The sequence below is a fragment of the Eulemur rufifrons genome, chromosome 28, assembly GCF_041146395.1.
Source record: "Eulemur rufifrons isolate Redbay chromosome 28, OSU_ERuf_1, whole genome shotgun sequence".
NCBI classification, from domain to species: domain Eukaryota; kingdom Metazoa; phylum Chordata; class Mammalia; order Primates; family Lemuridae; genus Eulemur; species Eulemur rufifrons.
Window position 1 is genome coordinate 3,838,796 of NC_091010.1, and position 70,326 is coordinate 3,909,121.

At 53.6% G+C, this 70,326-nt stretch overlaps 1 protein-coding gene across 2 annotated transcripts; it reads right to left on the reverse strand.

The window, feature by feature from the left end:
• Positions 1–36,050: 36,050 nt before the first annotated feature.
• CXCL12 (C-X-C motif chemokine ligand 12) lies at positions 36,051–48,774 on the reverse strand. Of its 2 annotated transcripts, none has more exons than XM_069459801.1 (4): positions 48,629–48,761; positions 44,446–44,563; positions 42,292–42,378; positions 36,051–37,047 (listed from the first exon to the last, which is right to left on the reverse strand). In XM_069459801.1, the coding sequence occupies exons 1-4, from the start codon at positions 48,687–48,689 to the stop codon at positions 37,032–37,034; spliced, it is 282 nt and encodes a 93-aa protein (XP_069315902.1). In that variant the 5' UTR covers positions 48,690–48,761; the 3' UTR covers positions 36,051–37,031. The 2 variants fall into 2 exon arrangements, with proteins under 2 accessions (XP_069315902.1, XP_069315901.1); XM_069459800.1 differs by lacking the exon at positions 36,051–37,047 and adding an exon at positions 37,058–39,702 and having other exon boundaries at positions 48,629–48,774.
• Between the last annotated feature and the right edge of the window lie 21,552 nt (positions 48,775–70,326).

Sequence of the window (70,326 nt, forward strand, 5' to 3'; positions counted from 1 at the left end):
TTTCTTTCTCACTGCCCTGGAAGGTGCCGACAGATCTGCGCCTGGCTAGGGCCAGGTCCTCCTAGATGCTGTGGTGCCATCTAGGTGTCCCCACAGGGCTGAAGGGCCAAGGAGCAGACGAGCTCCCTGGGCCTCTTTGTCAGAGCACTTAATCCTGTCACCAGGGCCCCGCCAACCGACCTAGTGCCCCCCACAGCCCCCACCTCTGACTACTGACACGGTGGGGGTTAGATTTCAACCTGGTGTGTTGATTTTGGAGGGACACAGACACCCAGACCACAGCAGATACACCCTGGAGGCAGCGTGGGCCCAGGGGTCAGAGTGTGTCGCCCTGTGGCAAGCCAGCGGGGTCCCACAGGAAAGCCTCCTGGGCTGGAGGTGCCACATGAGCATGCAGGGGTGGTGACTGCAGGAGGCTGGGGTCAGACCCAGGCTCGGCTAGACATGGCGGGGACTGAGAAAGGGAAGGGCGTTTCCCACTGAGTGCTCACCGTCCTAGCCCAGACTCCTGACAGCTGGCTTCTCTCTGCGTTCACACTCTGTGCCTCTGTGCCACTGCCATAGTTTACAGCCCAGACCCCAGAGATCGGTGTAGTCAAGAAGGCCAAGGTCAGACAGGGTGACCCATCCTCGGGAGCGCGGACTTGCTGTACGTGCCACTGACCTGCTGTACGTGCCACTGACCTGCTGTACACTCCACTGACCTGCTGTACACTCCACTGACCTGCTGTACACGCCACTGACCTGCTGTACACTCCACTGACCTGCTGTACACTCCACTGACCTGCTGTACACGCCACTGACCTGCTGTACGTGCCACTGACCTGCTGTACGTGCCACTGACCTGCTGTACACTCCACTGACCTGCTGTACACGCCACTGACCTGCTGTACACGCCACTGACCTGCTGTACACGCCACTGACCTGCTGTACGTGCCACTGACTTACTGTACGTGCCACTGACCTGCTGTACGTGCCACTGACCTGCTGTACAAGCCACTGACCTGCTGTACACGCCACTGACCTGCTGTACACGCCACTGACCTGCTGTACGTGCCACTGACCTGCTGTACGTGCCACTGACCTGCTGTACACTCCACTGACCTGCTGTACACTCCACTGACCTGCTGTACACTCCACTGACTTGCTGTACACTCCACTGACCTGCTGTACGTGCCACTGACCTGCTGTACACTCCACTGACCTGCTGTACACTCCACTGACCTGCTGTACACTCCACTGACCTGCTGTACACGCCACTGACCTGCTGTACACGCCACTGACCTGCTGTACACGCCACTGACCTGCTGTACACTCCACTGACCTGCTGTACACGCCACTGACCTGCTGTACACGCCACTGACCTGCTGTACACTCCACTGACCTGCTGTACGTGCCACTGACCTGCTGTACACTCCACTGACCTGCAGTACGCGCCACTGACCTGCTGTACGCGCCACTGACCTGCTGTACGCGCCACTGACCTGCTGTACGCGCCACTGACCTGCTGTACACGCCACTGACCTGCTGTACAAGCCACTGACCTGCTGTACAAGCCACTGACCTGCTGTACGTGCCACTGACCTGCTGTACGTGCCACTGACCTGCTGTACGTGCCACTGACCTGCTGTACAAGCCACTGACCTGCTGTACACGCCACTGACCTGCTGTACACTCCACTGACCTGCTGTACGTGCCACTGACCTGCTGTACGTGCCACTGACCTGCTGTACGTGCCACTGACCTGCTGTACACTCCACTGACCTGCTGTACACTCCACTGACCTGCTGTACGTGCCACTGACCTGCTGTACACTCCACTGACCTGCTGTACACTCCACTGACCTGCTGTACGTGCCACTGACCTGCTGTACGTGCCACTGACCTGCTGTACGTGCCACTGACCTGCTGTACACTCCACTGACCTGCTGTACACTCCACTGACCTGCTGTACACTCCACTGACCTGCTGTACGTGCCACTGACCTGCTGTACACTCCACTGACCTGCTGTACACTCCACTGACCTGCTGTACGTGCCACTGACCTGCTGTACGTGCCACTGACCTGCTGTACGTGCCACTGACCTGCTGTACACTCCACTGACCTGCTGTACACTCCACTGACCTGCTGTACGTGCCACTGACCTGCTGTACACTCCACTGACCTGCTGTACGTGCCACTGACCTGCTGTACGTGCCACTGACCTGCTGTACGTGCCACTGACCTGCTGTACACTCCACTGACCTGCTGTACGTGCCACTGACCTGCTGTACACTCCACTGACCTGCTGTACGTGCCACTGACCTGCTGTACACTCCACTGACCTGCTGTATGTGCCACTGACCTGCTGTACACTCCACTGACCTGCTGTACGTGCCACTGACCTGCTGTACACTCCACTGACCTGCTGTACACACCACTGACCTGCTGTACACACCACTGACCTGCTGTACGTGCCACTGACTTGCTGTACACGCCACTGACTTGCTGTACACGCCACTGACTTGCTGTACACGCCACTGCTCTGATAAGCAACTGGGGGTCGTCACTTGCAGACCCGCCAGCACCCACAGCTCCGCCACCTCCCTCTTTCCGGGCATAAGGTGGTGCCCCAAGACTTCAAGCTCACGTGCTGAATGTTCCACCTCCTTTTCTGCTGTGTGTTGTCTTTTACCTCTCAGAGTCTCTGTGGAGTCTCTTGCAGGGACCACGTTCTGTCCCTTTGGAATGACCCAGGCTGTGGGAGCAGCGTCTGTCGCATCTGTGTTCTCTCTGAAAGCCCAAGCAGAGCAGCTCCGTGCTCGGGTTCCACGCATGCTGATGCTCCTCAGGTTTCCAGGCACACGGCCAATGAGCCACCACGCTCTGTCCTCTGCCTTGTCCTTGGATTACCTAGAAAACAAGAATCATCACAGCCACCCACTTTCTGGGGGAGGGGATGCGGAGGAAGGATCAGCGGGCTCTCCTGGGGACGGGTCTGTGATTTGTGAGGTCTTGTGCAGGGTTTAGCTGTGGCTGTTGTTACTGGGGCACGGCCGTGACTCACAAGCTACAGGGACTCATTCCTTGCTACATCCCACGGTCCCCTCAGCTGCAGGGAAGGAGTCAGAGAAACAAGCCAGGGAGAGGCCGGAGGGCCCGCCCCTGTGTGAGCTCTGGCCGGACACGCACCGCAGCGGCGCGGGCATGCCCAGCAGTGCGAGCCCACAGGAGCGTGCGTGTGTCTGTAAACTCCAGTCCAGCGTGAGCGCGACCTTGAGAGTAATGCTGGTGAGCGTGAGACGGCTGGAGGCCCTGTGCGGGTGAGTCCCAGCCCACCATCGCCTGGGGAAGTTATCTAGTCTGTGGGGCCTCAGTTTCCTCATCGGCAAGGTAACCAGAGAACGGGCCTCATTGGGTGGTGGTATGTTTAAATGAATTAGTACACGGGGAGGCCCCTCACACAGGGTCTGGCCCAGTAAATGTTAGCTGTTATTACGGCAACGACACACAGAACCCGAATGACGCCTGTCCAGGACAGCCCTCAGTCACAGTCTGACAGACTCTGGTTCTCCTGTTCCCAAAACAAGCGCAGCCACCGTCATGTCACAGGAGGGCACAGAGCAGGTAGTCACCACTCGGGGCATTCTAGGGAGGAGGCGCAGGGACTGTGCCTGGCCACCATAAGCACATAAAGGAGTCCAAGACCCCCATCCTTGGCGAGCCCCAGGCCAGTGGGGGGTTCCAACGATGTCTGGGGCGGCAAAGTGAAAGGCAAGACAGAGCAGGGCCAGACACCAGTGGGCTCTGTGTCCTGGCGAGTCCCGCAGCTGTGGCAGGTCACACCTTTGCAGCAGTGCCACCTGCCTCGGCCTGGGCCCTTCTCTGGGCCTCACTTCCTCCCCTGCCTCGACTTCCTCCTCTCCAGGTCCAGACACGGCTGCACGCGTTCGGAGATGAGCTTCGCCAGCTGCCGCGGCTCTGACCGACTGAGTGAGTCGTCTTAGGAGTGGGCTGGACCTGGTTCCTGCTCTCACCTCGTGGGAGAGGCTGAGAAACACCCATAGCCAGACCCCTCCCATACAACCAAACCTGGGGCAGAAGGTGGGCACAGAGGGCTGAGAACCCCTCCCAGACAGCCCTGATGGAAGACTCTGGAATGGTTTTCTGCATTAGAACCGGCCATTATCATAGGTTTGACATAAAAAAAAAAAAAAGGTGGAGTTGAAGGGGCAGGTGGGAGGCATTCCAGCAAGCACGAGGGCAGCAAGGGTCAGGAACACACTCGGGAACATTTACTGCTTTCTTTGCACCTATGAGCACCTCACAGGTGCCAGGTATTGAGGGACAAAGGTGGGTAAGGGATGGCCCCCATGCCCATAGAGTTCACCTGAGCAGACTCACAGCAGGACCAGGAAACGCCGAGCCCAGGCCACAGCCGCAGAGGCGGGGAGGTGACCAGCTGTCCGGGTGCTCGGGACTGAGGAAGCCCCTCAGCCCCCTCCAAACTGGAGCAGCTCATCCCCCTACTTGGGCTTTGTGTTATAGGCTGAATGGTGCCGCCCCAAATTCGACGCTGAGGCCCTAACCTCCAGCACCTCAGACTGCGACTGTGTGTGGAATAGTCGGTATGAGGTCGTTAGGGGGGTCCTGATGTGATTGGACTGGGGTCCTTATAAGAAGAGGCGATCAGGGCAGGGACACTCACAGCGTGAAGACCACAAGGACATGGGAGAAGGCGGCTGTCTGCAAGCCCAGGAGAGAGGTGTCAGGAGAAACCGGCCCCGCCGGCACCTCCATCTTAGACTTCCAGCCCCCAAAACTGTGAGAAAGTACGTTTGCGTGGCTTCAGCCCCAGTCTGTGGTACTGGTCACAGCAGCCCTGGCAAACCAACGCCCTGGGTAAGAGTCGGCCTGGGGACAGACAGCCACTTGCTCAGGGGCCCAGCACGTGCAAACACACAGGAGAGTGCGCCCATCAGTAAGGTGCCAACACAGGCAGCCAGGCTGGAGACACACACAGGACCTCTCTAACAAAGACCCTGCTTGCCACACTGGAGGGTTTGGAACTTTGTCCTCCCTTTGGACAAAGGGACGCTGGAACGCATCAGAGCCCTGTGTTGGAGAGGACCCGCCATGCAGAGCGTTTCAGTGTCACCTTTGTTCCCACTGACGTGTATCTTAGGCAAGTCCCTCGGGCCTATTGCCATGAAGTGTGACCTTCACCACCACCTGGCAGGTGGGTCCTCCCTCGCAGCCAGCCTTTCCACCAGGCACTCTGCCCTGCTCCTCCGAGTGCAGGACTAGGGGTGCCACACTCCTCCCCACCCATGGTGTGCCCACCGGGGCCTCCCGGCTGCCGCCACCTGGGGACCCCATTACTCCTGGTGGACAGCACAGGCTCCATGAGGCCACAGCTGACGCAGCAACAGGCACAGGCCCTGGGCAGCCACACAATGGCAGAGGGATGCAGAGAAGAGAGGGGACTGAACTCAGCCATCCCAAGCTCTGAGCCCCGGCTGGAGGCTGAGCAGACACAGAGGACATTTGCAAATGGGGAAAGTTCTCTGACCCTCAGGCGTGGCCAGGAAATGAAAAAGTTGTTGAATCAGGCGGGGAAAGTGGCAGCTTTGGGGAAGGTTCTGACAGAGGAAAAGCAGAGATGTTACCTAAAACATGAGAGGCCTGACTCTTCTAGGTGTCACCGAATGCCACATCCGGGATTCCGTGGCCTCTGCTGGGACCTTGGCAAATGCTCTGAGCTATTGGTTTTAGTCGAGGGCAGGGGCCCGTCAGAGACAACACTAATCCCCTTGCAGTTAAGACCAGGGCTCAGCCACGTGTGCTCCTAAGTGGCTGAAAATCCACTTGGAAGGGCTTGCCTGGGCCTCAACAAGTCCCTCGAGGCCGGTGGACCACACACTGACCAGCAAATAGATCTTTAAAAGATATACTTGCTACAGTCTCCAGTGATTTCCACTGGATAAATTGTCAGGGCCTCAGAGGCCTGCAGGAGCCCGGGATCTGGGGTTCCATATTTCCCTGCTCCCCGGGTCCCCCTCTCTGAGCCGGGCATCCAGGCAGGGCCCTGTGCGGACTGTCCTGTCCTTCCCTCCATCAGCACTGTGCTCTGGTGCCCCCCAGGCCCCCACAGCTGCACACATGGAGCACTCCCTAAACATCGCTAAGCTGATAAAATCATCACATCCTGTAAGAACTGCCAAATACTCTGCAAAGAGTCTAAAGACACAAGTTGTTGACAAATCTGTATATTTGGTGTGTTCACTGAATTAGTCATTTAGCAAGTCGATTCTTTACTTATTTAGCTTTCAGTGACTTGGAAGAGCAGCTAAGAGCAGCCCTGAGGAGGAGACAAGGGGACCTGTGACACTGCCCTGGGGAACTGCCCCTGGAGACAGAGAGGTGGAAGCTCTGGGAATGGGTGGAGCCAAGGACAGGGGGAGGAGCGGGGACAGGCAGGGATCCAGCCACACTCTCTGAGGGTGCACAGACTCTCCTAGCCTCAAATGCCTTCCCGTCCTTCTTCTCATTTGATCCTTACCCAATCTTGTGTAGCAAGGCGAGGCTTCCAGCCTCAGGTACAGATGAATCAGCAGGCTTAGAGACACGATTTTCCAAGTTTATAAAGTTAATGCTTTATGAAACTTAGGGCTCAAACCACATTCTTGAGACTGGAAGACCCTCGTTCTTGTCCATCTCGCAGATGAGCTGACCGTGAAGGACAGAGAGGCGTGGAGGACAGGCCGTGGTGACTCTCCTCTGTGTTTGTGGTGCCTTGCACACAGTGGGTCCACAGCAAGCACACCTCAAGTGAGTGAATGAGTAATAACGATAACAAGTGTGAAAATGATAAAAATAGCTAACATATATTAAGCACACCAGGAATTATCTCATTTAATTTTCAACCATATGTGATAGGTTATATTACTAAACTCCCTCTGCAAAGATGGTTTAGAAAAATCTGTGGGCTGCAGGTTGAGCAAACAGGCCTTGCAACAAGCATGGAGAGCTGAGAGAAAATGCTGGACCAGGCCAAGCTCTCCCGGAGGCAAAATGCAGAGAGCTGCTTGATTGCATAACAGGAAGCCCAGTCTGTAACCCAATCCCTGGGTCCTCGGCTGATTCCCAGATTCCTGGGCCTTGCGGTTCAAATATTTAGAGAAAATCTAAATTCTAAATAGCTGACCGTGCCTGGGAACTCTGTAGTGGACGTAGACCACCACCAAGACCCAGGGCTTCAGGCCCCAGTGCCTGCCCTGCTCCCGTCCCATCCCTGCTGCCCTCCCCTCTCCTGCACCAGCTCAGCTCCGCATTGCCCCTCCCCAGGGGACACGGGTCTGCTCTCTCCTCACAGCCTGCCCAGCACACCACGACCAGGCCATCTGCTTTAAAAGCTACTCAGATCATAGTGCACTCCTGCTCAGAACTACTGAGGCCTCCCCGGCCAATACCTGGGAGCAGCGGGTCTCAGAGGGAGCCTGCACTGGAAGCCCCTGGAGGGCTGTGAAAATGCCGTTGCTGGGCCCATCCCCAGAGTTTCACATTTTTTTGCAAGTTTCCAAGTGACACGTGAAGCTCCAGGTCCAGGGACCACACTTTGAGAAGTTCAGCTTTAAATGAAAGCAAAAGCCCTCTACCTGGCATTTAAGCACTTTTGTTTAACATAATCAGGTGCCAGTCAGCATCTCCTGCATTTTCTTTCTTGCGTCTCCTTATGCTCACACAGCTGTTATTAGTCAGGGTTACCACGCGTGCTCCTGCCACCACATGTCCTGTGTCTCTGCCTGGAATATCTGCCCCCCACATTCCCTGTCCCCCCAGCTTCTCTGTACATCCTTATCTGACACAGACCCTTCCCCATTCTGCTAGATCCACCTGCTACAGGAAGCCTCTTCTGACTTCTCTTAGCATGATACGTTCACTCCTTGCTTGCTCTTGGAATAGTTTTCATTCCTTTCTTCTGTCTTCCAATCTCAAATTCTGTTCCTATCCATCTATGTCTTACGTGCCCTGCCAGAATGTGGCGTTCCGGGAGGCAGGCAGGCACAGTGGCTGAAGGCACAGGCTTTGAACGCTGCTCGGGCTGGTTTGGAGTCTCACTCCTGCCCCTTACTGGCTGCGTGCACCCTCGAGGTCAACTCGGCATCCTCAGGTTTCCATTTCCTCATCTGTAAAGTGAGCAAATTCAGGCTGCCTGTGGTGGTTTTAAGACACGTAGGCAAATTTTTTCATACCCCTGCCCTTGAATGTGAGCTGGCCTTAGTGACTCACTTGTAACATATAGAATTCAGGGCAAGTGATGCTGTGTGATTCCAAGGTGATGTCATAAGGGACCACACGGCTGCTGCCTGGCTCTCAGGTTACTCGCGCTTGGCACCCACTCTCTCCCTGAAAGAGCTGAACAGCTATCTCGAGACCCCACACAGGTGTTCCAGCCAACAGTCCCTGCTGAGGTCCCCATGGACGGCACATCCACAGAGAGTGACGGAGCCTCAAGGTGACCCCAGCCCTCCTTGCCATCTGACCACGACTTCATGAGACCCACGGAGTGAGAGCTGTGGCTGAACCTGGTCACCCCCAGGGCCAAGAGAATGGATGGTGAAATGACTGTTGGAGTCATTTGTTCTGCAGCAGATTGTGGAGACACTACTTTTCATGCTTATTCTAAAAGTTAAACGAGACAGTGAAAGAACTGAGTGTACAGCCTGGCACCCAGGGAGCACGTGGGGAGGAGTCATCTTGCTGCCCATGTGCTCGGCCATCCACCAACCTCCCTCATGGAATTGTGTGCCTATGACCCCTCTTCCAAGTTGCCTACTCTGTCACCCAGATGTTTAGATCCCGCGGCCCTCATGCCACAGACTCTCCCAAAGCGCTGAGGCAGTAGTTCGCCTTGAGGACTTGGTCCTACCTGAGATGTGGGACAAGTGCGTCCCTGTGGAGATGCGTTCCAAGGCTGCGCAGTGGTTCTGGGGCTCTCAGCACAGGCGTGCTCTTCACCTCTTCTCTTCGTTCAGCCCTCTAGATGATGACTGGGAGCCCCACCTCCATCTGATCCCAGGTGTCAAAGGCCATTGCAATTTCAGTTGTAAACCATGGCCCCACATTCCTGGATGTTCCTCCCTTAAAGAGGTGGGCTGTGTCCTCTCTCCCTGAGTCTGAGCTCCACCAACAGAGCACAGGGAAGTGACCTGGACACTCTGGCCTTCATTTCTCCCAATAAGCTCTCTTGGAACTGTCCGTCTCGGGCCCCAGTATGTGCATTCTCTAGACAAACAGAACTAACAGGGTGTGTATGTATATGCATAGATCTATTTTAAGGAATTGGCTCCCACAGTTGTGGATGTGGCAAGTTCAAAATCAGTGCAGTAGGCTGGAAGGTTGGGGATCCAGGAAAAAGTTGGTGCTGCAGGTCGAGTCCAGACATAATCTGCAGGCAGAATTTCCTCTTCCTCAGGGAATCTCAGTCTTTCTTCTACAAGGCCTTCAACTGATTGGATGAGGCCCACCACATTATTGAGGACAATCTGCCTTACTCGGAGTCTACTGATTTAAATAAACATTAATCTCATTTAAAAAAATACCTTCGCAGTGACATCTAGACTGGTGTTTTTGGCCAAATATCTGGGTTCCATGGTGCAGCCACGTTGATACATAAAATTAACCATCGTAGACCCTGTTTCATGGAATCCAGAGGCCATGCTATGAGCCACCTAAACCACACAGAATGGCGAGAAGGAGGTGCTGTGGTCAGCATCCCAGCAGAGCTCAGCATCCAAATCTGGCCCAGCTGCCAGCATGGAGTGACAGCACCTACAGAAGACTCAGGCCCACTCCCCGCCCTCAGCATCACTCCCGAGCACGCAATGCTTCACATCTGCACCTTAGAGACCACGGGTGGGAGACAGGACACCCCACTGTGCTCTGTTCAAAATCACGACCCACAGAACCCAGGAGCACAGCGAAATGGCGGTCCGGGATGGTTCGATATATTGTAATACGTAAGTGAAATACTAAACCTTTAGGAGAAAAATCCTGATGTAGGGCTCAGGTGTAGTCAAGAGAGGATTTTGCTGGCATGGCTGAAAGCCACAGCTCCCAAAACAATCCTCATTAAAGCCAAATCATATGACCTCCCACCTCTTCCTAACTCACCTCTCTTTGTTTTTCTTTCCCAGAAATGAAGCCTTCTCTGAACCAGTCCCAAGAAGTCTCAATTTCAAAGCGTAAACTCCCCACTTTTGCTCATTTCATTTTCTCATATGTCGCTGAATTCTCAACAAACCAGGTCTGTAGGATGGATCAATGACAGCTTACAAAGAAATCCCATTGTGTATGGGCTGTGGACTTTTTACTTGCTAAACAACTTAGCTGAGGATACATTGGGGGCGATTCTATTAGAGCAAACGGAAGCAGCATGACAGTGACTGGGGTTGGTGAGTGCTGTGGGCTAGCCCGAGCCCCCTGCGGCCTGCGTGGTGGGCACTGGGCACACACAGTGAAGTTTCTTTGGAGGGAAACACATTTATTTAGGAAGGAAAGAGAGAAACAGGGTGTTTATTTCCTAATCTACACTGCCCAGACTAGTGTACAAGACCCAGGCCCCAGCGCGTGGAGGGAGGAGGATGGGGTTGGAACCCAGCTCTCCCTGCACCCTGACGGCAGGAGGACTCCGGGTCCACCCACGCCCTTCTCGTTCAACGTTTCAGGGATGTTTGGGAAACTGGCACGAGAACCTTGGCGCACCTGGCGCAGAGACGCCGCGGGGTTCCCAGCACACAGCGGGCAGAGCGCTGCCTCATTTCCACGTTGGCAAATGCGTCTGGATCCGGCTGAGGGAAGCAGGGGTGACCCTCAAACAGGCAAGAGGAAAGGGAAGCCGGACTCCACCTTTCCCTGGGGGGCCACAGAGCCCTGTGACCTTAGTCCAAATTCAGTCCTAAAAAGGACCTGAGACGTTGGTGTGCTGGCGAGGAAAGTCACGGAAACAGTCAAGACCTTAAAAGACAGGTCCAAAGGGAAAGAAGGGGACAGAACACAGACAGTCCGCAGGCCCTGCCAGCCAGGTCTCTCCCGTCTCCTGCGATGAGGGAAGAACCCGCTGTCTGAGGGGCGTTTGGGACGCTCACCACCATCAAGCTTAGGAAGCCGGGAGGCCTTTCAGACGCCTTGGGTGACAAAACCAAGATCCGAAATTAACCTGACCAATCCAGAGAAATGGACAAAACTTAACAAGATGAAGGTCCAAAGAGGAAACTTTGGGCTTGACAGTGCCTGCCAAGCCCGACTGGGGAAGAAGACAGGTGAGAACTTGCCAGCCTCAGGCGCCGCGGCGGCCAGTCAGCAGGCAGGTGGATGAGATCTCGTACAGGACGCGCGTCCTGGGAGGGCTTGTCCAGTCCTCTGCTGCAGGGGCACGGCCCTTCCGCCTGCGTCCCAGGGGCTGTGGGTCTCCGGGGCAGAACCCCCGCGTCAGAGGAGGGCAGCCCTGGGCCCAGGGTGGATCCCGACGGGGGAGCTGCCCCATCCAGCCACCCAAACGCACCTGCTCTCTCCGGTTTGCCAGTTGCTACCGGGACTTCAGAGCATAACTTTTTCTTGCATTTAACTTTCTGTACTTTCTGCCAAGGTAGGGCTTGGAAGCATTGAACTAGCACAGATTGCTCGGAAGTTTCTGGACCTTAAGTTGCCCATGGGACTCTCTCTTGGGGAAGAATATCAAGGTTTTCGGTGTGGGGGTGGGAGAGGGGAATCTCAGTGGTTAAAGAAATACTTGACTCGCACTTTTAAAAGTTGACAGTCTGTTCTTCCAGTCGGGTCTGTAGCCACCACTGCCTACAGGGTGGCTTTTTAACGCACGGTCACCTGGAACGTGGCAGAGCACGGGGCGTGCTTCCGAATTTCAATAAACTGGGGGAGAGTGAACTTGGATCTCAGGGACTTAAGGGAATAGAAAGACCTTGCCTGTGAGCTCTTAATTATTATACTAAATGTTTATTTTTAACTCATGATTACTTTTAACGACCTGGAGCAACGAATCCAAAGTTTTAAAACACTGAATTGCTCAGCTGGCAAGAGAGTCCTCGTGAAAGTCAGCGGAGGGATCCGCCGTTTCTGCTCGGGGTTTGCACGCGCCGCCCCCCGTGGGCACCGGCTGTGGGAGGGAGGCGCAGAGGGCAGAGGGACTGCCTTTGCGCAGGGTGCTGATGGGCTCTGAGGAGTGACTTCCGTTTAATCGTTCATTGCCTGCCACTGAGCCTGCAGCTGGAGCAGCGGGAGCCTCCTGCAGGTGAGACCACGAGAGCGTAGTATCCTCCTTGCTCCGAGCCTGGGGAGGCCACGGCACTGCCACCCTCACGGCTCAGGAGGCTGCGGTCGGCGCAGGAGTGCCCAGTGCGGAGCACACAGAAAGTTACTCGGGCATATTTGCAAAAAGAGGTTCCAATTATTACATGACCTTGGCCTTACACAGTAGCTAGGAGTTGAGCATGTCAAGAGATGACCCTGTAAGGAAAGACCAGCGCATGGCGAGGAGCCCTGAGAAGCCTCTAGGGACGCTAAGGGGAGATCCTCCTGGAAAGGAGAAGGGCACGGACTTGGAAAGTTTTAGTGTCAGATTGAAAGACCTGTTATTACTTCTCTCTCGGCTTTGGAGAGCACTGAGAAATGTTTGAGTGGGAGCCTGTTTTGTACTATTTTATGGGATGGTCAGTCAGTGCAGCCACAAGAGGAGCTGGAGGGGGTGGGGGTTCAGGAGAGCAGAGTCTGTCACACTCACCTGTCCTGGGGGCCATACAGGCCACGCAGGGCCTCCCTCCCCACCAGGGGGACAGAAGGCAGGAGCAGGCGGGGGACAGCAGGCCACAGCCTTCATGGGGGCTTCCCTGGGAGAGGCAGGGTGGGCAGGGTGGACAGTTTCGGATTGGCCAGTGTGAATGATTTTGGTGGGCTGTGGGCTCAGAGGGTGGTCTCTGGCTATCTCAGTGCCCTCAGGCTGCGATAACTGGGTGGCTTATAAACAACAGAAATGTATTTCTCACAGTGCTGGAGGCTGAGAGTTCCAAGATTAAGGTGATGGCAGATCCAAGGTCTGGTGAGGTCCTGTTTCCTGATTCACAGATGACACCTTGTCGCTGCGTCCTCACATGGTGGAAGGGGCAGAGGAGGTCCTTGCGCCTCTTGTATAAGGGCACTAACCCCAGCGCCCTCTTGGCTCAGAGGCCCTGCCTCCTGATGCCATCACCCTGGGTTAAGGTTTTAACACATGAATTTCGGGGCAGGGCCACAAGCACCAGACCTGGGGAGGTTAAGGCAGAGGGATATTGCCTCCCGGGGAGGGCAGGGTGGAGGAGTTGGAGCTCTGGGCCTGTTAGTTTGCATGTCAAAGGCGCCACGCTCTCTGGCGCCAGCTGGCCCTTTGCTCTCTCTCAAAGTGGCTAGCCCAAGGAGGGGCAGTCTCTTCCAGCCAGAAAGGTTTTTAAGACATCAAAACATTGCAATATACAGAAAATTAAAAGTATGTACCGCACAGAGCCCAAGGGAACAACTCAGTGATGAGGAGCCCGGCGTGGAGCCGGGTGCCCTCCCCTGCGCAGCCGGTGGCCTGCTGCCTGCAGGTCGGGGGCGGGGCCTCCCAGCCTGGCATGGTGACTCTGAAGAGAAGTCGCGTGCGTGCGTGAGGCCTTCAGCCCAGGGCCAGGCACACAGCAGGTGCACGTTTACACGTCAAATAATATCAAACCTTGGATTGAGAAGGATTTAAGCAGCGAAGTGGGTCTGAACGGGGAAGCTGCCGAGGCAGGCAGTTGAGACGCCGCCACAGCACAGCTCAGAGACCGGGCGCCTAAGGCAGGGCCGCCAAGAGAGGACAGGAGGACATCGCGGGGCTTTGCCAGGTTCACAGCTGAGAGTGTGGCGGGGTCCTTCATCGATTCATTTGCTCAATGAACAGCTACTGAGCACCCACTCCATACCAAGTACCAAATGATGTGAGGGGAGACGGAAATTGCAGGAACAAGAAGTTGCTCCTCCAAAGCAATGTTCCTCTCATGTCTTGTTTCTGGCTGTATTCTCCTCGGCCCTGCACATCGTTTGATGCTCAAAGATCAGGTTTTAATAGGTGCGAGGTGTCTGTGGGACATCGGGCTGGTGGTAGCTGTAGAAAATGGGAGAATTTTGGAAGTGAAATGAGCCTGAAGTAGAGATTGGGAGCGGTGTGCAGGGACCAACGGAGCAGACAGTGTGTGTGGGAGGGCGCGGTAGGAGGCAGGGAAGAGGGCCTGAGTGTGGGGCTGACCCCTTTGCTCTCCTCCCTAGCTGGGCACCACCTCCTGGAGGCGAGGGCTCACTGTCCTGCTTCCCCTGGCACCCAAGGCCAGACTGCCGTGGACACAGGGGCCTCAGGACCCTGAACCACCCATCCTGCCATGGCCCACACGTGCTGCCTGCTCCGCAGCCACCAAAGTCCTTTTCTTTAACTTTTAAGCAAAACACCCCCGGATGTTTAAATGGATGTGGGCTTCTCAGCCTATAAATCTGTTGGTTCAGAGTCCCCTCAGGCATCTGCAGTCCCAGCCACACAGGGCTCGGATCCCAACCAGAAACTCCGTCTTCCATCCCCACCACCTCCTGCCAGGCGGCAGGACACTTCCCACGGGAGAGCATCAGATTTCTCCATGGAAAGAACGACAGAGAGTCAGACTCAGAGCAGAGCAGAGGCAGGATGAAGGCCAGGGTTGTCTTGGGGTGTCGGGAGCCCCTGCCTTCCTTCTCAGACACCGGTGCCAGGAGCAGCACCAGACACATGCTTTCCTGTCCTTGCCTCTCTGTAAGGAGGGTCACACCTCCCAGCAGGCAGGGCATCCCTTGGCCCAGCTTGGAAGACAAAGACCCCGTGGGGGGGATCCCGGATGGGGGGGAAGATTTTGCAACATAGGGAGGGGAATGGAAGCTGGGAAATGACAAAGTAGCCACATTCATTCAGAAGCTCCTTCCTGGCACCGAGGGTCCCAGGCACAACCGAGGGCCAGAGCCTTCAGTGTCCCCGGTACACAGAGGCCTCTGGGAAGGGCTGGAGAGCCCTCGGGCAGCAGCAGCAGCTGGTGGGCCTCACAGAGGGCCCAGGACGAGGAGCAAGGCCTGAGGCCCTGGGAGGCAGTCACTGTGCAGCAGACTCAACATTCGGTTTGTGCCACTGGTGCCGGGGTTATTTGGCAAACACCACAGCCTTGTTCACCCGGCCTCCTTCTAACTCCCTTCTCGTAGAATCTGCTCTGCAAACCACTGGGCCATTCTGTGGACTTAGAGTCAGCCATGGAAATGCAACTTAGAGGTCACTCCTGGCCCAGGTGGACTGCTAGGGTCTGGGCCCTTACCTGCACTCCCTGGGAGCTCTGTGCCTCGGGGAGAGGCCTCTGCTGGGGGGAGGGAAGGGCACAGACCCTGGACACAGGCCCCACGGCCTCTGAGCCTGAGTGGGGAGGGTGCTCTGTGGGCCTCCGGGGGAGTCTGACCGACTGCACAGCCCGAGGCTCTGCGCAGCTGCTGGTGAGAACCAGGCCTCAGCTCGCCAGAGGAAGAAGCTCCCAGGCTGTTTCACCGCACAGCACAGGTGACCAGCTTTCTTGCCGGGGCCTGGGGAAAGGGAAGGAGAGCATGCATTGTGTTCCTCAACTCTTACTAGGAAACACGTTTCACTTCTTTCAGAGAGAAGCAGGTGTAAGTATCGGGTATGAATCTGCTTGTCCAGATTATGGTGAACATCACTTTCCTTTACGCGTTTTAAATAAATTGAATTCTGGCCCAGCCTCCACTTACCGGGGAAGACAAGATGCCCAGAATCAGTCAGCCTCAGGGCTCAGCTGCCATGGGCACAGTGCAGGCTCTGTCTTCCCGCTGGAGGCCCCTGAGAGGAGAGGGGTGGGCGGGGCTGCTCTCCCACCCCACCCTCAGCCGGCAGTCCTCTTTGTTCCGCTCTAGTCGGGTCACCTTGTCCAGTCTCTGCACGATCTCCGTCAAGGAGACCAGACAAGGGGACAAAGAGCTCTGCTGCTCTCAGAAACTCAGAAAGGACTTCGAGTACAACACGGAGAATTGAGCAGTCATCCTCCGGTCTCCATTCCATACCTAGCACTTATCACTTCCTGACACCATACTGTGTATTTATTGTTTTCTCTCGGCCTGAGGTCTGCTCTGCGTAAATACATGTTTCATGAGGGCTGGCCTTTGTTTGTTCATTGCTGTATCTTCAGTGCCTACAACAGGCCTCAGGGCATATTAGTGAAATGAATGAATGGCTACAGAATCCTGTGTCCAGGAAAAGTGGCCACCTGGATGCGGGAGGCCAGGACATAAAGATGAACACTCAAACAACAAGCAACAACAGTAAAACAAAAACACAAAATAAAAGATGAAATAAACACAGTAGAAGCAGGAACAGAAATGATAGAAAGAGGCCCCTCCAGAAGGGAGCCTGTGTGTGGCCGGTGGGGCAGAAGTGGCTACTTTTTATAGTAAGCTTTGCTGTACCCATTGGTTGTTACTTACGTTGGTTGCTTAACATAATGGCATTTCTCCCCCAGTGTCAGAGTTGCTGAGACCACCTGCCCCACCTTCTCACACTTGGATATGTTAGATAAACCCCAACTTAGACAATCCAACTCCTTCCTTCCCGATGGGCCAAAACACAAAGCAAGGCCAGGATGGGCAGAGATACAGTGCCACAGTGTGATAAGGCCTTGGCTGAACTTGCCCTTTGCTGCTCTGCTGGGCTGACTCAGAAACACATTGATGTTGACATTATCTCCATCCCTACCATAGTTCAGGGTTCATCGTCTCTTATGCTGATGGCCCTCATAGTCTCCAAATGGATCTTCCTACCTCAGTTTGCACCCTCCAATCTAGCTCCCACATTGTGATCAGAAACATCTTTTCCAAGCACAGATCAGCGCCTGCTATTCTCCTGCTTAGAAGATCATCAAGGTTCCCCGTAAGACAAAGTTCATCTTACTGCAACAAATATTTATTGAACTGTGGTCCTGAACATTCAGAGATGAGAGTCCTGATTCCTGCCCTCAGGGAGCTCATAGTCTAGAGGTCAGTTAAGTGCTGTGGGACAGGTAGGCACAGAGACCCAGACACTTAATCCTTCCCCAAGGAGGCTATGCCTGAGTGAGTCAGCTGAAAGAGGGAGAAACATGTTGATTTGGCCTGGCCAGCTCCCCTTCTTCTGCTAACAGGACTCTCAGTTTTCCTCTGGGCCACTGCTCCTTCATTCATGCCATCTTCAGGACATTGGTGCTCAGGGTACCAACCACTCCCACCATCCAGGGCTGAGCACATGATCCCAGAGTGGCTGGTCATATTGCTCCCTCCACCTTCCTTCAAGAATTAAATGTCCCCCCTGTGGGGCTATTCCCCATCATGGATAGCTGTGCATCTTGGCCACTGCGCTCACTCCTACAGCACCATGTACACAATATCTTGCTCGTTTTCATATCTATTTTCTTCCTACAACCAATGTCCTCAAAGTCAAGGACATGTCCTACTCTTGTTCCAAGGCATCCTTGCATGGTGGTTACGGGCAAAGGCTCTGGAACCAGCAGATACTAGTGGGCTCTGTCACCTAATGAATGAGTGACCTTTGGCCTTGACCCATCCTCACTGAGCCTCAGGTCCTCTCTCTGTAAAATGGGAATAACACGGTCTCAGTCAGTTTTCTGCTGCTATAACCATACCACAGACTGGGTGATTTGCAAACAATGCAAGTTTATTTGGCTCATGGTTCTGGAGGGTGGGAAGTCCAAGAGCATGGCACCAGCATCTGGTGAGGGCCTTTGTGCAGAGTCATTTCACGGCAGAAGGTAGACGGGCGAGCGAGAGTGTTCAAGGGGGAGCCCAACGCACTGTAATAAAAGACCATTCTCTTGATAACAGACTCACTCCCAAGATAATCCCATGAATCCATTCACGAGGGCAGAGCTCCCCAGACCCAGTCGCCTCAGACTAGGCCCCACCTCCCAACACTGTTGCGTTAGGGATCCAGTTTCCAGCACATGAACTTTGGAATCCACAGTGAACACCCACCATATAGGACAATGGGGTGCGGAAAGAAGGTAAATTTGTAAAGTGAGAAGCCTAGCACACAACACCAGCCCTGGTGTGTAGTATGTGCTCAGTTCAACATGTTAGTCTTATAAACCTAGGAGATGCACCTTTGCTGTGTTGGGTACATGGGACAGACGGAAGGTCTGCCGGACCTCGTCCCAACTTCCCTGGGGGTGACACATTCTGTTTGCAGATACCTTGCCCTTGCCTTGCTCCTTCTGAGCTTTGACAATCACATTGACAGGTAGATACTCTGATTCTCCCTGTTTCACAGCTGAAGAAACTAAAGCTCAGAGGGTGAAGGACTCCCTGCAGGTCACTTGTAGCAGGTAGATACTAGCAGTGTGGTGTCACCTCCAAAAAGTGTTTCTTTGCCCTCTTTGACACTGCCATTTTCATCTGGGGATACAGTCACCAGGATCCACTTGAGCTCCAGCATGACCAGCTCCAATGTAGTACAAACTCTCTTCCTGGGTCTGAGTGTTTTGCGGGTGGCTGTGCTAGAGAGCAGCAGGGAGGCCGCTGTGGGTGCCAGGAGAATGAGGTGTTGATTCTAGCAGGGTGAGGGCTTGTCTCCCCACCAGGCCTGGCTGGCTTCTCAAGAGGAGAGTGTGGGTCAGAACATGGAATTTCTGACGAGACCCATTTCTCGAAGGATGGTGTTTCTGACTGGAGTGTTTTTTGAGCAGGGCATCAACAGAAGAGGTTGGCTGTAGGTTGGTCCCTTTGGAGTGGCTCTAGCTTCTAAAAGTTCCACTTTAGTTAGTTGCTTTATGTTAAAGAAGTCATTCGACTCTTTCTTTGAGTCTCCCCTGCGCCACCCTCTCCTGCCTCTGCTCTTGTTTTCTTCTCTTGCTCACTCTCATCTCCTGGTGCTCTGGTCCCTCTCTCCCTCTCTGTCTCCTCCCTCTCCTGTCCTCTCTCTCTTTCTGTTGCACCGTGATGAGTGAGGAAGGTGTGGTATCTGCCTTCCTGCCCCAGAGCTGCGTCAAACCAACAGAGGAGCTGTTGGAAGAAAGAGAGGGAGGAGGGTTCAGCACGTATCAAAGGCACATCGGCGTCTGGTCACTGGACTTCCTGTTTAGACAGCCTCCTTGTCCCGCGGGCTCAGCTGAGCCTGGCCAGCTGTGGCCTGGGCAAGCTGCCACACTCCAAAGCCCAGCATCTCACCAAACTGGTATCAGGCCTGGCCTCTTACCTGTGGCCCCGGGCTCACTGGACACCCCAGCAGTGCCTCCCTTGGGCTCACCACACCCAGCTTCCTCTGGGCACTGCCTCGTGGCACCTCCCAATCTTCCCCTGCAGGGGGGTCCTGGGCATGCATGTGCTTCAGGAGCACAGTGCTGGGGTGTCCCCCCTTAGCTCTGCTGTGCACAGAGGGGTCTGGCAGGATCCCCATGTCTCTAAGCTGGAAAAGCAGCTGGGAATTCATGCATCTGCCCAGCCCCACATGTTTATTAAGTACCATTTAGGTATAAATACTAGCTGTTCTCTGCATGCTTCTAGGGCCCTGGTGACAGGGGAGGAGGAAGACCAGAAACCCTGACCTTATGCTCTTAAGAAGTTCACATGCTGAAGAGGGGACAGCCAGTGGACAAGGACCTGCCAAATAGCGCCCGGTGGTGTGGGGCAATTAGACGGGGACAGAGGCGGGGCTGAGGTGCAGAGGGCTGTCTGCCTGGCGTGACCAGGGTGGCCTCTTGGAGGGTGTTTTGTTAAATTGACAGGTGAAGAGTGAGAAGGGGCAGCCATCAGCTGATGTGGGGGGCAGTGCCCTGGGAAGGGTCCGAGAAGGGACCAAGCTGGCCTTGAAGGGACAGAGAAGCACCTGGGGAGGCTGGAGCAGAGTGGGAACTTGCTGTGGGAAGGAGTTTGGACTTTATGCTAATGGCATGGAAATGCAGAGAATTTCCCCCCCGGGGTAAGGGCACAACTGAATTCATGTTTGAAAGACCAAACTTGCTGCCAGGAGCTCTTGGATGCCCTGTAGGGTCTGACACCAGAGGGACCCCTTTGTATGACCTGTGCTGTGCAGCTGGGGTCTGGGGGCTGCATCAGGGGTGTCCATGAACTGAGCCCCGAGCAGGGGTTCCCCCATCCTCCCTGGCCTGGGCCATCGATGAGCAGAGAGAGAGGCAGCTAGGGATGGACAGAAGCAAGTGTGGGATAGTCTAAGGGACACCAGATTCCCCTCAAGCACCATCCCCCAAACTCCTGGCTAGCATCTGCTGCAGCCCAGCTGGGCTGGAGGAGGAAGTGGCTTCTCTTTTGCAGCCTGGGGGCTGCAGCTTCAGGCTGACCTGTCCTATCTTCACACCAGTGACTCTGTGTTGCTGGCGCGGAACGTGCTGGAGAGGCTCACACAGCTGGCAGAGCCCTCTGACCATGGGCACGGAGCACTTCAGTGGAGATGGGCAGGCAGCAAGGACAGGGTGCTGTCTGAGAGGGACTGTCCCCGTGTCCTTGTAGGGCCAGTGCAGCGACTCAACCTGAATCCCACTGGGGAAAAGACTCTTCCTGAACAACAACAAAAGTTTAAAACAGTCCCCTTTCCACGCTGAGCCCATCGCCAAGTCCTCGGGGGACCTGCAGCAAGATGCTCCTCCCAAACCAGCCACCTAGGCTGGCAGCCAGCGTTCTGGGGACCTTATTGGTGGAATCTTCCTTCCTGGGATATCAGCTGATGAAGGCCCTGTGCATAAACCGAACTTCAAATGGTCGCAGATAACAGGACTGCTGATTTTCTGTTACCAGTGATAAAGACACTGATAAAAGAGCTTCACTCCCCTAAAAGGGACCAACCTGGGTCTCAGGATCACACAGCAGAGGACAGAGGATGGACAGAGTAGGCTCTGAAAACAAGGAGTCAGGGACAGACTGGGGCAAAAAGTACCTTCTTACTGCACTTGACCTGTTAAAAAGAAACCAGAAGCTGGTGTATCATAACCTACTGTGCTGCACTTATTCTTTGCTCTGCGCAGCAGCAAATGGTGATTATAATATTGCATGAAAATCACCTCCATGGTTTGAGCACTTACTGAGTGCTTATTATGCTAAATGTTTTTCATACATTGTCTCATTTAGTTCTCCCCACATATAATGTCTTGAGACGACAGCTTTGGGAGAGATTCAGCGACTTTTCTGAAGGCACACAGGCTAAGTCTAGTCTACGGCTCAGGTCTGCCTAACTCCAAAACCTGAGCTTTTCTAACCTCCGAACTTAACGCAGACTGAAGTTGTAAAGTTCCCATCCCAGAGTGTGAGTTGCTTCATTCTCAGCAAATCCTCTGGGCATCGTGATAACTCATGAGGCTACAATGCCCCTGGGGGGGTTGTATGCACAGATGCTGGAATGGGGCAGCTTGTGTCCCCTGCAGAGTAGAAGCCTGAGCCCGAAGTGAGCTGTGTCAGGGAACTGCTCCCCTTGCAGAGTGCTGAATGCTGCCTTTTCTTGTTCTGTATCTTTGCTGTTTACATTTACTATAAAAGTAGCGCAGACTTGTTACAAGAAATGCAAACATCATGAGAAAATATCATCTGAAAGTGTAAAAATCTGTGTGCTAATGAGAGCCCCAGCGGAAAACAGATGGTAAAATCAAATTAGGGTCATTTCGGAAGAGTTTAACAAAGGCACTACTTGCAAAGGTGAAGCTGGGTGCGGGAGGGGAGGTGGTCACCCAGTGCCAAGCCAGGATGGCCCTGGGCAGAGCTCAGACTTCCATCAGCAAAAGCCTGGGGTGACCTGGCTGGAAGTTCCAAGAAACAGACATCGTGACCTCCACCACTGTCCCCGTCACCTGCTGGTGGTGCAGACGCAGTGCCTGCAGGTGGGTCCTGGGAGAGAGGTGAGGGCTGAGAGAGCAGGAGTTAGGTCTGGAGGGGAAGGTGTCCCACACAGCCCCTCAGAAACCCATCCCATAAAGCACCCTCTGTGGCAGTGATGTCTGCAAACACCAACTTGGGGACTGAGTCCTCACCAAACCTGGATTATCCTCCCTCCAAAGCCCCTGCAGCCCAAGGCCCTCAGGTTCCGGGGAGCTGAGTGAGTAGAAGGAAGTCTGCGCTGCATGCACGGGGACCGGCATCAGCTGGACGGGGCGCTGGACACGCATAAGCGGGGCAGGGAGCAGGCAGCTGCGCAGAGACGGGGCCGGAGATGCCTCGGGACGCCGAGGGGAGCAGGAGGGGCGGGGTCCCCATCTAGGCGGCAAGGCTGGGTCCCACACTGGAAGCCCTTCCCTCTACTAGCTGACCCTCCCTACTGGCTCCAAACACACGTGGATATGCACAGACATGCAGCACACTCACAGGAACACGCACACGTGCACACACGACTGCCGCCCGGGGCCCACCCCGAGACTGTTGTTCCTACACTCGCTTTTCTCCTCTGTTTGCTTTTCCTTATTTCTTTTACTAAACCTTTTTCTTGGATTTTCCTACTTCTCTTTTCTTTCATCCACTTCCTACAAGTAGGTTAGGGTAGTAGTCTCCTTTCCAAACATTTCTGGGGAAGAAAGTGCTACGCAAGACACTTGTGATTAAGTCCTTTGGGGATTTTGCACATGTGGGGTGAAAATAGTGTACTCCACAGTCTGTCTTCCTGCGCAGTTACGGTGCTCCATATTAAACCGACTTACTCATCTGATTGGTTTTTTAATAAAATGAATACTACATTTCATGTTCCTTGCAAATGTAACCTCATGAAAGTCTTCAGAGAAATATTAGCTTGCCACATTATTCTCATTATGATAATTTGGCCAGTTCAAAATCCTCAGAGCATAGGGGCAACACCAACAAAAACAGGGCACTGCTTTGTAAGTGTCAAACCTGTGACAGTTTTGTGGCCTTCCTTCTGGGGATAGTTAGGTCAGGCTTTGACCAAAGAAAAGGCAAATAGTTCAGTTTGGCTGTGTGATGGCCGAAGACTCCTGAGCCTGGTAGGGCTCACACCCCGTGGGGGACAGAGCACAGACCCGTGAGCAGAGATGCGGAGATGGGGCAGAGCGCTGGGTTGTGGAGGAGGTGGGGAGGGGCAGGGAAGAGATCTGGGGGGCCTGTCATCAGCGGGGAGGGCCCAGCTGCAGGTGGCATCTTGGGGAAGCCGGTCAGAGCAGAGGCGTTGGGCAGAGGAAGGACGCACTGGAAGACCCGGGCAGGCAGGGGTGAGCCGGTGTGACTGGGTGGAGGGGAAGAGGGGCTGGACAGGGACAGTCTTGGAGGGTTTCATGTAAAGGAGCGGAAAGACCCGTACGGAACATTTTCACTGAGAGCCTGCAGTAAGCTTCCACATCAGGCACGGAGGGGACCCCGGAAGCAGGGAAGCAGATCGTTTTTGCTCCAGAGCCTAACACGTGTTGCTACTTTTGAGGTACTTTTCTGTCTTCTGAGAAGAAAGAAATTGGTTGGATCCAAAATACTAAATAGATGGAGAGATTTATAAAAGCTCTCCTCATGTTGTTTACAGTTATTTAATATTATTTTACGGAGTCTATTTCCTATCCATTTTAACCTGCGTTTCTTTGGATTTTCCCCTTCAGACTCTCCCCAAATCTCTGCACAGTTTTTCATACCTCGGATGACCCCCATGGCCCATGCCAGTGAGTCGGGCAGCCCCTGCCTTTCTGTTCTGGATGCCGGGAAGTGCAGAGGCCCCGAACCCGCCTTTTGCTGCGTTCAGTGTCAGGACATGCCCAGAGAGTTACCATCTGAGGCGGGAGCAGCGTGCGGGGCGGCTCCTGGGAGTGCGTGGTCTGGCTGCATCCCCGACGGGATCTCTCATAGCTCCTGCCTGGATTCCAAGCCCAAACCTGCCAAAGATGCTTTGCTTTTGTCTTGTTTCATTTCACTTTGGTGCTGAATGGTGCCAATATGTGAATGAAAATGATAAAGAAGGAGGAACACTTCAGTGCCAGGAACCTCAGAAGTCCGCTGCACTTTGATTCCCATAAAACAGTGCATGGCGTGTGCGGGGCGTGTGCATGGCGTGTGCCGGGCATGTGCATGGCGTGTGTCGGGGAAGAGGAGATGGAGTCTTACTTCCAAGCCTGCGGGACATTTCTAGTCATCATCCTGAGCCTCCTGGGTGGGAGCCAGCTTGAGAGGTGGGAGTAGGGACCCTGGTGGGGGGCTCTGTCTGTCTCATTTTACTCGGAACCTTTTTATTTATGTATGTATGTGTTTTGGAAGGAAGGCCATCTGGCTATGCCGAGAAGGATCCTGGCACGGGGCGGTGCCGGGGCCCCTGGCAGGACAGCTGCTGTGATGAATTTGCTGAGGCTGGAACAATTGGGAGTGAAGGACGGAAGATGGGAACCTGAACTCCCAAGAACACATATGTTCGAGCCGTGGAGATCTATGGCTTGTAAACCATCAGCAAAATTAAGAAAAGGTGAAATTCGGAGGAAAGATTTTCTGTTCACAGGTGAAGGAGCAAAAATGATTTCAAACCGCGTCCTTGGCAGCAGACGCATAACTGGACACGCCCTTCTCTCCGGAAGCTTGCGGGGCTTGCTGCCGGGCAGGCAGCCTGAGGGGGGCTCCGAGGTGCGGCAGCCCCGCCCCCACAGAAGCTGCAGGTCAGAGAGCTGCAGTGGGTGGCAATTTACATAACCTCAGGCTGTTTAAATATTCTGTTCCAAAGGTCATTAAAATGTCTTGCGATGAGTTCACGGTGGTTTAGGATTGAGTCTGAGAAGTTGGAAATTTCCATGAAATTCAGCAGAGCTGGTGACTCCTGCTGATGAATTCAGGGCCAAGGGCTCCTGGGCGGGGTAGAGGGGTGTCTTGGAGGAGACCAAACTAGGAGCCAGTCGTGCCCCTGCGTACCTAAGGCCAAGGGCAGACCCCTCAGCACCTGCATGTGGGATAATTCCTGAACCCCGACTTCCTATGTCCCCCAAGCTGGAGTGCACGGGGAGACCCTTCAGGAAAAAGTCTAAATAAGGGGGCAGCAACCCTGGAACCCAACCCAGCCTCCAGCAAAGGAACATCCTCAACAGAGACGGCTGAAGAAACGTCACCAAGAGTAACTGCCACTTCACTAGACACGGGTTTGATGACAACGAGGACATAGGAGTGCCCGAGAAATGAGGGGAGGACACACATGCCTGCAGGCTTCCAGGGTGAGCCAGGGAGGGGAATTCCACTTCAGTGCTGCACCCCTGGCAGGCTCAGGGCCAGCCCAGCTCCAGGTCCCAGGCTAGCCCTCAAGCCGACACGGGGCAGAGGGTTGGGCCTCCCCAGGTGGGACCAGCAGCACTGGGCAACCCTGCGAAAGTCACTTCCTTTCTCCCAGGCCTGGCAGGTTTAAGCACATTTTGCCTCTGGGGTGGCTGTCCTTGAGTCAGGCCTGTGATTGGCACTGGGGAAGTGTCAGCTGGCATCACTCTTGTCATTATCCCTCTTACTTTCTACCAGCCTCTGTCCTGATCCTTCACTGATGCCAACTGGTCAGGGCAGGTCCCACCCCTCCTGTTTGCAGTTCCAGAAGATATCTCTGTCACCCACTCTCTGAGCCCACAGCCACTCATGACTCCAGCTGCATGTCAGCTGATACAGTCATGTCACATGTGCCTGTGTGTGCTGGACTGCTCATGTCACCTGCACCCCAAGCAGCCCAGAGCCCACAGAAGGCAAGGAAAGTGTCCCCCCCTCCCCCAGACCCCTCCCCGCCCAACCCCTTCATGTTCCCTCCACAGCTGTGTCCCAGACACAGGGAGGAGGAACTCGCTGGGCATACGGCAGCTCAGGGAAAACACGGAGACTCACGATGCTGCTACTTGTATACACCTGGCTTAGGAAAGTGCTTGCCTTGCCTGGTTTCTCATCTGCACAACAGAAAGACCAGCTCCCTTGCAGGGAGCAGGGAGCATTAGCCAACCTGTGCTCAGCGCCTGGCACACAGAAGGGCGCAGTGCCTAGGCTGGTATCCTTCCCGGAGTTCAGGCTCCACTGCTGCCCCACCTCCAAGGCCGGCAGAGTTGTCCCTGCTCCCCGCTCAGTGTGCTAGGGATGAGGAGTCGCAGATGAGAGATCAGGTTTTGAAGAGCCTCGGAGACTTCCCAGGTCTCCGCTGTGGTCTGTGACGGGTGATCATTGACCGCGCTGATGGCAACTCCAGGGGCCTCCTCACACCCTGCCCATTCGGTCTCCTCTTCCCGGGCTGGGCTGCCTGTCTCGTGCCCAGCTTCCAGGGAGTATGAGGAGCCCAAGGCCAGGCCTGAGATTCAGATGCCCCAGAGAACAGCTCCAAGTGTGGGTGAAGAGAGAGCACAGGCTGTGGGCTTGTCCCGGCTTTCCTGGGGGAGGGGCAGAGGCCTTTGCCTCTCCAGGCCGACCCTGCCAGCTCACCCTGTCTTCGCCGGGCTGGCCGTGCAGTTTGTCCTTCACACTAGGACATGGGAAGAGAGAGAGGATGCTGTCAATCATTTTGCTGGGACCGCAGGCAGACCTGAGACAGGCCAGGCACCTCAGGTACATGGGCACTCCATTCTTCGAGGACTCTGAAAGATCATCTGAACAAAGTCACAGAGACCCAACTCCCTTCCCATCCCCCTTTGGGAAATTTGGAGTTCGAGTTCCTCCTTTCCAGGAGGCTGTGAGCCAGGCCCTGCCCCTTGCAGCCTCCTGGGTGCCAAGTTAGCACACGGGTGCACAGTGACCAGGCTTGAGAAGCCTACAGGGGGCTCCATGAGCCCCGCCCCATTGAACTAGGCTCCCCAAAAAGGTTCTGTGGTGGGGGCACCATCCCCTGCCCTCTTGCCACCTGAGAACAGGGGCCTTGGCTGGTGCAGGGAGCAGGCCTTGTGGGTGAGATCAAGCCTGGCTATTCTGTAATAGAAGAGCACAGAGTGAGGACCGCACCCTTCCTGGGATGGTTCAAAGCTCAGACTTGCCCAGTGCAGCACAGGGTGAGCTTGGGAGTCAGGGATAGCTGGGTTCGGGCTGCAGAGCTGCGGCTCCATTGCCCTCCTCTGAGCTCCGGGTTCTCACCTGTGCACGTGACAGTGCCTCTCCACCGCACGTGTCAGTCACACGCCCACTCCCGAGGGCCCAGAGGAGATGCTGATGCAGGAGCACGGGCAGCGGCCCAGGGCAGGGCGGCGGTGACGACCGTGACTGCTGAGGCGTCATAGCCTAATTGTGACACTCATGGCTTTTTAGCGGAGAGAAAAAGCAGCCATGAAATGTATACTTTAATTGTAAAATGTATCCTGATTTTAGAAATATTAGAATTCTTTTTCAATGCTTCTTAAATCAAGGAAATTCAGTGTTATCTCGTAACTTCTTCTCTTCCATCTAGGGAGCAGGGCTGAGCCGCACTCACTGTCGGGTTTGGGAACACAAGAGCAGTAGACTTTTCTTTTTTAACCAGAGCATACAATAAAAATTGTATTTCCATCATCATGTGCATGCACACACACACACACACACACACACCAGAATTGTTCTTCACCTTCGTAGGTGTGACATAGGCCAAAATTTCCCATTTTGTTTTCTTGCCTTCTTTCTTTTCTATTTGATGCTATTTCATTTTTAAAAAATTGCTGCTTCTGAAGGGCTGCATTGATTTCAGAGCCCAAGTCTGCCCAGCGTGTCCTGTAAATGGATTCTCATTTCAAACCTGGAAGTATCCGGGACCACACAGGGCAGACTGTGGACCTGAGCCCGGCAGCCTCTGCCCGGCCACCCCCAAGGGACACTGCTTCGAGAACCACGAGAAAGCTTGTTTGGTGCACGGGCCCCAAGCGGCCCCAGGATCCTTCTCCCCAGGCCCAGCTCTGCGATGCGGGAGTCTCCCCGCCGCCCTGGGCCTCCTCTCTGCGTCCATCACACGGCGTGTGCTGGGCGTTTCGGGAGGCTGTGGAGACGACTAAAGAGGACGGTAGCTAAAGGTCCCGTGTGGCCTGGCAGGCACAGCCTGCCCTGGAAATGTCAGCTGGATGGAAGGCGCCTGACCAAGGTGTTGGTTTGTCCCCCACTGCGAACGCCGTCCCGCCCACCTAAAGAAGGCGCCCTGAATGCATTAGCCTCCAGTTCCCCTTGGCCCCCAGCGGCCTCACAGCCTGCGGGGCAGGTGCTTTCCCCAGGGAAGAACTGGAAAGAGCTGGTCCCTGGCAGGCCTCCTTCCCAGGCGCCAAGGCCCCGACGTGGCACTGGAGGCTCCCCGTGGCCGGAAGGAGAGCCGCCTCCCCCGAGGAATGCCCAGAATGCTCAGAATGGTTGTTTCAAGTGCATGTGACCTGAGTTGATGGTCCCATGGTCAGGAAAATGGCTGGGAACAGGGAAGGACAAGGGCAGTCCATAGCTGCAGCTGGGACCTTCCAGACTGACCAAGGCCAGTGGCTCCTGCTCCCGAGCAGCTTGCCTGGCTGCACAGCGGGCACTGCCGGGGAAGCTGAGCACAGTTACCACAGCCAGCCCCTGTCCTGAGCTCTCGGCCCTTCCGTCAGCTCCTTCCCGGAGGGCTGGCCAAGGGGTCTGGCAGTAAACACCTGCCCTTAGGGCCAAGCCAGCAGGGGCCAGGGTGGACTGAGGCACCCAGCTGGACAGGGCGGTGGGAAAGGCGCAGAGAATGCTGGAAGGGAGGCAGGGTACCCCAGTGGTTGCAGGCTCTGTTTGACCTGGGTCCAGAGCCCTGCTCTGCCTTTCGCCAGCTGTGCCATTTGGGGAAGGACACAGCCCTGGCTCCCCGTAGCTGATTGATAAGGAACTCCTGGGGGTTGCTCTTGTCCACTTGGTGGTGTCTCTGGAATTGCACCCCTCTGGGCCCCTGGCTACGTCCTAAGGTCTGGCCAGCCATCCACTGCTCCAAGCATGGCCCAGGCTGAAGCGCCAGGAATAAGAGATCTAGGGATCTGCACCAGTTGTGGCTGCCCCTTGGGCCACCAGCTGCAAATCCCTGGCCAACCGGGCCCCAGCCCCGTGCTGAACACTCCTGCTGTCTGCACAGGAGTGTGCACAGGTCCCCGCAAGAGGGAGGAGCCCTCAGGAGGTGCCTCTGGGGAACGGGACAATTCTTTAATCTGGACTTACAGGGAATAAGTAGTTTATCATCACCTGCTGGGACTCCAGAGGAAGGGTCAGGAACAGGGGAGTCTAAATAAAGGGCAATGACATGGATTTGCATCCTAATAATGATTTACCAGTGTGGCCTTGAGTATGCAAATAAATGCACAACCCTGGGAGGTGAGTAGCACTGTCTTTATTGTAGAGATGAGCGAAGAAAATTTCTAACATGCCAACATCCCATTGATTTATCATGCCTTCACTCAAAAATTATTTCTTTAGTACCTTCTATGCTCCAGCCACAGAAAAATACTTAGTGAACCAAACAGAACAAGTCCCCTGCTTGGGCACGGCGTGGGGAAGCAGAGGATGAACAAGAGAGCGTGGTGGGTATCACGGCAGAGTCGACCAGCAGGGAGGCGGCCGGGCTCTTCTGACAAGGCCAAGGTGAGCAGAGACTGCAGGTGGGGAGGAGTAAACCGCAGATGATATGCAGGCCACGGGGCCACCTCGTGCAGGCCTGGCCTGTTCGAGGGAGAGAAGGACACCAGGGTGGCTGGAGCAGGGAGGGCTGAGGTCAGAGAGGTGCTATCCAGCGGTGTGAACCTTGGTAGGTGGTTCCTCTGCAGGAGTGGCCTGTGACAATGGATGTTGCAGCCCACCATTGTCACAGGTCACTCCAGCTGCAGCTGAGAGGGCCTGAGGGCAGATGGCCAGGGCCTGGCACAGTGACCCAGGCAGGAGATGCCTGGGGCTTGGACTAGGTGGGTAGCTGTGGAAGTGATTGGATTCTGGGAATACTTTCATGGTAACTAATTGGGTTTGTTAATGGTTTAGCTCAGGGATGTATGAGAATAAAATAAATCAAAGAAGAGTATAAGGGCTCTGGCTGGAGCCACTGGAAGGATGGAGTTGCCGTTGGCTGGAACGGAGATGAGCAGTTGGGAATTCCAAGTTCCATTTTGCATATGGTCCCTTGCAGAGGGGAACCTGGGGGGTACAGGTCTGGAGCCCAGGAGCCGGGTCTGGGCTGGAGACAGCACTCTGGGATTCCTTCCCGTTTACATGGTGTTCAAGGCCAAGAGAGCAGGTGAGTTCACCTGTTTATACGTCTGGAGGAAGAAGAGGGAGCAGCAAAGGGAATGAGAAGTCATGAAGCCGAGGGAACAGGTAAGAGCAGACTCCGACAGGCCAACCGGGAAGTGTCTTCAAGGAGGGTAACTGACAATGTCAGGTGATGCCAACAGACAGAGTAAGCTGAGCATCGATGACGGGCCTTTGGACTTCCCCACATGGGGCTTACTGATGACCTTGACAAACAGCCGTTTTAGTGGTGTGAACGGTAAGATCGAAATGCTAATTGGAGTGGTTTCTAGAAAGACGAGAGAGAGGAGGAGAGACGGTGGGCATGGGGAATATAGACAACTCTTTTGAGGACTCGCGTGTGATGAGAAACAGAGAAATGGTGCAGAAGCTGTAGGAGGATGTAATTTAGGAATTGTTTTAATTTTGCTTTGTTTTGGTTTGGGTAAGAGATAACATGTTGGCCTGTTAATGCACAGAGTGAAAAAATTGTGGTGCAGGAAATCAGGAGAGATGTCCGTGGGCGAGTGAGGATCCCTGGTCTTCATGTCTCAGATGCCGTGTTGCCCGGAAGCCGGGTGACAGCAGTGACAGTGGATGCAGACTGGACAGGCCGGGGGACAAGAGGTGAAGCTTGTGGAAACCCCCTTCTTCATGCTGGCTTTTAACATTCTGTGGCGGAGGAAGGGGAGGAAGGCAGACCTCAGCTGAGAGTGAGAGGGAGAGGAGGAAGGAGGGCTGAGGAGAGAGAAGAAAGTACGGAGCACACACCTAGGAGGAGGAAGAGCAAACGGAACACGAGGTGTGCTGGGCTCAGGGAAGCTCTGAGGACCGCTGGAGGTTGGTGTCATGAATTTAAAGGGACCAGGCAGTGGGGAGGTACTTTTTCTACGCTCCAACCCGCTTTGGAGGTGCAGATGCAGGGTGGGTTGCATGAGACTTAGGGGGAGCAGGTCACAGGGCAGTTGACAGCTACTCCCTGCTTTCCATGCCCAGGGCTTCTCCCACTCAGCCACCCCAAGCACCTCTTGCCCTCCCAGCCCCTCTGTTCACAGAAATAACGGAGGGTCCGCGCATGTGTGGGGCTTCACCTACGCTTCACTCTGCTTTGTTTCTGTTTGGTTTTATGGGCCAAGAGGTAGATGCAACTCTCTTCCCTCTAAAACACAGCAGAGCAGTGTCCTTGAAATTTGAGAGCAGCTCCCGCCCCAGGTGGGAACCCAGGGCTCAGCTGCAGCTCGCCCAGGGGTGGGGGGGTGCTGAGGGCCCGTGGCAGCCTTGCAGCCTGCAGATGTCAGCCCCTCACCCAAAGTCTGTTAGACGCCCCTGCGACTAGGCACAGGGAAGGAAGCCCCCACAAAGACATTATGGAGCTTCATCCTAGTGGTGGGTTTGAACGCAGCTGTCCCCAGTCTGTTCTGCTCAGGGGACACAGGGGCCATGGCGTGGGCCCCAGGCGCCCCTCCGCACATCTGCTGGGTGGGGCTGGGGCTCCCACAGGCTGACTGAGGTTCAGCCATCTCCCCACAGTCCACGTTGGGCGAGCAGAGTCGGTGCTGGTGGATGCCTTTGGGGAGGGAAGCGTGTCTCGGCCTCGCGTGGGCTCTGTGTGCCTTATCGGGGAGGGGCTTGTGGCAGCGTCTGGGCCTTTGATCAGTCCTAACAGGGCAGCGGGCATGTGCTAGGGTGCCTTTGTGGTCTCAGTGGTCTTTCTTTGGAGCTGGCTAATTGACCCAAGTGATGGTTATTTGGGTGTAATTAGCAGAAATCCTCACTCTAGCTAGAGGGGAGTTTATTTGGAACACACGGACCCCAATGCAGGGAGTGTGGCCAGACCTCACAAGGGACCACTGTCCTCCCAGCTTCCCCCAGCCTTCCCTGGGTGGCCACATCTCACTTCATTGAGGTCTTCCTGGTCTTGCCTCCCCACTTCTCTCTCTGAGTCTGTTTCAAGGTGGGGCTCCCACCGCTTCTCTGTCTCCGGGCCGCCCATCCCCCTGAGGGCCAAGTCCTCGGCTGTTGGCACAGAGACACACGAGCAAGGCCAATGCTGTCTGAGTCAGAGCTCCACACCCCTGGGACAGAAAACGGATGGGCCCACAAGGTGCACCGGTGTCCACGCCACCCAATCAGCTGAGCCGAGGGGACCCCTCATTGTGCTTCCTGGCTGCCAGGACCCCAATACCATGGGGTCCCAGCTCTTCCCAGCTGCATTTGTGCAGTCTGTGCCTCCCACACGCAAGGGAACGAGGAAGCTGAGACCCTGCTCCCTCTGCCCGCCGTGCAGGCCTCGCTGTGCGCTGCAGCCCTGGCAGAAAACGCCCCTGTTCCAGTTCACAGGACACCACCTGGGCTCCGCATGGCCGTCCCCACGGGCTCAGCACACCGCCCCTCAAGAGAATCTACTTCTTTCAGCTTCACCAGTGATTTTTTTAGGGAGCCCTCACTGATGCCTAAATTAGAGGTCTTTTCTGCTCTAAGCCTCCCTGACGCCGCGATGTGCCACGCTTCATGAGAAGGCTACGTGGGTGCACGGGGCCCGGGCTGCAGGCTCCGTGGGATCAGAACAAGTGCATCTTGCTCCCCAGTGTCTGCGCCACCCGGTTGTCAGCTGACTAAATGAGGGCAGATGGGAGCACCACGTGACACAGACTTTTTTTTCCCTTTGACACTAGATCATTTTGAAGGGTCAGCTAGTTGTTAACTTTTGTGCTAGAAATAGCCCCACACAGGCACTGAGGAAACCTGCGAGGGACCTGTCGCCCCAAAACTAGCTGCTTCCCCACACACTCCCAGTCTGATCCCCTCGACTCTTGGTGGTACGAAGCTTCAACCTTACAGCTGGGGAGGTCGGGACTCAGAGCAAGTGATGCATCTCCAACGCCAGAGCGAGCAGAGGGAGAACCCGGATGCAAACCCCAGCCTGCTAACCTCACACCGCCTCTCCCAGGCTCCACTAGCCCTGTCCCTTCTTCCATCTATCTGCCCGTGACTTAGCACCCACATCACCACCATCTGTACGTAACAGGGAGGCTGTCCACGGGGTGACATGGTCACATCTGGGCCAGTGGGGAAGAGGGAGGACAGAATAATCTCTGTTGGGGCTATCCGTGCTGGCCTCTCCTTCCCAACATGGTTGAATGCAGACGAGAGATAATGTGCTGAGATGTGTTAAAGGCAGACCTTTGTGAGGACCAGGGCTCTGTCTGTCAGGCCCACCCCCCTGTTCCCAGTGGCTACGAAGCAGCAGGCGAGGGACTCAGTGCCTGGCTTCCAGCAGGGCCCTGTGCAGGCCAGGAAACACACAGAGCAGGGGTGCTCGTGCCTTCAGGGATGGGGCTGCTTGCATCCTACCAACGCTGAGGTGCACAGCTGCCGGGGAAGCCCCGGGGCCCTTGCACACCATCCCCCGTGGAGCGGAGTCCAGCTTGCCTTTAAGAAGCAACCACAGCAAAACCAAGGAGCACCTTTCCCCTGCTAAGGATCAGCTGTCTAGGAGAGGCAATTATGCCCCCAGAATTCTTGCCTGTGACTAGTGTGATTACAATGGCCTGTTTTCCACTAACCACTGCTGCTAGGATTACACAACCCCTTAGTGTTGGGTTTGAGGGAGAAACATCACATCTAGGATATTCCAACCAAGTAATAACACTAATTACCAACTGTTGGTGGCTATATTTGAATACAGATCTTTATTAGGAAAATTATAAGTGCATATACATTTTTTTCATTGATATGACTTCAAAGTAGGAATTGTTTCTCAAAGAGTTGTTTCTTATTTTTTAAAAAAAGCACACTGCATTTAGGAAGCTGCCTTCTCCCGGACCATTTTCACATTATCTGGGAAATGCAATTCAAAAACACAAAATACAGTATTCATCACATTGAACATTGAACTCATCACTGCTCAGATACTGAGAGTCCAGCAAGGTTGCAAAATCACAAGTTTTCTACATGGTTTTGTGAACTTGGCAATGTCTGTGGTCTGCTTAGGGCATGTGCAGGTTTCTAGGAAGCATTTCCCAGGGATGGGGCTCCCTCAGAATGGGTCAGGGAAGCCGTGTGGAGGGTATAGGGTCCCCAGGTTCTCACCCAGCTGGAGAAGGGTCACCTCCTGGGAATGGTGACCAACTCCCAGTTAGGGAGCCCAGGGTGGCCACCCCAGCCAGAAAACCCCACCATGGTGGGCAAATGGGACCCAATGGAAAGGCGTAGAAAGTCCCTGGACTCTACCCAGGGACAGCAACCTGTTGCCACTCAGACCCTCTGCTCAAAACTGAACCTTTTTTCTCAGGTGGCAGTCTCTGGGGAGCAGGTGGACCAGCAGACCACCTCTCCTGAGCGTCCTAGCTGGTGTCTCAGTGTCTGGCCAGAGTGGGACAAGCAACAGCACAAGCACACCGCACAGATGCCAATTCCAACACACAGCCTGGCTGGGAGCCCCCCGCGCCCTTTCCCGGGGCCTGATGCAAAGGCTGGCAGTGGAGGAGCCCCTGGAGGCATAGGGAGCACAGAGGAATGTCAGGCAGAGGCAGCACCAGGCCCAGGAGGGAGAGCTGGGTGATGCCTTCTCAGCAGCTCCCGATGCACTTGACTTGCAGTTTGAAGGCAAAAAGGGATTAGGATAAGGAGAGATTTTTCCTTTGCAAATAGACTACTGTATTTCGATGCACATTGCTTTAGCTGGGCAGTCTCCAGGCAGGAGCTCATTGTTAGTAGAGGAATTGCAACACAAACAATTTTCCCTGTAGTTTCTACTCTATTTTCCTCTCTATGAAGGAGAAAGAGAATTGATTTCTTACTTAACCATAGTCAGGATTTGGGGTCATATTTGTTTCCTCCAAGCAAGAAAATTAATGATTCTGGTTCAAGGATTGGGGGCAGGTACTTCCAAATTTTTCACGAGAGATTTCTAAGTATCTTGGATTACCTAGAAAATGACTATCCCACTGAAAATTCAATATTTCATGTATAATTCAGGAGCACTGTGTGATGAGTTAATTTCAAAAGAGGGTTTTGAAACTAGTTCTGCATCCCTTATAAGATCCCTCAGACTTTCTTTTTTCAATATAACATAGCTGGTTTGAGGATTTTACTTTTTGTTTAAATTAGGGGAAAGTTTTGGTCTGATGGATTTTGCCTTCTGCCAGGAAGATCTAATTTAAAGGAATATTAAATGTTACTAATGACCCCACAGATTATTAAATCTAAAACGCCAACTACTCAAAGTTATTTTATGATAATTTACTTTCCATATGTTGCATACAGTGTCTTGTCCACTGATATATTTCTTTGCTTCGGCTTTCTTTTTCCACTTTTTTCATTTTAAAAATGTTACTGAGGTCTTTAACCAAAAGGGAAAGTATTAGTGAGACTGAATGAAAAACAAAACTAAACAAAAAACCTCAAGTGCTTGTCTTTTTAAAGCAAAAATTTTAAGTGGCTTAATGCAACTCTACAATCTGCCTTCAGTCAAAGGGAAACACTCCGAATGTCAGGAACTTTCACTAACTCTCCAGATAGCCCACAGCTGTCTCAGAGAGATGCCCTGCTGGGCGTCCCGGAAGCACAAGGTCACCTGCAGCAGCAGAGAGGGCCCAGGGTGTAAGGTTAGAGATGACGGCATTGACGAATGGTGAAAAAGATGAGGTTAGATTTTAACTGGGAAAGAATCTTCACCAGGATTGATTATTTTATGGGTTGGGTTTTAAAAACTAAAAGCAAGTTGAGAATTCTTTTCTTGTTTTCCCCAAACAATGCTGGGTTTGGCTCTAGTTTTAAGGTATCAGCAACTACAGAGGTTCAGAAGTCCCCTGAGGTCCACACTGCTGCAAACCACATTCCCTTGGGTGCTGTTTATTGATCGACATGGTTTTGTGATCAGTGAGGGAACCGAGCCAGCTCACCCCAACGGACCACAGCTCTGATGAGGAACCCAGTCACAGGGCTCAAGGGGCCTCCCACCGAGCCTTTGCATATGAGGAACAGAGGGTGCATCCACCAAGACACTGGTCATGGATGAGGACACTGGCTTTGAACAAAAACACAGAATTGGACAATGGACACTATTCCAAGCAAGACATAGACATGCACAGTGTTTTCAGGTAGCACAAGACATTTTGATTTCCTTCTTGGTGCTGGTTTAAATTAAAGCTTTGGTCTTGAGAGAGTTCTTTTTTGGGGTCATGGAGACAGTCTTGGAGGCACATGGTGATGGATGAGAGACAGAATGATGAGAAGAACATGATGGATGTGGAAGAGAGCTCCGGATGAGGGCTGGTCTCACTCTGCCCTGGCCTCACACTCCTGTCTCAGCTCAGGGAAGCCCTGCCATCCTCACGGGGCAGGCGGGCCCTCGCCCCCGTTTGGAGAATTGGGGAGCCTCCTGCCTGGCCCTCTGGAACCTTCCCTCCACCACCCCACACGGCAGACGTCAGCCGTCACTATGCTTTGCCCGTGCTCACGGGTCCTGGTGGCTTCAGCCCAGGCATGATACTGGCTCCCAGCCTGCGCAGCTGGGAGAGGCGCAAAATCCAGGAACGCCTATGACTAGGGGGCTCTCTGGGAAAGATACCATAATAAAGCAAGTAAAATAATGGCCTTAGTCTAAGCTCCTATGTGTCACCAGTGACATTGGATAATCAAACTACATGAAAAATAAACACCATGTATTTTACTACATAATCAAATGGTGAAAGTAAGGCAAAGTGTGCAAAACAAAGCCCTTGGCAAGACTCTGGGCCGGGCCGGGCGGGGAAGCGGCCGCAGGCCCTTCCTAACACTGGTTTCGACCTGGGCTCCTACGGTAAGGCTTCCTCAGGCGACTGACCCACCTCTCACATCTTGAACCTCCTGTTGACAAGAACAGAGGGAGACACCATTAAGGCGGGTCCCACCAGGCTGGTGACCCTGAGCCCGCTCCAGCAGGGCGGCTGCCCGCACGGATGCCCAGGGGCTCCCCTTAGCTCGAATCGCCGGTCTCCCCGCACCGGCACGGGAGAGCGGGAGGGTAGTGAGAGAGCAGCCAGGGCTCAAGCGGAAGGATGGGATGAAGGCGGGAAGCAGAGGACAGAGACGCAGCGAGCACGGGTGTGGCAGACGCAGGACAGCACGGAGGCACTGCACAGGGTCATGTGGCCGGCCGCCGCCTGCCCGCTGGGCCGAGGCTCAGGGCTCACAGGACTCTGTTCGGCCTCCCCCTCCCCGAGAAGAGGCACTTCCCATGGCTTCCATCAACCGCCTGGGCCCTCGCACCTCTAGGCCAGGCGCTGCACTGCTGCTGGCCCGGTGGCTTGGCCGGAGGTGGCACCTGGCGTGGGTGCGTGGGCGGCCGGGGCTCCCCGCAGGAACACGTGCTGGGCAGTGCAGGGTGACCGCCGGGCACCTCTCACCTGGGCCACCTCAGCTGAGCGAGCACTTCCTAGTTTCAACCCACCACGGTAGGGAATCCCAGTCGGGCTCTTCGGCTTCCAAGGCGGCCCTGTCTTCCGCGGCTGGGCCTCCGCCCTTCCTTAGAGCGTCATAAGCGCTTGGGAGAGACAGGGGGGCCCCAGGGCCCATGGGGCCACACATAATGGGGGGTGCTTGCTTGCATTTGTTAGTGTGGGCCCCACTCTTAGTCCCTGCAGCTTCCGCTTTGGCTGCCCCCCAGTGGGGTGGGCGGGAGGCAGTGTCCCCTGGTCCCTGCAGCAAGCAGTCTGTCACCTCAGGGCAGCATCAGCTCCGCCCTCTGTTGCTAGAGGGCCAACAGCTCTCCATGCTGCCCCAGGACTGACTGCCCAGCCCTCCCTCGGCACAGAGCCCTGCTGCTGTGTAGTCTGAAGAATGCGGGTGGGGACACAGGTCTGATGGTCTTGAGGAGCCTTTGTGAGGGTCCTACAGACCAGAACCGCCCCTGGCTTTCACAGGAAGGACAGCAGCCCTGGGGAGGCCTGCCAGCAACCAGGTGCCCTGAGGTGGGGGCAGGGACACCAGGGCACCTGCACCCCCAGGGCCCAGGCCTGGGGTCTGTCCCCAGGGCTGAGGACAGGGATTGGGCTGGAGAGCTGCCCAGAGAAAAGGGACAGCAGTGGGAAACAGACGGCCCTTGGCTGCAGCGCCCTGGCAGGACACTTCTCCAGTGAGGAGAGCAAATGGCTGCAATCACAAGGGAGCTTGTTAGTGCACAAGGGACACAGCACTGGGGGCCCCAGGTGGGCCTGACTTGCGGGGACCTTGGGGCTCCCTGCTCTTGAAACCCATTTCTCCAACCTCTAACCACTGCTCCTTTCCGTGTGCATTTATTGAAGTTATGACCGGGGCTCTGGGGGTCGGGCTAGGCATGTGTCTGTGTGAGGTGGGAGGAAGGGTGACAAATCCAGGGCATTCTTTTTCAAAGCATGACTGAAATCAGGGCCTTGCTCTCCTAAAGGGTCCCCATCCTCCTGGTCTGAATTAGAGAGACTTGGCAAAAAATCTCACACATAAATCTGCAGGGCTGGGGAGGGGGTGGAGGAAGGTTCTAGAACTTAAACCATGTCCAGTTTAGGCAGATAAGGTACTTCCCATGAGCGAGGACTGAGGCAGCTGTACCCTGCAGCCCAATCACAGCATCATGCAGAAAGCAGGAGGGGGCAGGCTGGGAGTCCCCAGGGCTCTGGGCCCTTCGCACAGTTCCAGAACACATCTGTCCTCCACATGGGGGACCCCTTTAAAGACTCCACAGTAAATTGCTGGAAGAGGAGGCTCCCTGAGAAGTGTTTCCACGTCTGCTCTCTGGGAATGCAGCATTCCCTCCTGCTCACCCCACAGTCTGCAGAAACCCACCAGGCTTGGAGGTAAGGTGGCCTACATAGCCCTGGGAGGAGGGGCTGGGGATGTCCCTTCCCGGGCGGCAGAGTGGTCCAGGGCCTGGCAACAGGTACGTGGAGAAAGCTAGGGCTGGGCCCTATGGACTAGTCAGTTATCCCCTACCCTGAGAAGGCCACAGAGGGTGGAGGGCGCATGTCCCTTCCTGGTGAGGCCACCTCTGCTGGGTTAGCAGGCTGCTCTGTCTCCAGGGGAGTGCAGACTGCAGGTGGGCAGAGCTGTGCGCTCCTGAGCGAGTGGGAGAGGGAGGGAGGACGGGCTGGGAGCTCCCCAGCCAGGGAGACGCTGGAGACCCCGGCTGTTCCAGAGTCCTGAGCACGCAGGATCCGAGGACCCCCGCCCCGGTCTCTGCACAACTACTTTCTTTCTTCATAACTTAGCAGACCAAGAAGGGCCTTAAAAAGCACATAAATACAGGAGCTGGTGTGGCCAGTGGGGCGGCAAAGCGCTGCTTGCCCCGGAAGTCTGAGCACCTGCCCAGGCTGCAGGGGTCGGCCCTGGAGCGGGGTCGAGCAAATCTACAAAGCGCGGAGCAGAGTGCACGTCCATCTCCAGGTGGCAGATAACTAGTTTTTCCTTTTCTGGGCAGCCTTTCTCTTCTTCTGTCGCTTCTTTTTTCCTATCTTTTCTTTTTTCCCCACTTTTTCTTCTCTGCGCCCCCTTAGATAAAATTAGTAGAACCATTAATAAAGTTGAAATAAACAAGAGCTCGTCTCAGTCTGCACAAGATGTAACGCTGGCCCATGTATCAGTTTAACTCTGCAGTCCCAGGCCTGGAGGCCCCTGGTCAAAGCACTACTCATGTCAGTAATTCATTAAAATAAACTAGACATCTCCCCCCATTCAGAGTACTCAACAAGCTCCTATAAGGCCTATGAACTGGTTATAGTGGTGGCCAAGTTGCCTGGCCCTGGTGCCTACTACCTGCCATGAGGACAAGGAATCCACATCTTGGAGGTAGCAGGGGGCACACCCAGGGCCACGCTGCCTTGGTCGTCTGTGCCTCCCACCCTGCCCCGCTCTCATCGGGTCTCCTTCCTTCTCAACACAGAGCCGCACTCTGTTTTCTTGGAGAAATCTCTGCATTTCCGATTGAATGATGCCTTGGAGGCTGGAGGCCCCAGGTTCAGATGGCATCCAGGACAGGAGAAAGAAGTCAGCCCCGTCCCACCTTCTCCTCTCTGGATGCCTGTGAACACCCCTGGGGATGACTGGGATTGTTCTGGAGAACGAGGGAGAGAGCTGGTTAGCAGAATTTTATTAGAGCAACTGGCTCATGACTGTCACATTAAAATGATTCAAGCCGAATGGTATTTAATGATTTATGTGGTGAGGCCACCTGTTCCTGTGTAAGCTTGATATTAACCACAGCCTGGCGTCATGGGATTTTTACATGGGAAAATGTGAAAGCTCGGTATTACTAGGGTTGAGTCTCCGGGGATTACATGGGATGTTAGGAGAACCGAGGAGGAGGAGGGAGGGGAAGAGGAATTAGTGAGTCAAATATTATTCTTCAGAAAACTAGCACTGTTACTTCCATTGGGTTAAAAAAAAAAAAGATGCAAAAACTTGAGCTGCAGGTCTAATCTGCTCATGAGAAAAGCCCATACGGCATCACACATGAGCTCTGCGGAAGGGACCTATGGCACCTGATCAGCAGGCGGGCTTATTTTTATAAACTTCAGAAATGCATATGAGCTCCATCTCTAACAACTAGTGAATTTTATTTCAGGTAAATAAATTCCCACATACAGTAGGAGGTTTATATCATGGAACAATTAGCATTTTATTGCTAGTGCAGATAATGTCACATTTGATACAATTTTAGTACAAGTGAAAAAATACACTGTGGCTAACATTGAAAAGCTGCAAACACATGTATATATCATATATATTTCTTTACAAATTGTCAGTAGTTTAAGATAATAGAGAAAAGCAAACTACTGACATATATATGGCTCCACTTCAAATATATGAATTGTTTAACTATAAATATATTCTGAAATACATTTGTTTTCTAAAGAAACATAAAAAAATGTGCACAAAAATATATATAAAAAAATGCCTTGCAAAAAGTTACAAATACCACTAGGACCATCTGTGGATCACATTTATGCATGGAAATTTCATCTTGCCACAATTCTGATTGGAACCTGAAACCCTACTGTGGCTTCAGGACGGGTGAGTGGCAAGATGCTGATTTATTCATTTATTTTTCATTTCTGATTTCAGAAACCTCAGAGTCTGTAGAGCCTTCATGGCATACGTTGGCTTCAGAGGCAATCACAGAAACCAAATTCCTCAAAGCAAGCTCTCAAATTTAAAATTGCATTTGATTCTGCAACTACTTGTCTTTTGTGGGAAAGCAGGGGCATGATCTCACGTCCCCAGGAGAGGGCTGGCTCCGTTCTGGAGGAGGCCGAAGATGGATCTCACAGAGGGCCCAAGTCAGGGGCAGGCAAGGGGAGGAGAGGGATGCAGGGCAGGAGCCCCAGCCATCACCCTCCTCCCCACCGTGCAGCAGTGATCAGGCTACAGAAACGAGAAGCGGAAGGCAGATGAAGCATGCTCTTAGAGGCAGGGAGAGGGTGGAAATGGCTGGGACAGGGTCTCTGAGCACAGTCCCCAGTGACAGCAGCTTTTACGTGAGCCAATCACTGAACTTGAAAGAGGAGGTGAAGGCGGTGGCCAGTGGCCACTGTTTAGCACTGGTTGGTATCTAGGAGCCACAAGCTGTCACCCTTGGAGGGGTGGCCTCTGGCAGGAGCCTCAGCGTCCAGAGGAAGGACGGTTCTCCCAGCTCCCTGCTAAGCCACCACCTGACTGTGCCCAGACTCCCCAGGGAAGAAGAGGAGAAGCTCCAAAGCAAACCAAATACAGATCTTGAAGTAATCATTGATTTTAAAAAACGGTAATGAGGATGATGTGATTATGATGATCATGAGGGAACTGACTGGTAGGAAATGCTGTTGGGATAATACAATTTCTTAGAAAAACCCCAGTTATAAAAGCTGCAATGTGCAAGGGTAGGGGACTCGGATGAACACAGCTGCAGCACCGTACTACATGCTACAGATGCAGTGTCTGTATGCTGCAAGCCTCAGGCCCAACCCCAGATCAATGCACCACCCGCAGGCACACCCAGCCTCGTGCTTCGGCACCCCCCACCTCTGCCCTCTCATCGCGCACAGGGTTTTAGCTTTCCTCAAGTGGATCTAGCGGGAAGTCCTTTGTGGTGGCTGTGCTTACTTGTTTAAAGCTTTCTCCAGGTACTCCTGGATCCACTTGAGCTTTGGGTCGATGCACACTTGCCTGTTGTTGCTCTTCAGCCTTGCCCTGCAGGGACACAAGAGGCAAGAGCGCATAGCTCAGCGGGAGGAAGGCATCGCCGACGCGTGCGCTTGCTCACTCCGCACCCCCTTAGGACCCTCCCTGATGCCAGGTTCTCCGTGTGGCAGGCTCAGCCGCGAGAGCCACTCCCCAGGGCGTCCTGGGGAAGGCACCACACTGGCAGTGTGGCACACGCCATTGCAGACATACGGAAAAGTGACCAAAGTCTTTACAGGGGAGTCCAGGGAGAATTCACATGAGGGAGCATTTGAGCTGCCTCTGAAGGATAAGTAGGAGAGTGGAAAGGGAATAAAGGCGAACAGAAAAACAGGAGCAAACACACCAACAGGGTCAAAGGGCACAGAGGACGCTGAGGAAGAGCAGGGAACAGAGTGTTCAAGAATCCTGTGGCCAGGTGTACGGGGAGAATGGAGAGCAACAGAGTGGATTTTCGTTTTGATGGATCCACTTGAGAGTACCTGAAATAGACTTGAGGACAGACATGAGAACAGACTTAAGGACAGACACAGGAGGACGCCTGGAGGCAGAAGACCCATCAGGAGGTTCTACAGTAGTGAGGGTGGGTGGGGGGTAGCAGTCCAATGAGGGGAGCAACGGTGCCGGTGGTTTGCCAGAAAACGGTTTCCAGAGAGATTTTACAAGTTCACTGAAGGGTTCTTGGTCTCATTAATTTTTGCAAAGGTCAGCCCGGAAAAGCCTCCCTACATGCAAATTCCTGGGGAAGACCTGGGCTTGTCTCTCTGGATCCCACTCTGCAAAGACCTGGGTGCCGGGTAATCCCAAGCAGCCCAGGGCCACCCTGCCCAGCCACTTAAGAGTCTGTGAAGACAACTAAGCCCCAGGACAGTAGCTCAGGAGCACCCAGAGAAGTCTTCAAGCAGCCTGTCCCTTCAGTGAAGGAGGGGTGCATTGGGACGGTGGCTCAAAGCAAGGCACACTGGAGTGCAATCTGGGCACTGCCATTTATTAATGTTTGCCCAGACCTGAGAACTGTATTTGGCATCTTCACCTTCAAGGCGCAGTCCCAGGCAAGTGAGCCAGCACCATCAGTGCTGTAAAGGAGGTCTGCACTAGCTAAATTCAGTATCATTAAAATACTCCTCACAGGAGACACAGGATTTTATTGTAGGCAAAGTAGTGAAAAAACATTGATCTTCTAGTGCCCTGAAACATACTGCAAATGATAAATACATTCCAGTCAGCAAAGGCTAGAAAAGAAGAAACACAAAGAAAATGAAACCTATAACAGTTGTTGTTGGTAGAAGAGTCTCCGGGAAGTTGCAGCTTTGGTTCCAACTGCTGTGTCCCTACTCCATTTTTAGCTTGAGCATTTTTGAAAAAGTGGATCCTCCCCAGGAGACTCCGAGCTCTCACCTCCCCACGTCTAGACACAGGACCTCATGGGCACAGGAGGGCCAAGCAAGGGACTTCCAAGCACGTGGCTTTCTTCCCGCACCTCTCCTAGCCTTCTGCACCCCAGGCGAGATCTTCATGCATGGTGGATGTGTGATTTGGGTTTTCCTTGTTTCCCGCATGAATGAAATCAAATGTGAGCAGCTGCCATTAACACCAAGCAAAATAAAAAACTCGTGTGTTGTACTTGAGAAAATGCAGGTTAGTGATCTGAAAATTTTCAAGTTTCATCAAGTGGTTAAAGATGACTTAAACTGAATTTGGGTCTCGTAAGTTTTTGCTACATGACACAGGATTTCGAACACCAGAGCCCTGGAACTGGCAGGACAGACAGAACTGTTACTAGCAAAGGGCTGGCTATTTTACTGGCCTTCAGCCAAAACCGCGGTGAAGCCCGTGGTTTCTCTAGCCTAGAGGCACCCAGTTATGCTGTGCTGAAGAAAGGAAGCTTGGGAAGAAAAGAGAAGAACCACTGGGAGCACAGCAGAATGCGCAGGGCAAGAGTAGTTGCTGTTGATTATGCCAAGCTCAAGGCTGGACACTTGGCAAATGTCATTTCAATACCATTAATAAGCCTGTACTAGATGTTAGTACATCCATCAGATGCAACATCCCTGGAGGATGACATTCAAGACTTACACAATCTGAAGGGCACAGTTGGCAGTGTTGAGGATTTTGAGATGCTTGACATTGGCTCTGGCAACGTGGCTTTCGAAGAATCGGCATGGGCATCTGTAGCTCAGGCTGACGGGTTTCCCTAGAAGAGGTAAGGAGAACAAGGCAATTTGTCACCCTACCCGGCTTTGGGAAACGTGTGTCTGGGTCTGCAGCCAATGGGCAAGATAGTGCAATGATGGCAGGTTAAGGATCAAGAGATGGCCTCGGTGGGCGGGGCATAGGCACATTCTGGGAAAGGGGGAAAGGCCATCTCCTCCTCCTCAGGCTGTGAATTCTGGCTGGATGCAGGCTCAGCTTCTACAGGGCAAGGGGACAGAAGGGCCTGGGGAGAGATGGGCCCCAGGAGGGTGGAGAGATTAAATTAGAAGCCACCTGCTCAGGTATCACAAGATAAAAGTAGTAATTACAGGAGATAACGGTTTCAGTCCAAGGTACTGGGAATCCCAATTTTCTTTACAAAATAAACTCCTACAGGGGCAACTGCGAAAGGCCTCTCTACGCAGGGAAGGGGGAGGGGGAAGAGGGAGGCTCCAGGCTCCCTGCCCCGCCTCCTCTGGCAGCTCTCAGGAATGCCGTCCTCCTCCCAATACCCTCCCCCCACCCCCAGCATCCTCTCTCCTCACAGTCACCTTAAGCCCTGGAAACCACAAAGAATCCCGGCTGCTTTCCTACCTGGGAGTCCCCAGAGGGCAGGACAAGGGCCCGCCTTCTCCTCAGCTTTTCCCCAAGGCTTGGAGATTAGTGGGGCTGGAGTACAACGTGGCTTCCATTGCCTGTGCAGGGATGCTGCAGCCTTCGAATTGTATTAAGATCTTTGCAAATTCACCAATGTATAAAAGGCCATAATTGATGCTCATTAGTGTAAATTAGCAAGGGGCTTCTGCAGAACCCACCACTCACCCTTTGAGTCTAGAATTGCAAACCCTGAGGGGCTGGGATTTGTGGGGCTATTTTTTGTTTTTTGTTTTCCCTGCAGACTTTATCCAAGCTCCACTTAATACCCCAAATTATTCGAATCTGTGGATCCTTTCATCAGGGATTAAATGTATGCCTGAGAATATTTAGCCCAGAGATTTTTTTTTTTTTTTAAAGAGTTTACCAGTTTACAGAATTCTGGGAAGCCTGGGTGATCCTGAAGTTCTGCACCTTTGGGAAAGAGAACTGGGCAAGTTGGAGGAAGTCTTGTGAGTGATGGGCTTATTTTATTTTTTCTACAGGCTGCGTTCAATTGTGGGCTGGGAATAGCAGTGTATTTAGACACTGAGTCAGAGGAAAAGCAGACCACCCCCCACCCTCCACCCTCCCCAAAGGCAACACCCTGAAAACCAGAAGGAGAAAGCCTGGATCAAGATGCCCAGTGACTCAAGGCGCTGGAGAGACAGGGAGAAGCCTTCACATTTACACCTAATATGACTACAGAAAGCCACCTCTGGGCCCACTTCCAGCAACTGCATTGGTTCTCCGCAGGGGATGTCAGTACTACACTGTAACCAGATCACCTGGGAAAGCGACCCTGAAGGCTGGGGGCCAGGCAGCCTGGGTAACTGGGGAGCCACAGTCTCCTCTCTGAGTGCTACATCTCCAGGTTTCCCTGGGTTTCTCCTGGGTCCTTCGGAGCTGAGGGGGGTGGGGGTGGAGGGTGCACAGGAGCACTGGAGCCTGGTGATGAGACACAAGTCCCAGCCTCAGAGCAACAGTGAGCTTGAACATATGCAGCCCAAGTCCAAGTGCTCCAGCCTTGGCGGGGGGTGGGGGGTGGTGGTGCTGCAACTCTCCAGAGTCCCTGAGAAGCTGTTCTGGCCCCACTAACCAAGCAGTGGCCATCAGGCCAGAAATCAGAGCCTGCCTATTCAGAGCTCAGGACACAGGCTTTCTCTCTCTCCTGTCCTGGCCACCCCCTGGGATTATCCATTTTCTTCAAAGGCAATTCTTATTCTTACTCCCAGGACTCAACTGCCAGCCTAAGGCAGGGAATTCCAAAAGGGTTTTTAAAGTGACAGAGCCCCCAGGTGTTCTTACCAAGAGAACTGGGTTTTATGTCCACCGTTTGTTCTTTCCTCCAGCTTTTTGTCTGTATTACTAACTTTTCCAGCTGTTTTAGATGTTACTCTGTGCATGGGCAAGAGTCTTGACCAGCTCCAATGCTACCCTGGATTTGGGACCTGGGAGCTTGGCACCCAGAGCAGTTTCCAGAGAGCCTTCTGTGCCACCAGGGCAGAGACTAGAGCCCCGCCAGCCGCTCCAAGCAGGCCTGGGAATGGGGCCATCCTGGGTTTAACCCCAGGAACCCCAGGGCACCCAGGGGCCCAGATGGTTGACTCAGGTCAGCCAATGGGCGGAGGGTAGGGGCACCAGCAGAGCTCTCTCCAGTGCAGCAGCTGGGGACTAAGTGTGGGGTCAGAGGGCACACACGCACTGGGAGGTTAAAAAAAAAAAAAAAAGCATTCTGCCAATGCATGCACAGAGAACCAGCCCAGCCTGGAGACCAGGACTCTGACCTGGCTACTTGGCTGCCAAGAGGGCAACTCTGAGGGGCCAAGCAACCCAACTTTTCCCAGGGTCAGCAGGGGTCTGTGACACACCCCACTTTCTCTGTGCTTCCCCCAGTTCAGCTGCACAGGTCCTGGGTCCCTGCATTCCAGTCCCACAGTCCCATCTGCAGCACTGGGGGCAGGGTGGGGATGCACTATGACACCTCCACCCTCACCAGACCACTCAATCATTAACGTCCAGAGTGCCCCATGGCCTGGGGTTCAGTGTGAGACACAGCCTCAGATACTTTTTCAGCAACAAGAAAAATTCTAAATTGCCTCCAACCTGGGTCCTCTGCAGCTCTGACCAGCAACTTGTTATGTTTTTAAAGAACACTTCCCAGGCAGTCACCTGCGACAGGGTCAACCCAGCCTCTCCTGCCAGGCTCAGACGCCTGCCGCGGTACCACACTGGAGTCCAGTACCACACTGGCGTCCAGCGAGGAGCTGCTGCTGGGTTTGCCAGAATCCTGCCTAGCGCCTGGGGCGATAGCCTGGCGCAGACCTCCCTCAGCTGCAGCAAGAGCACTCAGAGTGTCCTTCAAACCTTCCCAGGAAACTTCGCAGCCAAGGAAGCCAGTGGCCGGACTGACTTGGTTTTGTTTTGTGTTCAGAGGCAACAGTTTATTTGGTTTGCAGCAGCGGTGTCCTGTGACCCGGCAGCGAGTTTCTCTTAAGCATTTAAAAAAAAACAAAAAAACTTCTCCCGGTGAAACGGGACACCACCATTCCCAGTGGCCCAAGGCCTCCGCGATTGAACTCTGCTGCAGCTCTCGTTCTGAGGCAGAGCGATCAGCCGGTTGGTTGACAAAGGCGCCAGTCTGCAGGTGTGTTTAGGGGCTGGGGAGGGGAGTGCAAGACGCGGACCGCCCCGGGCCTCTCTCGGGTGAACCCAGGAAGAGGCAGGGAGACAGTGGCTGGAGCGCGCCTAGGTCTGCGTCGCCGTGAACCGCGGAGCTGTGCAGAAGCACAGCCTGGCGGGTGGCGCAAGCCCAACAGCTGCGCCGCGCGGCTCGCCTGCGCCTGGCCCGGAGCCCCGCGATGGCGCAGGGGGAGGACCGGCTTTGCGTGGAGGGGACGCAGCGCAGCTGCACTGGACCTCACAGCCAGGACAGGCGCGTCGCGGTATGAGACTGGCTTCGCAGAGCCTTCTCTCCCACACGCACGGCGTGATCTCATCTCCAGCACTGCGCGCAGCGGGACCTCGGAGCCCACTCACCGCTGGAAACCGAGCCCGTGCGGGGAAGGCACTAGCTGGGGGGTGGGCGGGCAGGGGTCTGGGGCCCCTCCCTGCGCCTCCTTTTCCCGCTCCGAACGAACGCGCCCTCGGTGCGCTCCTGCCCAGTTAGCCCGCCTGACCTCCCAGTGCTGCACGCTCGAGATCGGGCGGCCGCTCTTTGCGGGGAGCAAAACCTTCGCACTACGCGTGGGGCTTGGGACGCGGCGCCCCGAGGGAGCGCGCCCCGCGAAGCAGGCTGTCGCAGCCTCTGCTGTGCCAGGCGGTGCAAACCGGGTTCGCGACGAGCGGCGCGGGCGCAAGCAGAGGCCCGGAACGCGGCCCGAAGCCCCGGGCCTGGAGCCCTGTCTGGGCCTCCGCCGCCGGGCACACTCACCGTCGCTGAGGCAGAACGCCGTCAGCACGAGGGCCAGCATGGCGATGACCTTGCAGTCCATGGCGCGGACGGCTGGAGGGTGGCGGCGGCGGACGCGGGCTGGACGCGGAGAGGACGCGGCGGCGGACGGAGAGTGAAAGTGCGGCGGCGGGAGGCGCGCGCTGGGCGCTTTAGAGGGGAGAGCGGGCGGGGCGGGGCCGCGGCGAGGGGCGGGCCGGGAGCCGAATCTTGGCCGTGGCCGGGGTCTCTGACGCGCGTCCCCCTCCCACACGGCCGCCCCTCGGGTCGCCTTACTCTCGCCCCTCCTCCGCGGCCGCGGTGCTCCAGGGACCACTGTGCGCTCGGCCTTTGACCTGCTCCGGCCTCACCGCTCTGCTCCGCGGGCCCGCCGCGCAGTGAGCCTGGGCTGAAGCGCCAGTTACTGCTCCCATCTGCAGATGGAGAGACCGAGGCCCTTGGGTGGAAAGTGGGGGACGGGTGGAAAACTAAGGGGACTTGGCCTTTCGATGGTGCGGACTGCATGAGAACCAACGAAAAACAAGTTGGTCCCAGTGGGGAGCCTGCTGGGCTGCGCGTCCTGAGGCGGCCAGAGCGTCCTGGTCCTGTGTTCCGCGCGCACGTCGCGCTGACCTCGCGCCTGGCCGGACGCGGCAGCGGGCATGCTGCGCCTAAGCGAACAAACGGCCTTTGCGTTCAGAGTGACTCCAGCGTGGCACACCTGAGCCTGACTCCTCACCTGTAGAATCGGTGTTCTAAAACAGCGCGTTGTGCCGCTGGTGGCGACACAGCAGCTCCCCGCGCGGCTCTCGGCGAACGAGAATTCAGCCCTTCGTACCTGTTCTCTCAACAGTGAGCAGGTCTAATCCCAGTTCCTCTCCAGTGGAACGGGAGACTAAATGACCACCTCCCAGCCCCCCAGGGCCTCGGCATCATGTCTGACTCATAGTCCTCAATAAATTGAAGCTGGAAATAATGTGTTAAACTTCAGTATTTCCTGCCTTTCCCAAATGAAAGCCCAGAGCGGTGAGAAAACGCCCACCCGTCCCCGCCTCGTGGGACGGTGCTCGCGGCGTCGGCCATGCGGGGCCAGAGAGCCAAGCCCACGGGACCTCTCGGCGGTGTGCATCCCCTCGGGCGCACTGGGACACTGCACAAACTGAGACACGACAGCCCCAACACGGAGGGCGTGGTGAGGAGGGCGCCCCTTTGGGCCCAGCTTTGGGACCACGGGTGGCTCCGGCCCCCTCTCCCTGCCCTTCTCGCACAGCCAGTCAGTGGAGCGGGTTCTGTCCCTGAGTCCTTCTGAGGGGTGCGCAATGATGACAGATCGCTGTCCCTGGGAAGTCCTGGAGTCCTAGCCGGTGGGGGCGCGCAGGCCACGGGGCCTGGGTTCAGCAGCTCCGTCTAGGGTCACGGGCCGGGAGCCGTCAGGAGGCTCTGAGGGCCCTGGGACTCCTGCGGGAGCGGTGGGTGTGTTCTAGGCTTGTTCGTTTTTTCCCATAACCACTTTGGGCCCCAGCGAGATACGCTGTGAGTTACTACGACTCACTCACCCCGGGCCGACCCCACTCCTGGGTACTAGAGGTAGGAACGGGAACCCCACCGACTTGGCCCCCGCCCTGAAATAATTAACAACGCGGTGCGGAATGAAGTCCTGGTCCCGGAGCGCGCAGGCCAGTGCTGTCCAAGCGGTGACCCGGCGCGGACCGGCCCACGACAGCGCTGGGCTCGGGCGCCCTCTGCTGGCCCGCGACTCAGGCCCGCGCGTTCCCGCAGAGCGGGTAAAACCCGGGGAGCGGGGCGGGGGAGGGGTCCCCGCAGTAAATCCCCCTCCTGAGCGTGGGCGCGCGCCGTGGAGCCTGGAGCCCGGAGCTTAGCCAAAGCCAAGCTGTAAGTCTGGCCAACGCCAGAGCCTCTGGCTGCTTTTTGTCAAACTGCCCCCTCGGCCGAGGAGGGGGCTCTGGGAGGGGCCCGCGTGGGCTGAGGCGAAGGCTAACTAGGGCCTCAGGTCTGGTTCTTGCCCCTCTCACAGGTGCCCTGCGGCCCCAGGACAGACATCTGCGGACCCACCCCTTCCCCCGTTCATTCATTAAAATAATTATTTTATTGAATGAGCACCTACTGTGTGTTAGACATAGGCTAAGTGTTTGAAATACTTTAGGAAAGGAGGCAAGTCCCCACCCTCCTGTAGTTTACATGGGGTTAGGGTTTTAAATAGGGTGGCCAAGGATCTATATTTTAGGTAAAATGTCCACAATTTAACAGTTGACAAGTGATTTAAATTTAAAACTTTGTGCATCTTGGGACCTTGGTCCAAACTGCAGATAGCTCAGGGCATCAAACTAGCTGTTTTAACTTGGGCTCTACCTCACTCAGCCACAGGGGCCTGCCACCCTCTCCCCTCTGTCCCTTGCTTAATCTACCCTCTCTGCTCAAAAGGCTCCTATTCCCCATCAAGGCCTAAAGCCATGCCCCCTTCTCTGGGAGGTCTTCAGGCGTCTCCCCCTCAGTGCAGGAACTCGGGGAGTTGGAGAATGGCTGCTTTTCAAGGACACCGTATGGCGCAGAGTTCGAGGTGGCAGGCAGGGGTCTGGCGGCTGAGTTAAAACTAGCCCACTCCCCTCTGGCCGGCCTGGGCTGCTCCCTCCTCCGGGTTCCCTGGCTGGGCTTGCAGGAGGAGCCTGGCACAAGGTTGAGGTTTGCACTAAATCAGTGCCGTGCAGTGTGTAACTGTCAAGGTGGCTTTAGTTGCTCCTCAGAAAGCAGTATTAAAAAAATTAGATTTATATATTTACTCTTTAAAGTAATAAGACAAAATATAGCTAGCACATTAAAGGCAGACATTTGAGATGTTACTCAGGATCGGTTTTGGTTTAATAAATATGTGATTCAAGTTTTAAAAAGTAAGTCAATTTAAACTAACATAACATGTAATAGTCTAGGTGGTTGGGGACATAACAAAAATTCTGATAATACAAAGAGATTTGAAGTGTGAAACTCCTGTCTGCATGCAGAATTTTTTTTTGTATTATTTGACATCCTCCCATCCCAACCTCCCTTTTAAAAGAAACAATTTAGCCCCAAAGTGGTGAAACATAAAATCCTAGAAGGGAGGACAACGTCTTTCTCACTCGCCCACCGGGTGAGGCTGGCGAGTGCTGGTCCAGTAGTGCTCAGGCCCCAGGAAGATGTGGGGCCATGTGGGACCCTGCGTGCCCTGGGCCCCCCAACCCCAATCAGGAGTGCTCCCTCTCCAGCTCTGCCAGTCTCTGCCCTTCCCACCCCCCACCTCTGTTCTCCCACTTTGACACCTCTCACTGGGGTTCAAGAGCAGGTGTCCTGCTCTTGAGGAAGACAAATTCTCATAGCCATGCTGCTGTCGTCTGTGCAGTGGGTACCCCAGCTGTTACATCCATTGTGGGTTTAGTAAGTGTGCAACCACTTGGCCCAGAGAAGGCCTTTAGAAAGCTATTTAACAGTTCTGTTTACAAAGGACTTCAGTTTGCCTTCTCTGAATTTGTCACATTTGGTACTAACAGAGACCGAGCTCACAGAATAAGCCCCGCTATCTCAGCTCTGAAGACAAGGAGCCCAAGGCTCAGAGTTGAGGGCCTTGGCTGACATGGTAGAGCCAGCCAGGGCCAAAGGCATGACTTTCTGGGACCAGCATCTCTGCATTTTGGAACATCAGCAAAGCCCTGGGAGCGTGCTTGGGACGTAAGTCACTTCTGTGGAAGTCATCCAGGGAGACTCTTGGAGTCTTGTACCCAGGGCCAGGACTCAGCATTTGTCCAGCTAGCCATGATTTCCTTGACTAGATCCCAGAGTGGCCTCGGCAGCTGCTTCCAAAGCAGCCTCAGGCTACCCTGGAGGGAAGGAGCCCAGAGAGGGTGAGCTGGTTCCACAGGCCTTGGGGTATATATTCAGGCAGGACTCACCTTCAGGAAACATGCCACCCAGCAAGCTGGGACTTTGGCCTAAGGTGGCTGTTCCCAAAGACTCTCCCTCCCTGGACACTCCTGAGGAAGGAGAAGTCTGAGAATATAGGACTAACAAACTCAGTTTCTCCCATACTCTCACAACACAAAGCACTTCTGTGGCCTCAGGTATGTGGGGGTTCCCCACAAACAGAGCAGGTGGTCCTGCAGCAGCAGGCGCCAGCTGGGTGTCCTCCAGTTCAAATCAGTTCTGACACTGTCTACCTGGAGGCAGCGTTAGAGCCCACAGGTGGAGGGCTCAGTCCCCCAAGACTGCTCCGCCCCACTTCAGATGCCAGCCACAGGCCAGGTTGTGACCTGTGCTCTGACCAACAGGCTATGCATCAGGGCCCTGCAACCCCTTCCTTGGGTTTGACCAGTTTGCTAGAGCGGCTCACAGAACTCAGGGCAACACTTGTTGTTACTGGTTTATTATACAGGACATTACAGAGGATAGAGAGGAGAAGACACACAGAGTGAGGGACAGGGGAGGAAGGCACGGAGCCTCTCTGGGTGTGCTCTCTCCAGGGACCTCCACTCTCTGCACGCTCTCAGAGCCCTGCCCTCCTGGGTCTCTATGGCGGCTTCGTTACGTAGGCACAGTTGGTTACACCACTGGCCATTGGGGATCAACATAGCCTTCGGCCCCTCTCCCCTCCCTGGAGGTTGGGGGGTGCTGAAAGTTCCACCCTCTAATCCTGCCTTGGTCTTTCAGGTGAACACCCCCATCCTGAAGCTACCTAGGGGCTGCCAGCCCCCAGTCAACTAAGCCAAGGATTTTAGGAGTTGTATGCCAGGAAGCTGGGATGCCGCACATATTTATATTAATTTTTTACAACATCACAGTTGGTATTTCCTGGCACACCCCCCAGGAGTGTCAGACTACCGGGGCTAATGTTCTAGGGCAAATCAGTCCCACAGGGCCCAAGGGCTCAGGTCTGTGCCCCCAACCTCCATGCCAGTCCCCGAGCACTGACTTAGCTCTGTGTGCACCTGTGGCCACAGTCAGGGCTGGGTTCCTTCTGCCTTCCCTCGTGGCCCTACCCCCTCTCGTGTTAGCCCTGCCTCTGGGTGCAGACAGGAGCTGGACTCTAGTGGCCGTCCTGAAATTGGAGCGTGCACCAGCCCTACCTATCAGAATCCCGTGAGCGACAGGCAATGTGAGCCCCGGGGTGTGAGTAATGTTTACCCAGGAGTCACTCTGTGTTGGGCACCTTGTGCCGCCTTTGTCTCACATCTGCCTCATGAGGTGGGCTCCATGTCAGCCCCATTCCCTAGCCCCAGGGACTGAGATCACCCAGCCGTTACCTGGCAGAGCGGGGATGTAAATCCGCTCTGGAGTAGCGCTGTTCCTGAGGAAGGAGGAAAGCGTGGGTTTGCCACATGAAACATAGGATGCCCAGTTGAATTTGAATTTCAGATAAACAAGTTGGGTTTTTTTCTTTTAAGTGTCAATATGTCTTAAATATTACATGGGACATACTTACTAAAAAGAATTATTTGTTGTTCATCTGCAATTCAGCTTTAACTGGGCGTCCTGTATTTTTATTTGCTGGGCCAAGTCTACACTCTTCACACCACCATAGACAACCCCCTTGTGAGCCTTCTGAGCCTCGTGAGCTCTGCCTGGGCCTTTCAGATGTGTGGGTTGAGGTTGGGAAGGCATATTCTGGAAACGCCTATTTTTCACTGAGGGTATTTCTTGAGTTTCATTAAGACACCGGTGCATAAATGCAATAAGGGAGTGACCTTTCGTTGCTCTGCTTTCTGCTATGAGCGATTTAACACAGTCCCTGCCACAAGCCTGTCCTTGCAGAAATAGTCCTGACCATGCTTGAGGCAAGGTCTCTTCTCCCCAACATCACCAGGCCTCCTCTTCCTCTGGTCCTGGCAGATAGGTATGAAGCCCAGCTACTGGCACCCCGTCAACCTGTTTTAGGTGGCATGAGCTGTGCGTGGGGCAGGAGCACCGCATGAGCAGCACCCTGGTCTGGTGGGATTCTGCAGATGAGGAGAGGCCAAGAGCTGCTGTGGGTTGTGGAAGAGGAGCTGGGCCTGCTGCCTGCACAGCTGGTCCCCTCCCAGACGGAGAAGCCAGGATTCCAGCCCCACTGGCCCTCCTTGTTCAGAGGAGGGACTTGTACTTCTTTCTTCTCCCTACCTCCCTGTGACTGGGTGTCTGGAGTCTCATTGCACAGATGCGCCGTACCAGACCGCACACAGAGGCTACTGAGAGAGGCTTTCAAAGTTGAGTGCAAAGGCTGGCCTGCTGGCAGCCTGGCCCAAGGAATGTAAGTAGGAGATGCACTCGGGTGGGAAAGACCACCCAGTACCTCTGAGGTATCTACCCATCCATCCCCCCACCCACCTACCCGTCCATCTATCCACTAACCCACCTATTCACTGAATCACCAACCCTCCACTCCTCTCTCCACCTATCCACCACCATCCACCCATCATCCATCCATCTATCCATTCATCCATCCACCCATCCATGTATCCATCCATCCACCCCTCCACCTGGCTCTCCCCCTTCAACCACTCCACACTAGTCCTTTCCTGGCTGTAGTTCTGAGAGGTGTTTCCCACCAGAAAGGGAAAGACATGCTTCCTGTTTCCTGGACCACAGGGAAAAAAATCAAGTACCAAGGGCTTAAGACCTGGAGCTCATGCAGCAAGCCATAGCTTTAAAACAGATTCAAACCTTCACCTTTCTCTCGGCTGAAAGGCAGGGGGGTGACCTGGGGCATGCCCACGCAGGTGGGAGCGGATGGGAGCAGCATCTGGGCACAGTGCACCCCCAGTGCCCATCCCAGGAGTTTCCTCCATAAATGACAAAGGACAGGAAAAAAAAGAGCAAAGAAACAAACCATTCTTTCTCTGTTTACCCCTCTGCATTTAATGAGCAGTTGTTAACATGACTGAAACCATCTGATGATTTTTACCAAATGGAAAAAAATCTCCCTACAGGGGCAATAAAACAAATATTCAGGCTAGAGAGAGTCAGTCATAAAAGGCATTACCGGGTTGTAAACAGAGGCGGGTGGTGGTGATCTACGGCCCCTGCCTCGGCAGCTTTCAACAGAGTTCTGGGATTCTAGGAGGGGCTCTGACCCGAGGCAATATTTACTTCTGTGGCTTCTTCAGCAGGTCAGTGTGGGTATAATTCTGTCTACCAGTTCACTGGAGTTGAGGTTTCGAGCAGGAAGCCCAAATCCTGAGTGCTCATAACTCAGGAGGAGTAAGGCACCCTGCCCAGAGTGTGCCAAGAAAAGCACATTGTGCTGTCCTGCCCGGATGGCTGGGAGTCCCTGCACGCCCAGGCCATCGTCCACTCTGTGCTTGGGCCAACAGCGCCACCGATGGTTCATTTGTTGGCTGTATTTTACCCCAGGCACCAAGCTGCCTGTTGGGGGGATGGGGGGGTGGCCACAGTTAGCCAGCGGGTCCTGTGTGCCAGTTCCTGTAACAGCCTTAGTGTGGCCAAATGCTGGAAAGATCGAACGATCACATAGACAGGCCACACCACCAGCTCATCCAAGCTTCCCAAGGGCATTGCAGGGTAAGCACACGCGTCCCCCTTTTCAGATGCAGCACCGGGGATTGGAGAGGGAGGTCTTTTCGCAGTGCGACGTGAACCAGTAGTGCAGACTGGGCTCCGGACGTGGCCCCTGTGTGTCCCCCTCCCACTCCCTTGTCTGGCTGCAGAGGTTTTGGCCTTTGTTGCTGTGGATGCAGAAATGCAGATCCCTCCTGACCCTGGCCCAGCTTCAGGATGCATTTGCTGCTGTGGGGGCCTTTTGCATCACAGTTAGGCTCTGCTGAGAGCCCAGGGGAGGCAGTTTAATAAACCTATAGAACAACTGACCACAAAGACCAGAATGAGGCCTGGCCGCCTTCTCTGTGTGCCCAGAGCCTGCCATGAGGTCTGTGGAGCCTCAGCAGTCCAGGCTGGTGGGGGGCTGCCGCTGGGGGTGCCACCACACATGTTTCGCTGGCCCACACCAGCCAGCACCTTCCAGGGGGGCTGCAGGCGTGGTTGTCAGGACCCCTGAAGATGCGCTCCCTCAGCCCTGCCTTTGCATACCCAAAATGCTTATGGCTAAAGTCATGGCTGGACACCAGATTCTTAGAATGGAATCGTTCAAATGGGCTTTGGGTGGTTAGAGGAACTTGAGTTTGGGGCAGGGTCTGCTTTTCCCCTGTGGTGGCACCAGAAGCTCTGAAGATGATACTTTTCTGTCCTGCAGAAGTGCGGGGAATGCCAGCATTTATTATCATCATTGTTACTATCATTAATATTTGCCTCTTCCCAATTTACAGCTCCAGTTGGTTTGCGAAGCAGCCCTGCTGCGCACGGACCCCTCCCATGGACCCACGCTGCGGCAGGCTCTCTTCCCTCAGGTGGTGGTGGGGAGGCAGGGCTCCTGGGAGGGGCACCCTTGGGCTCTGCTATCTCGAAGGCTGGTGCAGAGCTGAGGTGGCTGCAGTGCTGTCAGGTGTCTGGACAGAGCAGCTCTTAGGTGGTGAAGGCGCCTCCGCAGGGTCCTTTGGTAGATGTGACCTTAGCAAGACACAAGGAAACAGTCCCCATCCAGCAGTCACAGCCTGCCTGCTGCAGGCTCCGAGGGGTTCTGAAGCCACCTCAGTCTTCACACTGGGGGTTTTCAGGCAGACGTCTGTGCACAGTCAGGGCCTGGGTCACACCTGAGTGTCAAGGAGAACAGGTCTGGGGCCCCCATGCCCTTGCTGTCTTCAGCTTTGCGCTTTAACAGGTCCCTCACAGGGAGCTTGTTTTCTGCAAACTCCAACCCCTGGAATTTGGGCAATCCCAGTTCCTGTGAGAACCGGCCTGTCTGCAGGCCCAGGAACCCATGGAAGATGAGCGCGAAGATGAATCGGTCTCTTCACCCAGGAGCCAGCTCTCCACGAGTGCTGGGGATGGGAGGCAGGCAGGGGCAGAAGGAGGAGGCAAGAAAGGCCGGGGAGGGAGCTGCAGCCAAGGCCAGGAGGGAATTCATTTTCCAGGAGCTGCATTTGGGGGGAGGCAGAGGGTGCATGTGTGTGCCTGTGTCCATCTGCATCGCTAGATAAAGCCTACAGTTCCAGGAGCCTGGGGACAGCAGCTGAGGCAGGGCCAGGCTAGGGGCAGGCTGCTGCCTGTTTCTCCCTCCCTGCAGGACAAGTGCAGCATCTCCCTCCCAGGCCAGAGAAGTGAGACCCTCCTCTTCCCTTCCCCACCCAGCAGCCCAGGTGTGTGCCAGTCTCTGCTCCAGACTCTACATCTGGGGCGAGGAGGTAGCCCAGGTTGTTAACAGCTGGATAGATTCCGGGAATGATAGGGGACCAAGGGGGGAAAAAAAGGAAATTGTTTATTCAGGCGGAAATACTTCATGCGTGCAAAATCCTCTATCTCCCCACGTTGCCAGATGGCAGATGTGTTTAGTTTGCAGATACGGAAAAGGAAGAAGCTGGGTAGAGAGCCACCAGCCGGGCCTCAGAGTGGCCCACTCCCATCTGTGCCCAGTGAGGAAGGGTGCCGCTGAGTGGTGGCTCCCCGTGTGCCTGAAGAGCCTTCACACCCAGCCTGGCCTGGACAGAAGCATCCTCTGCAAGACCTGGGGAGCTGCTGGGTGGACACCAGGCACCTAGGGAAGGACCCATTTGGCCTGTTTGGCTGAAGATTTGGGGTGATTTGGAGCCCAACACGGTGTGAGTCCCACACTCTCAGGTTAGCTCTGGGAGGGTGGGTCAGTGGTCAGCAAGGCCAGCTGGCAGCCACGGCTCTGGGCTCTGAGCTCCTGCCCAGGAAGGCCCCTGTCTCCAGGAACTCTCTGGGGAAAGAAGCTGAAAAGGCACCTCCACTCCTGTCCTGGAATGCCACAGCCTCCCTGCCCACTCCCACCCCAAGTGTTTTGCTTTTCCTGAGTGACCAGTCCAAGCCAAGTCACCTGAGTGGCGCCACACCTCCATTCCCGGCAGTCTTCCCAAGCCCTGGAAGAGGACTTCCTGCCCTGTCCCTGCACCTACTGAGCACCCAACGCTGGTCCGGATGCTGCCAGCACCCTTGCTCCACCTGGCCCTGCTGTGATGAGGACATCCTCCCTCCAGGCGGCCTCCTGGCTCTTCCTTCTTCCCTTTCATGGGGTGACTGGAGGTCCCGGAGGAAGCTGGCCCCAAGGGGACAGCTTTTGTGCAGAAGTCAGAGTGACAGCCCAAACTCCCAGAAAGCTCCCTCCCTTCCTGGAGGAGTAGGCCTTAGAGTCCCAGCACGGACACAGGCAGGAGAAGGACCCGACTTGGACCCTTGTTGCAGGTGAGGGAGTGTGTCGCCAGTGAACGGAAAGGACGGCGTCTGAACTCACAGTCAGCCATAAATCCCAGTGTTCCCTCCCTTCCCACCACACAGGCCCTGTCAGGGCAGGGGGCCGGTTGCCTCTGTCCAGGCCTGGGGTCTTGAGCTACATTGAGAACACGCAGGAGTCCCAGGAAGGAGCGGGGAGGGTGGCAGAGGAGAGAGGGCTGCCCCAGGGGCAGTTTGAAAGGTTGATGAAGGAGGGTGTCCCAGCTGAATGTTGAAGGAGGAAAGGATCTAAAAAGCAGAGCTGGGGGGTGGAGGGAGAGGGTTTGGGGAGCAAAGGAATGAGGGTGAGGCCACAGGGGGTTGTGTTGGGGGCAGCAGGGAGCTCGGTTGGGTGGAAAAGCAGGTGCCTGAGGGGCCATGGTAGGGCTGCACCAGGAAGGCAGGCGGGGCTTTGTTGTCCCCATGCTCCCAGTTGGTGGGCACAAATGGGTTTGCACCTATAGGACACAGTAACTAGCTGGCTGGAGACCTGCTCCTGGGGTGCCTGGGAAGTGTCCAGGGGTGTCTGGCTCCAGCCCACCCTTTCACGTCCAGCCCACATTGCCATGTGAGGACATGGTGACACTGGTCTCACTGCTGGAGCCAACTGCAAAGCCGCCATCATCGGGGCCCTGGCTGAGCCCACAGCTCTCAAGCTGCCGGCTGTCCAGCTGCTGAGGCAGCAGCAGGGTCCTTCTCTGTGCATGGTGTGGAGAGGTCCCTCCTTCTCACCTGTGCCACACTCTGAGCCAGGATGATGTGCCCTGCAGAGCTTCCATCTGCCTGCAGCCATCTCAGACTCACGCAGAGGGCCTGGCCCAGAACAGGACCGCCTCCTGTAGCCGCCCGTCCACCCATCTGCAGCTGACTGCCACCTCGCCCTTCCCTCCAGACATCCCCTCACCTTCTCACTCCACCGGTTGAGCCCAGTAGGACACGCCCAGGATGACCTGACCCTCACGGTGGCCCAGGTGGACACAGCTGGGAAGCTGATGAGTTCTGGGAGCAAGAGGGAGCCCCTGGTAAGGTTTGAGCACACGCCCGTGATCGGGGAGTGTGGCTTTATTTGGGGGTGTTCCAGGGTCATCTGTGGAGAGGGAGGAAAGGAGGCAGGATGGGGCAGAGGGGAGGTGAGAAAGTCCCCAGTCCACCCCGGGGCCCCAGGTCTGAGGGAGCGGGCTTTCACGCACCGCCCTGATGGGTTGCTGGATGCCTCCGCCCCAGGAAGAGGCGTAAGCGCTGGATGGCAAGCTTGCTCCTCCAGGGGGAGGCGGCATCCCATGGCGTCCAACAAGGGCTGCCTGGTGGCTCTTGGCCCAGACTCTCTCAGAACTTGGCAGAAACTAGTCTTCAGTCCTCAAGGGGACCAGGGGGCATCACAGTGTCTTCTACAGTCCACCCCTTGCCTTGGCAAATCCCGTCTGAGGAAGGGTTTGTGTTAGAAAAGGAACCTGGCCAGTGACAGCGCTGGCCTTGGATGCCGAGAAGTCCTTGCCTGCAGGAGGGTCCCATGTGTGGGCAGCTGGCTCGGACCAGCTGGGTGGACGGATGGGACCTCTGGGAAGTCTCTAGGTGCTCGGCGGGGTTTCATGGGCCGAGTTTCAGATGAAATGTAATTTTCAGAACCCTTTATCATGAAAATAGCAGGAACATAAAATTTCCACCAGCTTGTTGGAGCAGAGTGTCTGTAAACCTTTTGCAAGGGCTTTTGTATTATTAGTCAAACAGCTTTAGAGTCACATGTGATTAACGCCCAGCTGGATTAACTCAGGCCACAGCAGAGGAATGGACCAGGGAAAGGAAGGGAAGTGTGGACTGGCCTCAGGGAAGACTAGATCTGCCTCTGTTTCCCTCAGTGTCCCTTTTGCATGTTTGCAGTGGAGGAGGAGAGCCTGGCCGGCTGGCCCCGACATCCGGAGAGAGACTGCCTGCTAGGCTACGCCAGGGGCGGCAGACCTGTGTGCCATGCCCACTGCCCCAGTCCTGGCAGAAGGTCCTTGCATTTCACTGCCTCCCCCACCCAGCTGCTGGGAAGGACGGAGAAGACTTCCAGGCCTGAAGCAGGGAATGGGTGGGAGCAGGAACCGCGTTCTAATAAGGTCTGGATTCTGTCTGGGGGCCACGGTGTGGCTCCAGGACAAGCACTGTTCCCAACCCTTACTGCTGGCTCTTTTTAAAACCTAGTAGGATACTTGGGACACTGGGCAGAGGCAACGATGCCTGTCCTCTGGGCCACCCTCTTGGCAAGGCCCAGTGTGGGTGAGGGGTGGGAGCTCCAGAGTTCTGGGTCCACAGCAGCCCCTCAATCCTGAGCTTATAGCAGACAATGCCAGACAAGGACAGTATGGATGACACCAGCTGCCAGGGCTGGGCACCGCCGGCGTGCACGCAGACATGCCACCAAACACTGACCATTGTCTTCCTCCCCATTGTCACTTCCTGTGGGTGACATACCTTCAGCATGTGAGTGCAGTGGTGGAAAGAAGTGGGTGTCGAGTTGGGTTTATGAGCATCTCCATGTGTCAGCACCCTCCTGGGACGTAGACATAGGGTAGCCACTTTAATTGACACACAAACTCTATGAAGCAGGCAATTTTATCACCTGTTGTTCAACTAAGAAAGAGATGGGCTTAAGAGACATTAACAACTTGCCCAGCTCTAGAGCCGGCGAGTGGCCAAGATGAGTCTGGGCTGTCTGGCTGGAGCCTGTGACGGCCACACTGCCTGCATCTGCCAGGTGGCAGCTCCTGCTGAGTTCTGGAGAAAGTGGCTTAGCAGCACAGAGCCTGCCAGCTGGCATCCTCACCTGCAAGCAGGGCTGAGGGAAGCTTTCTGCGCAAGGATCAAGTGTGTGTAAAGGTGCTTGTAAGCTGTGAAGTGCAGTGCACGTGGCACATTGAGGTGTCACAACTCTCTGCCTCTCAGCTGGTCACTACACGGGCTACAGCAGCGACAAGGGCAAGCCTGTTCGCTAGCAGGCGGGAACATGGGGACTCACACTGCTTCTCTAGCGCAGCTCCTGTTTCCATCCGCCGGCTGCAGTTTTGCAAGATGGCTCCGACCCTGAAGCTCAGAGGGTGAGCTAGACCTCGTGCCGGGGCCTCTGCTTTCCCATCTTGCTGCTCCAACACCCAGGGATTGTAAGGCACGGGGGACCCGCTGAGGCCACAGCAGAAAGTGCTCCTTAAAGGGACGAATGTGAGGCCAAAGGACCTGTGCAGCGTCAGTGAGGCTTGGAGATGGGATGTGGCCCATGACGTCCAGGTGGTCAGACTTGCCCAGGAAAGCTGTGAAGATGGGGGAAGCTGGTCCCCTAAACCCCAGGGCCTTTTAAAAAATCCACCCTGGTGGGTCTAGTGGTGGAAAGACCTGAGTTTCTTTTTACAAAGACCTCAGAAGTTCTGTCCCACTCCCACCCGTAAACAGCAAGAGCGCAGAGACATTACAGGTGTCAGGCACGTCTCCACCGCTCAAGGGGCCGGGGAAGCCCAAGTTGACTGACTTCTCTTTCAGGGAAGGCAGAGCCCAGATGCGCTTCAGGGTGGGTATTTCAGTGTGCTTCCTTCTCAAGACAAGCACAACTGCAGGGCCCACATATTCCACACCCTCTTTTCAAGGCCTATTAATAGGGACCCTGGGGCCAAATCATAATCGTGGCAAACTCCACAACCCACTGAGGCCAGCAGAGCCGCGAGAGCTGCATTAATGGGGAATTTCAGCAAAATGCCTTGCGGTTGCTAAATTCGTACCAGATGAGTTCCAGAAGATTAAAGTTATTACAATACAGCCCCAGGGAATCAATCATGCTCTGCCTTATAACCTTCTTGGATTAGGGGTCATTCACACAAGCCACTTTCTACAGACCCTCGAGGAGGGATGGGATCCATGGAGTTAAATGTGCCACAGCTCCATGGGGTTTGGACGCTGGGCCCCTCTGAGCTGGGTACCCCAAGCTGGGCAGGACCCCACGGCCCCAAGAAAGCTCATCAGGTTAGAAAGCCCCGGCAGGGAGGACAGGCTTGGTTTGGGCTGGTGACTGGGGTCCGGCATGTGGGGGAAGGGAGCCCAGGAGGTGGGGTGGGCTCCCTAAGGCCCCAGCCTGCCTGAGCCAGGCCTCTGGGGGTGGTCATTGTTTGAGCCTTGATAAAAAGTAGTCTAAAAGCTGGGAAGTGTCTTGGTAAATTGTGAAACCTGGCAGTTCTCTTTGTCCTTTGGTGCTACTGTGATGTTTTCACTTTATACATATATATATATATATATATATATATTTTTTTTTTTTTTCCCCCCAAAGTGCCTCCCAGTCATTGAGGATAAGTTGTGCCTTCCAGTGGGCCAGAGAAGAACTCCCTGTCCCTGAGGTCCTGGCGGTCACCGGGGCTGTCCACCACACACACCTCTCCCCTCAGTGTGAGCACAGTCCCCACCCCACTGCGCCTCTGAGAGCAGCCACCAGCTCTGGCCTCCGCGGCCCGGAAGAGGTCCCGATGGCGGAGGTGCAGAGTGGCTCACGGAAGTCTGCGCCTCTCAGACTCAGCCCTGCCTGCGGTCCCTGCCAGGCCGTTCGTGGCCTCGCTGTCAGCCTCAAGCTCTACAGACGTCCCTGCTTGTCCACAAGCCCCCTTTTATTGAGTGGGACGCCCCATTCCCTTCACGTAAGTCCCCACCCACGCTCAGCCTTGGCCCGTGACGCAGCAGACGCTCCTGACTTTGGCGAGAGAGCATCCCCGCCTCGCGTGTCCCGTGTGCATCTCTGCTGTTTACTTCAGGACTGACGCTTCCGCACTGGCCAGAGTCGTCTGCAGTTTTCTTTTTCTGTGCTGTCCTTTTGTTTCTGATGTCAGCATAGTATCAGCTTTCCGGACGACGGCTGGGAGTCTCCCCCACTTCCATACCCACGCTCCGGTTCAGGTAAGCAGACTTCAGTGCGCAAAGGGCCCATCCAGAGAAGGCGGCGGCAGGGCTTCCCAGGGCGTAGTCCTTCCACAGCCCTTTGATTTGGCCTGTAGAGTCTCCTCTTGAGTCCATTTTGATCATTCGCATATTCCCAGAAAATAGGGCATTTCAGTCAGGTTTTCAGAGCCTTTAAACTGTTTGTATAATTCTGTTTTGATCTTTCTTATACCTAAGTTTGGATATTTACGCTTTCTCATACTCTATTTCTCCCCACCTCTCTCTTTCATTTTCTTTTATTGGGTTGTTTTTGTTTTTCTTGACTGGTATAATTGATATTTTTGGTACCACATTCTGTTTCATTCCATTTCATTCCATTCTCCTCCTCCACCAAAAGACACACGTTTTATATTATGATCAATGATGTGATGCTTTTCTGTTTTCACTTCTGAATTCAAATCTGATTCTATTTTTAGTATTTTTAAGTGACTTTAATTTTAAAAATTATTGAGTAAAATTCTTAATCCATTTGTTTTTATTGTTTTGTATTTGCTACTAAAATTGTTAATATTAGTGGCTATGTATTTTTCCATGAGTACACATTTAATAGTATCCCAAAGATTTTGATGCGTGTTGTTTTTTAAAGAAATTGAGTGAGTGATTTTAAGTTTTTCTTTGACCAAATTATATTGTTTTGGGAAGAGCTTTTAAAATTTCAAAATTGTTCCTTGTCATTATTGCAATGGCTAAATTTTTGTTATGTGTTCCTAGTTTTACTCTATTGATGTTAAAGAAGATGATTTTTGCCATTTTTCTTTTTCTTTTTTCTTTTGAATTTGAGGTTTTCTTTGTGAAATAACATAAGTACAGTGAAGAACAGAAAAGGATGTAAATTCTGTTCACAAGGCATGGGGATATAGTCAGATATAAACAAACATGTTCATATAAATATATGTACATTTTATATGTATTATCAATGTATTTAATTATATTATTTGGATTATCTGTATTTTGCTCTTCCTCAATTTCTTAACATACAGGACTGAGAGAGCTACCTTAAAGTCTTCCAATGATTTTATACTTTGCCACAGTTATCCTTTTATTTACTCTAGGTTTTGCTTCATTTATTAATGCTATTCAGTAAATAAAGGATCTTGACAGTATATCTTTAATTGAGCAATAAATATTATAAAATATTGTGTATTTTATGTTGAATATTTGTATTATCATATTTTTACATTGAGTATAATTCGATATTATTATAACATAGTCCTCTGTGTTGGTCCTGAATATACCTATGTATATAATTAACACCCCGCTTTCTATTTATTTACATGAACTGGAATATTTCTATCTTCATTCTGCTTTCAACATTTCTATGTGCCTTTATTTTAATCGCCTATTTTTTAGAGTGTAAGTGACCTGGTTGTGGGATATTTTGTTTTGGTCCTGACTGGTAGCCTTTCTTCTATGGGTTATGCTTACACATTTATATTCATTGCATAAGATGTGTGCTGTAAGATCTACCATTGATGTTTCTATTTCAAAGCTTCCTTGGCTTTTATTATTTTTTCCCCTCTTTTGAACTATGGTTTGTGTTCTCCTGCCTCAAAAACCATCACCAGCAATTTGGAAGCAATAATATTGGGTTTTAGTTTTATTTTATAACTTAAAACGATGAAATTGGATATATTACAATGTTATAACATTTGAAACCTTGGTGACAAGTCAGATTGGACACTTTCCTGTGGCTCTGGAACTTTCTGTGGTTTGACATTAGTGTATTTTTTCTCTTAGAGTCACCTGTGCTCTATCGCTGTGAAATCATATGTCTCCTGACCTCCGCTCATCGGTGACACCTGGTCACAGGAAACAGTGACCCTACTGGGTGAAAGCGTCTGCTTTAGTGCTTCTGGGGTTGGTGGTGTGTACAATGGGAGATTCCCTCTCCCAACCCAAACCTGCCCCAGCCTCAGGGCCTCCCCCTCCATGCCGGGGACACTGGGACATTCAGGATGTCTTTCCCTGGGCCCCATGGCGCCATCCTGGGTGACTCGTTTTGTGTTGACCCTGTGTCCCTGAGCTCAGTCCCAGCTGGGGTGTGTCTGAGGGCTCATCTTCAGAGATTGTGGAATGAAGTAAAACTTTCTTAGTTCCAAGCAGGTGATTATTCTTCCTTTTGTCTATGTCGAGTTCTGTTGGTTCACTTAACAAGTAACTGGGCAAGAGCTCGTTAACACTTACTTGGAATGCCATCCTTCCTTACTTCTAAATCAGCCTGTCTTCTCCAGGACGGGATCTCTTTGAAATAGGAGTAGTTTCTTTTCTGCGGTAGGCAGAGGGTGCTTGGGCTGTGTCTGTGAAGACCTTTCTCAACAGAGTGCAGGACTGAATCGGGCAGCAGGTGCCTCAGCCCTGCCGCCCAGACAGTCACGGCCAGGCTCCGGATTCGAGTCGCCACGGCCCCCAGACAGGCCACGGCACTTGGGCAGCAGTGTGGAATACTTTCTTTGGTAGAAATGCCCAGTTTGGACACTGTGGCCCTTTGCCTAACTTCCATCTTTATTGTATCTCATAGTACTCTTTTGAGATTAAAAAAAATCTTTATTTAATAAAAAAAATATTTTTAAAGCATGCGTTTAAAAACATTTAGGGTTTATTTTCTTGCAATCTTGGTTTTATTACAAAAAAAGTCCAAACATTCCTTGGGAAAAATAATTAACGGTCAATATCGAGAATGGAAAGTTGAACTTTCTTTGAAGAAGAACCATTTTTAAGTTCAGATGGACAGTAAATTAGACTCTGGGGCAATGACGCTGAACCAAGAGCCTCAGCCATCGGGACCAAGGTTCAGTGCTTTTGGGTTGTTTCTTGTGAGGAACTTCCTTCCTCCCCTGAAGTTATTTAAATGTGGACGTGGCTTAGGTGGTGACCAGAATTCCAGTTCTCACTGTGAGGGAGTCAGTGCCGTGCCCATGTGCACTTCTGTTGGTGGAGTTTCCTGAAAAACGGGTGTCCATTTTTTTTTGAAAGAAATTGCTGTCTCAAATTTAGTAAGACTACTTCTATTTAACAGCTTCATTTCAGTCATTCTAATGCCACTTGTGGGGGAGTCACTTTTTGTTTCTTCTCTTCCTCCCTCTTTTTTTTTTTTGACTGTTATGAGTGATCAATGAATTAATGAATTTAGAGGAGTAAATGCTGTATCAGTAAGATAATTTTGGACATGCTTATTTCTCAACTTGGTAATTTTTTATTGTTTAGAGGCAAAAGATAAAAGATAAAGGCCTCCAATGTAATATAGAATATAAGGCGTATTGTGCTGTAGCTTGTCAGTAACACAGACCACATATCCTGTAGGTTTTGTTTGGTCAACAAAGTTCATCAGATACTCTGGTGTTTTTGATGAAACCACTTGGCTACTGTTGACTTGAAAGACTAGGCATAGAACTGAAAGATAAATGAAATTATGAAGAGAATTCGTTCTGCGAGTGGACAACTTCTCCAGTAACAAAAGGAAGAATGATTTTTGCACAAGCTAAGGAAAAATAAGGCACACTTGAATTTACCCCAGTGGTCCTGCCCTCCTTCAGCTCCTGTTACCTCTGTGCCTGCTCAGACTAGTGTAACAGAAATCTGCACCAGGGCTATTTTACCTCTTGTATTAAGTAGTCTTTCATTTCCATATATGCATACACATATACATATACACATATATGTATACATCTGCCTTTACATATATGCACATAAATATACATACATATCAATATATATAAAAGTGGTTGCCCTAAGGTTTAAAATACACATTTTTAAATTATCTGAGTTTACCTTCAAATATGATACCACTTCATATCTGGGGCAAGACCTGTCTTCCCCATTGTTCTCCCTAACTTTTGTGCTGTTGGGGTTATTTATTTTAGTTTTACATAAGCTATGAATATATGGTACATTGTTATCATTATTGTTTTAAATATTCAGCTATCTTTCAGAGCAATTAAAAATAAGAAAGAAAAAAGATTTTTACGTTACCTTCATTTACTCCATATCCAACAGTCTTCATTTCTTTGTGTTGAACCAGTTTTCTAACCAATGCCTTTTTCTTTCTTCCTGAAGAAGTCTCTTTAATGTTTCTTGTGGAGGAAGTCGGTTAGGGTGATTGATGTCAGTTTTGTTTGCCTGAGAAAGTCTTTTTTCTTTTCCTTCACTTTTGGAGGATATTTTCACTGGCTGTAGAATGCTGTGCTGACTTTTTTTTTTTTTTCTTTTACAATCAGCACTGTAAATACATCACCCCTTGTTGCTGCTTCTGACAAGAGTGCTGTTGTAATTCTTACCCTTATTTCTCTGTAGGTAATGTGCCATTTTTGTCCAACTGCCTTTTTTATTTTTGCCTTTAGCTTTCAGAGATTTGAATATATGTCTATGTGTTTTTTGTTCGTTTTGTTTGTGTTGTTTTCATATTTATTCTGCTAGGTGTTTTGTGAGTGTCTTGGACCTGGGTGTTAGTGTCTGTCATTAATTTGTGAAAATTCTTAGGTGCTATTTCTTTAAATATTTCTTCTACTTTGTCGTATTTCTCTTCCTCGAATTCTATGTATGTCTTAGAATATTGGATATGGTTCACAGCTCTTAGATATCCTTTTTAATTTTTTTTTCTCTTTGCATTTCCATGTAACTAAATTTCTACTGAGGCATCTTCAGATTCACTGATTCTTTCCTCAGCTGTGTCATACTGACTGATGAGCACGTCGAGACATTCTTCATCTGTGTTATGTGCTTTTCATTTTTCATATTTACAGTTGTTTCTTTCTTAGAATTCTGTTTCTTTGTGAAAATTACCCATCTGCTCTCGCATGTTGCACCTGTCACGTTAGACCCTCTAACACGTTGATCCTGGTTGTACATTCCCTGTCCGGCAGTCCAGCCTCTGCGTCACAGCTGAGTCTGGCTCTGATGCTTGCTTTGTCCCCTGCACTGAGCTCTTCCTGCCTTTTCACTGCCTCCTAACTTTGTTGTTGCTGTTGTTGGAGGTTGGACAGCAGATGGCGGATACCGAGACAGTGTTTTTGTCTTGTGTTGCTCCTCAGAGACAACCTGTCTGTCGTGGCTCTCCCAGGTACATTCCGCGGCGTCTGACAGCGTGGTGTTGGGGGAAGGGAGGAAGGGTGTCAGGGATGTCCTGAGTGGGCCTCAGTCCCAGGCAGGCACAGTGAAGCTGGTGTTGGCCTTCGTGAGCGCTCCATACCGCCTCCAGCCCAGCTGTAACGCTGGGCCTGGCGTGTTTCCTGGCCTCCTCCTGGCACACAGGTTTGCTTTGCTGGTCCCTTCCCTGGCGGCAATGGGTTCCTGCCTGTGCCCTCAGGCAGCAGCGTGCACGACCCTCCTGTAAGATTAGGGCCGCTGTCCCTTTCCTACCCTGCACTAGGAGTGAGGCTGTCTCCATATTCTCCCTGATCTCCCCTGTGAGTGCCTTTCGGAGTTCATGGAGGAAAAACCCTGCAAGAAGTGCCAGTGGCCCTGTGTCTCCAGCCCCTCCTGGGTTCACCTTCTCCTGCCAGCCCACGTGTGGCGGGTATCATGTCAAAGTTGTAAGATTCAAAGCAGAGTCACTGGGGTCATACCATGGCAAAAGGGAGCCCAGGAGGGCCATGCAGGGAGGGCTCCCACCCAGGGTTTGCCTGGGAACAGGAACTATCACAAGAAGTATTCCAAACTGCAGCTTACTGCATGAGCCACACAGAGACAGCTCACAGCACAAGGGCAAGCTAGCCCCTTGTACGAGAGCGCTTGCCTGACACACTGTCTCACAAGCCCAGTCCAAAACTGCGAGGGCCTGTCTGCAACCCCAAGACCACATATCCTGCCTGACAACCACTGGCACTCGCCAGACAGAGCTCACCAGCTCTTGTCAGACGGCGCCAGGGCCAATGAGCTTCCGTTTAAAATGACGTGTGTAGCCTCTTCTTTCCCCAGTGAAACCCTCACACTTTCCTTTGTTCTTTGCACCTACTGGAGGCCTCCCTGGTCTGTGCGTATGTCCTACATTGCAGTCCTACTTCTTACATATTGTTTCCAAATAAAACCTTTTTACTTAGCAATTTGTCTCTCTATACTTTTTATGTTTACAATCAATTCATTAAAAAATTTTAGCTGCATCTCCTTAACCAGGTTCCGTGGCACCTGATGGTGTCTGCCCAGGTAAGCAAACGCGCAGATCCTGCTTCTCCTGCATGAGCCTGTCTGTCCCCAGATTTTGGGTTAGTGGGTTGACCTGTGGCCTCAGTTCTCCGACCAGTTCAAAAGAAGTCATTCATCTGCAATTTGTCTAGCTTTTCTTTCTGGTTGTAAAGGTGATACTTTTTTCCAGCTCTACATTCCCTGAGCTGACACAGGAAGCCCTTTCCTCAGGTCTAAACACTTAGAAAAGGACACTGTCTCAGATATCTGTGCCAGAACTACTGCCTCCCTCCTTTTCCTGGAGAGAAGAC

Excerpts from the sequence above, each read along its gene's own strand:
- CXCL12 (XM_069459800.1), bottom strand. The coding sequence starts at position 48,689 with ATGGACTGCAAGGTCATCGCCATGCTGGCCCTCGTGCTGACGGCGTTC. Across the intron at positions 42,379-44,445 it reads AACTGTGCCCTTCAGATTGT|GGCAAGGCTGAAGAGCAACA; the intron begins GTAAGTCTTGAA and ends GTGTCCCTGCAG. Across the intron at positions 39,703-42,291 it reads CTGGAGAAAGCTTTAAACAA|GGGGCGCAGAGAAGAAAAAG; the intron begins GTAAGCACAGCC and ends ATTTTATCTAAG.